The following is a 72,089-nucleotide window of genomic DNA, read 5'->3' on the forward strand; positions in this document are numbered from 1 at the left end:
TGTAGATCAACTGGTACCCTGCTGCCCTTTGTGTTGGAATGAGAGGCCAAATGGAAACAGTCATCGAAATAAGATTTTCCGCGGCGCAGCTTCTCTGTGAGGGGAGACAGAGCGCTGCGTTTATTGAGCGTTGAGGCCGACAGGTCTTGATACAGAGCAATTTTAGCGTCCTCTAACATGATCTCACCTCTTTCTCTTGCTGCTCGTAATATCGCGGCGGTGTAGAGTAGGCCGATCCCGGGGTGGATCATCTTGTTTCGGCAGAAGTCTGAGGGCTCTGTGTATTCACTCTTTGTGGATGCCTTCTGCTCTTTCAGCCCCTAGGAGGTCTGTAAAGATGGTCGCTGCTGTGGCGGGAAGGGCGTCAGGTATGCCCTTAAAGCGTACATTTTTTCAGCAACTTCTATTTTCATGGTCCTCTATCATTGTGAATGCCCCATTTAGGGCTCTGAGTTGTGCCTTATAGCCTTGTTTAAGTGCCCCATTGAAATCAATTAGCGCATCTTGGGCTTCCTCTAGGGCCTCCACTCTCTGCCCAATATGTCCTACCTCCATCTTGATGTCTGCCAGTTCTTTAAAAGACTGGGGACATTGCTTGCACTAGAGCCTTTTTCAGAAATGATCTGGATAGTTGCCTTTCGGCTGCTCCTATGGATCCTGCTGCGCTCTGTAAGCTCTCTGCATCAGACTCGTCTAGCGTCTTGTCATCCTGTGGCAGGGCCGCCGCCATCTTGTGTGGTGTGGAGAGCTTCTTGCAGAGAAACTTGTCCATTTCCCCCTGGTTTTTCCCGTGTCTCGGGGTGCCGGAGTGTTCCCTGAACTTGTCTCTTTTGGGATTCCCCATTTGGAGCGAGGATAGATACTAAATAGGCATCTCGGGAGACCGCGGGAGCTCCCTCGTGTGCATCCGCCTCGCTTTCCGGTCAGGCTCTGCCCCTGAGCCCCAAGGTTACTTTAAGCATTGGGGGTCTGATCACTACCATATACTGCAAAAGTCAGTTTTGCTAGTGCAGGTTTGCTAAGCATCATAGTTTGCTTTCTCGTGATAGGGGTATATTTTAGCCTTGGTCACTTTATACCCACTTAAAGCAAGTGGATAAAGAGTAATAATATGTATAAATTGAGGGATCGTCTGTCTTCTCTATAACACATGACATTGGCCTAAATTTCATACAAATATCTGCTTTTTTCCTGTCTAGCACAGGTTTTACCCCTCACAAGGCCTAAGATACCAGAACATTCTTTATTTCATCATAACTTGTTTTCCATAATGGGAATCCTTACAGATTTTCTCTCAGATGATTAATTAGACCTTATTTCTATCTGTACGTGGGGGAGACTGTCGGAGCCTCTCTGGGATCCCCAGATATAGTTGACTACACACATGAAGATATAAAATGGTTGCATTCTGGAGCTTCATTCATCCTCTGACTATTCTCCTGGCTGCTCATCACTGGACGTTTCATCACTTTTATCCTGAAGCATCAAGTCCTACATACTGGACATCATCCATATAACACAGTAACTGAGGTGAGGAAATAAGATGTTATGAGTACAATTTAATTGTAACATGATCCTGTCCTTTACCCAGTTGTGGATTAGAGAAGGGGAGAAAAAACAGAAACACGGTACGGGCGCCACAAGTGTGAATCCGAATAGGCAAGACAATATATTCTCTTTGCTTTAAATGAAATATTGCTCACCTATTTGGGTTGTACTACCGGTACAACATGAGGAGAAAGCTTTAAGCGGTGTCTCGAGTGGTATTAGGCGGCTTTCCTGGACTTCATGTCAGCGGGATTGTTCATGAAGAAGATGCAATATCCAAAATATAAGGTTCCAGGATGATATTAGCGCCAATGAATCGGACGTGAGGAGCAAGTTCTTAAGTACACGCATACTTAAGAACACGCTCCTCACGTCCGAGTCATTGGCGCTAATATCATCCTGGAACCTTATATTTTGGACAGTTGTGGATTAGTGCAGATAGGTCATTTGAGCTGTAGCCTGGGGCTCAAGCCTTCAAGGGTGCCCATGGCCATCCAAAAGCACCCACCAAATTTTATACTGAGAAAAACCTTCAGCCATGAAAACATTGTAGATCTGTTCCTGCTTTCAATACACATGTACACAGGACTGATTTTTGGACCTTTGAAATCCCTACAAAGGTTCTGAAACTGCAGATTGAAAGCAGCAGAAGGGACACTTCCTCCATTGCCCAAGAAGCTGATTCTAGTACCAAATGTCCAAAATCCTTTTCCATCCTGAATACAAGGGGTTTGTTTGTTGTATTTTGACCCCAATGTTATTTTGTTTTTAATGCCTCCTCATAAAACTCTTCCCAAAGCTGAAATATGCTGTATCTGCATATGTATTGAAAATAAGTGTGTTTTAACCATTTCCAGGCAGTTTTTTTCTTCTTTTTTTAATGATATTTTATTTCAGTACAACAGAAAAATAAAACCAAAACAAGTTCAATAAACAGAAGCTGATCAAATGCCAGACGGGTTCAGAAGAACAGAAGACCCTGACCATGAGAGCCTCCAATCCACCAATAATATCACCTCCATTTTCCTTCTGGGATTTCCTAATCTTCAAAATTACAAATTTCTCTTCTTCTCCCTCCTGGTTCTTATATACTGTGGGACAATATCAGGAAACCTTCTTATCATGGTCTTGTATCTAGTGAATAAAACCCTTCAGTCCCCCATGTACTTCTTCATTACACAGCTGTCATTGTGTGACCTCCTGCTGACCACAGACATTGTCCCCGTCCTTCTTCACACCATACTGCATGGAGGAAGTACTATCACTCTCATCGAATGTATCACCCAGTTTTTCTTTTTCTCAAACTCTGAATTCTCGGAATGTATTTTGCTGTCGGTGATGTCCTATGACCGGTATGTGGCCATCTGTAACCCCCTCAGATACAACTCTATCATGAGTCATACATCTTGTGTGATATCGGCCGGGGTCATTTGGGCGATGAGTTTTCTGGGAACATTGAGCTACGTAATTTCTATATGTAATCTGTATTTCTGTGGACCAAATGTTATTGACCATTTCTACTGTGACTTTGAACCTCTAGTTCAGCTTTCCTGCTCCGACACTTCCATGATTCATAGATGGATTCTCATAATGGGATTCTTTACAGTTTTGGTGCCTTTTATAGTAATAGTGACGTCCTATGTGTACATTGTCATCGCCATCCTGAAGATCCCATCCAATACCGGAAGACATAAAGCCTTCTCCACCTGTAGCTCCCACCTCATTGTCGTCTCCATATTTTATGGGACTTTAATGATTGTCTATATTTTTCCAACCAAAGGTGACACAGTGACCATAAGTAAGGTCTTATCTCTGATTTATACTGTGCTGACCCCACTGCTTAACCCCATCATATACACCCTGAGGAACAGAGACTTCAAAGAGGCTTTTCTTAAGATTAACCTTGTCTTCTGCTCTGAGCATGTAGTCATCTAAATGCAAGGCCTGATCTTAAAGTCTACGACATCATACATGACATGGATGAGTCACATTTTGGGAATCTTTAACATCCTGAATTCAAGAAGATGAAATGATAATCAGTTAATAACCCTCTTTCAACCTAGAATTGATAATTAATCTTACAAATGTTTCCACTGCTATTTTGTTATTTCACCCTTATTGTAATGTGGCGAAAGTCTTAAATTTCTCATGAATCAACAGCAATAAAATATTGTTCAAATATAAGGTCATTTTCTTGATTGTGAATGAAATTCTGAAAAAAATTTAAAACAAATCTCAAAAACCTGCTGGCATTTTCCCCATGGTTGTTGATGTCATTAGCAACGATCATTGGTGCCAAAGTGGACCATGAGAACTGGGTCCTCAGCAGCCCCTCTCACTAAATGGGCAACCTGATTGGCAACATGATGAACCTGACCACACGGCAAACAAAACAGTGTTGGGTATGCACAGTCTTTGTGACTGCGTCTCCCACTACCAGTATCTGTCTGACCTTACCTGCAATCCCATTTCCCATTTTACAGGAGCAGACAGTCCCTTGATTGGTGGAGGCCATGATTTGCTTCAACATCGCTTCCCCTGAGCTGATATCTCCCTCATCCACCAGCTTCACAAACTAATTGATGTGCACCAGGTCAGGACTAAACTCCCTGCATCTCTTCCCCCTAACCTGCCTTCTAGCTGCCCCCCCTCACTATGAACCTCCATACTACCTTCCCCTCACCACATTTATGCTCGAAAAGCAGCAAACTCTGTACAATCGTGAAACTTGCTCATTTGGATCAAGAATCTGGGGTTCCTGAAGAGAAATTTTCACACATCACACGCAGCAGTATTCCCCCTCTAACGTTTACTCATGTAAAGCATATATGGCACAAGATTTACACTGAACAGCACTGACACTTATGAAGTCCATTGTACTACTTTGATGTCACCCCTTCATCCTCATAGACTGTAAGATCTTGTGATCTGAGCCCTCAATCCTATTGTTTTATAAGATCATATTAATACTGTGTAATGTCTTGATACCTTTTCATCTGTACAGACACAACCCAAAGTGCTCATAAAGGGTAACCATGCTTTGGCGGGAGCACACAGGGTCTTGGTGCAATTGGGGAAAGATCAGTTGGAATCTCAAACAGTAACTTGAAACATATTGCGGGAGCAGCACAAACTCTGGTAGAAGCAGGTGGGTCTATTACACCACAGGAATCAGACAGCATAGTACAAGAATGGGGCAAAGTGAGAGCCACTGGCACTAGACCCAAATATGTACCATTTACTCCACCACAAATAGATTATTGCTAGGCCACCAGGGCCAGACAGGTACTGATGACGTTTTTAAGAAATATTCAACAGATTAGAAAAACACATCATAAGCATTAAAGCCGGGATGACTTTTGGCCTATACTGCCCTACAGAATGACCCCCTTGATGCAGAAAGACATACGAATCAGGAATAGACTGAATAGACTGGAATCAACCCTGCTACTTTACTGCCTATGTCAAGAGGGGATGATTGGGGAACAGAAACAATCTGAACCCAATGAAGAATTCGAAGAACATGAAGAACAAGCCATGCAACAGGAACTTTCGCACCTGCAAACAGCGTCAATATAACCTCTTGAATACCTGGAATATACCTGGTATACAGACGGCTCAAGATTTTTGGATTAAGGGTTTAGGTTTCACACTGGATACTCTGTAATCTCTAATATAGGGATTATAGAGGCATGTGCATTGCCAGCCCACCAGTCTGGCCAAGAAGCTAGCCAAAGGGAAAAGAGTGAATATCTATACGGATAAGGCCAATGCCCATGGAGTAACCCATGATTTTGGACTTCTATGGGCTTAAAGAGTTTACAAAACCTCCACAGGATCCTTCATCAAGAAGGCAAACTTTGTCCACCTCCTTATGCTCTCTCTCCAAAGAATTTACCACCCTGAAAGTAGAAGCCCATAAAGGGATCGACACTCCAGAGGGAAAAGGAAATGATATAGCATATTGGGCAGCTAAATAAGCTACATAACAACAGATTCCCGTGATTAAGGATGAAGAGAGATCCTTAAGACATTCTGCTGGAACAGAGCAAAACAATAAATAGAAGAAGCAGAGATGGAAGACGCCATGGCTCCAGAAGTTCTGAAGACCCTGTAGATAAAGTCCCCGGATCTCAAAAAGGGAGACCTTGTGGATTCTTATGTATCATCCTGCCAGATTTGTTCCACCTGTAGCCCCTCAAAGACATATCCCACCCCGGAAAAACCCCTAGCAAGGCTTTTCTACTCCTTCCAGAAGATCCAAATAGATCATATCTAGTTACCCAAAGTGGGTAAATACGGGCATGTCCTAGTGGAGATTGACATGGTCTCCGGATTGCCAGTAGCGCATCCGTAGAAAATCCAAAACTATAGCCAAAAAGTTGATCACAGATTTAGTTTGTAGATCAGGATTCTTGAAATCATAGGAAGTGATCAGGGCACAGTATTTACAGTGGATATTACAAAAGACCTCTGGAGGACGATTGGCACAGATCTGGGGTTCCACGCTTCCTACCATCCCCAAATTAGTGGCAAAATGAAGAGACTAAATGGTACCATCAAGAACAAACTTTTGAAGGCAGGACAGACTCACTGCTCTACCTGGCCAGACCTGCTGCTCATTGTACTTTACCAGAAATACCCCTAGATCACCACATAACCTCACTCTCTATGAGGTCATATTTGGCAATGTTCCCTGGTTAGGATGTTTATTTCCTCAACAACTTGAGTTAGGAAATGATCAGTTGATAAATTATGTTGTGGCTTAAACCCATTCTGCAATATACTCTTCTGTTACAGATCCTGACAGAGACCACACTACCCATAAGATTCAGCCTGGTGATTATGTGTGGATAAAGAAACACATCCGACCCACACTCAAACCCCGGTTCCAGGTTCTACTGACCAGCCCCGCTACAGTGAAGCTTGGAGGAAAATCGATTTGGATCTGCGCTAGCCATTGCAAAAGAGACAGTTTGGATACACAGTAACAAAATATAGAATGAGTGGGTTCTATTGGGAATATTAACTGCCCTGTTATGCCCCGAGGCGGGACCACAACACTAGACCAACACCACCAAATCCTCCAGCAAAGCATGAAAGCTGACCTTGCCTTTAATGGGCTCTAGTGATGTTAACACAATAAAGATAATTTTAACCCCTTACTTTACAATGTTAATGTTATTGTTGTTTTAGCTCCTATCACTCTCTATGCTGCTTAGTGCAAAATTCCCGGGTTTGGGCGGGGACTCTCTGAGCAGACACATTATGACTAGAGATGAGCGAACATGCTCGTCCGAGCTTGATGCTCGGTCGAGCATTAGGGTACTCGAAACTGCTCGTTACTCGGACGAATACTTCGCCCGCTCGAGAAAATGGCAGCTCCCGCCGTTTTGCTTTTTGGCGGCCAGAAACAGAGCCAATCACAAGCCAGGAGACTCTGCACTCCACCCAGCATGACGTGGTACCCTTACACGTCGATAGCAGTGGTTGGCTGGCCAGATCAGGTGACCCTGGGATAGACTAGCCGCTGGCCGCGCTGCTCGGATCATTCTGTCTCTGGATGCCGCTAGGGAGAGAGCTGCTGCTGGTCAGGGAAAGCGTTAGGGTGTTCTATTAGCTTATTGTTAGGCAGGAGTGATTCTCAAAGAACCCAACAGCCCTTCTTAGGGCTACAATAACGTTCTACTTTTTTTATTTTAATTTGCATCTATTACCATTTTGTGAGGAATTAGCAGGGGGACTTGCTACCGTTGTGTTCTGCGCTTAGTGGCGCACATATCCATAGCAAAGACCGAAGTGGGAAAATTCAGTAGGGGTTGGATTTCTATTAGGCACTAACTCAGTGTCATCTCATCTGGCATAGTAGTGTGCTTCCTTTGATACTTGGCTAGAAAATAGCCATAGGAGAATACAAACAGCTTCTTGAAGCCTACAGTAGCGTTCTATATATTTGATTTCTGGTTGATCTGCTGGTGGCTGTAGTTTCTGCAGTGCATGTACTTGCCAATTCTGAGCAATTTGTAGTGAGACTTGCGACCGCTGTGTTCTGCGCTTAGTGGCGCACATATCCATAGCAAAGGCCGAAGTGGGAAAATTCAGTAGGGGTTGGATTTCTATTAGGCAATAACTCAGTGTCATCTCATCTGGCATAGTAGTGTGCTTCCTTTGATACTTGGCTAGAAAATAGCCATAGGAGAATACAAACAGCTTCTTGAAGCCTACAGTAGCGTTCTATATATTTGATTTCTGGTTGATCTGCTGGTGGCTGTAGTTTCTGCAGTGCATGTACTTGCCAATTCTGAGCAATTTGTAGTGAGACTTGCGACCGCTGTGTTCTACGCTTAGTGGCGCACATATCCATAGCAAAGGCCGAAGTGGCAAAATTCAGTAGGGGTTGGATTTCTATTAGGCAATAACTCAGTGTCATCTCATCTGGCATAGTAGTGTGCTTCCTTTGATACTTGGCTAGAAAATAGCCATAGGAGAATACAAACAGCTTCTTGAAGCCTACAGTAGCGTTCTATATATTTGATTTCTGGTTGATCTGCTGGTGGCTGTAGTTTCTGCAGTGCATGTACTTGCCAATTCTGAGCAATTTGTAGTGAGACTTGCGACCGCTGTGTTCTACGCTTAGTGGCGCACATATCCATAGCAAAGGCCGAAGTGGCAAAATTCAGTAGGGGTTGGATTTCTATTAGGCAATAACTCAGTGTCATCTCATCTGGCATAGTAGTGTGCTTCCTTTGATACTTGGCTAGAAAATAGCCATAGGAGAATACAAACAGCTTCTTGAAGCCTACAGTAGCGTTCTATATATTTGATTTCTGGTTGATCTGCTGGTGGCTGTAGTTTCTGCAGTGCATGTACTTGCCAATTCTGAGCAATTTGTAGTGAGACTTGCGACCGCTGTGTTCTGCGCTTAGTGGCGCACATATCCATAGCAAAGGCCGAAGTGGCAAAATTCAGTAGGGGTTGGATTTCTATTAGGCACTAACTCAGTGTCATCTCATCTGGCATAGTAGTGTGCTTCCTTTGATACTTGGCTAGAAAATAGCCATAGCAATAGGATAGGATTGTTTGGTTTTAAAAACTCAAAAAAAAACAAAAAACACAAAAAAAAAAAAAAACACAAAAAAACACAAAAAAAAACAAAAAGAAGTAAAAAAAAAAAAAAAGTTATAACTCTCATTTTAAAAATGTTTAACCCGAGGGCTAGGGGTAGAGGACGAGGGCGGGGACGTGGGCGTCCAACTACTGCAGGGGTCAGAGGCCGTGGTCCTGGGCGGGGTGAGACACCACCTGCTGATGAGGGAGCAGGGGAACGCCGCAGAGCTACACTCCCTAGGTTCATGTCTGAAGTTACTGGGACTCGTGGTAGAGCACTGTTGAGGCCAGAACAGTGCGAACAGGTGATGTCGTGGATTGCTGACAATGCTTCGAGCAATTTGTCCACCAGTCAGTCTTCCACGCAGTCCACCCATGTCACCGAAATCCCCACTCCTCCAGCTCCTGCACCTCAGCCTCCTCCTCCCCAGTCTGCCCCCTCCCAGGAAAATTTGCCATTTGAACCGGCATACTCTGAGGAACTGTTTTCTGGACCCTTCCCACAGTCACAAACCACTTGTCCGGTTGCTGCTGAGCAATTTTCCGATGCCCAGGTTTTCCACCAGTCACAGTCTGTGGGTGATGATGACCTTCTTGACGTAGTGGAAGTGTGTAAAGAGGTGTCCGACGATGAGGAGACACGGTTGTCAGACAGTGGGGAAGTTGTTGTCAGGGCAGGAAGTCCGAGGGGGGAGCAGACTGAGGGATCGGAGGATGATGAGGTGACAGACCGAAGCTGGGTTGAGAGGCCGGGTGAACACAGTGCTTCTGAGACGGAGGAGAGTCCTCGACCTGAACAGGTTGGAAGAGGCAGTGGTGGGGCCAGACGGAGAGGCAGGGCCAGAGCTGGTGCATCAGCGCCACTGTCAACTAGTGAAGCTCCCGTGGTGAGGGCTCTTGCGGCGAGGGCTAGATCTTCAGAAGTGTGGAGGTTCTTTAAGGAAACACCGGATGACCGACGGACTGTGGTGTGCAACATTTGCCAAACCAGGCTCAGCAGGGGTTCCACCACTACTAGCTTAACTACCACCAGTATGCGCAGGCATATGAATGCTAAGCACCCCACTCAGTGGCAACAAGCCCGTTCACCTCCGGCCGTGCACACCACTGCTCCTTCCCCTGTGTCAGCTGCTAGTCAGCCCCCTGCCCAGGACCCTGGCACAAAAACCCCATCGTCGCCTCCACGATCCTCCACAGCATCCACCAGCGTTCAGCTCTCCATACCCCAGACGCTGGAGCGGAAACGCAAATATAGTGCAACCCACCCGCACGCCCAAGCCCTTAATGTGCACATCTCCAGATTGCTTAGCCTGGAGATGCTGCCCTATAGGCTAGTAGAGACCGAGGCCTTTCGCAACCTCATGGCGGCGGCCGCCCCTCGGTATTCGGTCCCCAGCCGCCACTACTTTTCCCGATGTGCCGTCCCAGCCCTGCACCAGCACGTGTCAGACAAAATCATCCGTGCCCTGACCAACGCCGTTTCTGACAAGGTCCACCTGACCACGGACACGTGGACGAGTGCTGCCGGGCAGGGCCACTATATATCGCTGACGGCACATTGGGTTAACTTGGTGGAGGCTGGGACCGAGTCTGACCCTGGGGCTGCTCATATACTGCCGACGCCGAGGATTGCGGGGCCTACCTCGGTCCAGGTGTTTCAGGCCTACTATGCCTCCTCCTCCTCCCACCCATCCTCCACCTCCTCCTCCGAACTACCATCCGTGGGCACGGCGCCATCAGTCGGTAGCTCTAGGCACAGCAGCAGTGCCGTCGCTAAGCGACAGCAGGCGGTGCTCAAACTGCTGAGCCTAGGCGACAAAAGGCACACCGCCCAAGAGCTATTACAGGGCATCACGGCGCAGACTGATCTGTGGCTGGCACCGCTGAACCTCAAGCCGGGAATGGTTGTGTGTGACAACGGCCGTAACCTGGTGGCGGCTCTGCAACTCGGCAGACTGACACATGTGCCATGCCTGGCCCATGTGTTAAATCTGATAGTGCAGCGTTTCCTCAAGACATACCCCAATCTGTCTGATTTGCTCACGAAGGTGCGCCGCATCTGTGCGCATTTCAGGAAGTCCAGCCCAGATGCTGCCACTCTCAGGGCAGCGCAGCGCCGCCTCCAACTGCCCGCTCACCGACTGTTGTGCGACGTGCCCACGAGGTGGAATTCAACACTGACCATGTTATCCAGAGTTTACCAGCAGCGCAGAGCGATTGTAGACTGCCAGATGTCAACTTCCACCAGAACTGGTAGTCAGGTCAGTCAGCTTCCTCAAGTCTACAATGAGGAGTGGACGTGGATGTCTGATATCTGTCAGGTGCTGAGTAACTTTGAGGAGTCAACACAGATGGTCAGTGGCGATGCCGCCATCATCAGCCTCACCATCCCGCTGCTTGGCCTGTTGAAAAACTCTCTGGTCAGCATGAAGTCGGAAGCTTTGCGCTCGTCACAAGAGACGGGGGAAGAATATTCCCTTGTTGATAGCCAAAGCACCCTGAGGTCTGTTTCTCAGCGCATATCGGAGGAGGTGGAGGTGGAGGAGGATGAGGAGGAAGAGGAGGAGAATGTTGGCGAGACACAAGAGGGGACCATTGTTGAGTCCTTCACTGTTCAGCGTGTATGGGCAGAAGAAGAGGAGTTGGAGGAGTTGGAGGAGGAGGAAATGGACAGTCAGGCCAGTGAGGGGAGTGAATTCTTACGCGTTGGTACTCTGGCGCATATGGCAGATTTCATGCTAGGCTGCCTATCCCGTGACCCTCGCGTTCAAAGAATTTATTCCAGCACCGATTACTGGGTGTTCACTCTCCTGGACCCACGGTACAAGCAAAATCTTTCCACTCTCATCCCTGAAGAGGAAAGGAGTGTGAGAATGCATGAATACCAGCAGGCCCTGGTGCACAAGCTGAAACAGTATTTCCCTTCTGACAGCGCTAGCGGCAGAGTGCGTAGTTCTGCGGGACAAGTAGCGAGGGAGAGTAGGCGAGCAGGCAGCTTGTCCAGCACTGGCAAGGGTACGCTTTACAAGGCTTTTGCCAGCTTTATGTCACCCCAGCAAGACACTGTCACCTGTCCCCAGTCTCGGCAGAGTAGGGCTGATCTTTACAGAAAGATGGTGAGGGAGTACGTAGCTGACCATACCATCGTCCTAAATGATCACACAGCTCCCTACAACTACTGGGTTTCAAAGCTGGACATGTGGCACGAACTGGCGCTGTACGCCTTGGAGGTTCTTGCCTGCCCTGCCGCTAGCGTCTTGTCCGAGCGGGTTTTCAGTGCAGCTGGTGGCATCATCACCGATAAGCGTACACGCCTGTCGACTGACAGCGCTGACAGGCTGACGCTTATTAAAATGAATAAAGGCTGGATTTCTCAGAATTTCCAATCTCCACCAGGTGAAGGAAGCTCAACCTGAATAATTGATCCACTCCTCCTCCTCCTCCTCATTTTCCTCCTTCTCCTCCTCTTTGTACAGTAAAGCAGAGGAAAATGGCTATTTTTTGACAGGGCCCACTGGCTCTTGCTATAGTACTTCATGCATTTAATTTTTCTGGTGGGCCACCTACCCGGTCCTCTGTTTGAAACAATTTTTGTGAGTGCCACATACAGGCACTCAATCTATTCCATTTTTCTGGAGGGCCACCTACCCGGTCCTCTGTTTTAAAAAATTTTTGGGACTGCCACATACAGGCACTCAATCTATTCCATTTTACTGGAGGGCCACCTACCTGCTCCTCTGGTTTGAAACATTTTTGGGACTGCCACATACAGGCACTCAATCTATTCCATTTTACTGCAGGGCCACCTACCTGCTCCTCTGGTTTGAACAATTTTTGGGACTGCCACATACAGGCACTCAATCTATTCCATTTTACTGGAGGGCCACCTACCTGCTCCTCTGGTTTGAAACATTTTTGGGACTGCCACATACAGGCACTCAATCTATTCCATTTTACTGGAGGGCCACCTACCTGCTCCTCTGGTTTGAAACATTTTTGGGACTGCCACATACAGGCACTCAATCTATTCCATTTTACTGGAGGGCCACCTACCTGCTCCTCTGGTTTGAAGAATTTTTGGGACTGCCACATACAGGCACTCAATCTATTCCATTTTACTGGAGGGCCACCTACCTGCTCCTCTGGTTTGAAACATTTTTGGGACTGCCACATACAGGCACTCAATCTATTCCATTTTACTGGAGGGCCACCTACCTGCTCCTCTGGTTTGAAGAATTTTTGGGACTGCCACATACAGGCACTCAATCTATTCCATTTTACTGGAGGGCCACCTACCTGCTCCTCTGGTTTGAAACATTTTTGGGACTGCCACATACAGGCACTCAATCTATTCCATTTTACTGGAGGGCCACCTACCTGCTCCTCTGGTTTGAAGAATTTTTGGGACTGCCACATACAGGCACTCAATCTATTCCATTTTACTGGAGGGCCACCTACCTGCTCCTCTGGTTTGAAACATTTTTGGGACTGCCACATACAGGCACTCAATCTATTCCATTTTACTGGAGGGCCACCTACCTGCTCCTCTGGTTTGAAAAATGTTTGGGACTGCCACATACAGGCACTATCCAAATTAAATTGTCTCCATAGCAGCCTCCACACGTTGTCTCCATTGCTACCTCCAAAAGTCGTCCATATAGCTGCCTCCATACATCGTCCCTTTATCAAACGAGGTGTGTCAGGCAGAAATTTGGGTTGTTTTCATGGATTCCACATCAAAGTTGTTAACTTTGTCGCCACCCTGCTGTGTTATCCACAAAATATACTGGCAAACTTTTACCATTTAGGGATATTATTTCAGCGCTTCTTGCGCATCTGTTTACATTCCCCTCACCCGGCATATCCTAAACTTATAAGAACGCTACTACACTTGATCTTATACAAAAGGTTCTTAGAAGTGCTGTTTGGGGAGTAGCCTAGAGACAGGGGCTTGGATTGGCGAAAGCTCGCCTGGCAGCGGAGCGCCAGCTCCATGCGCATCATGCGCTTCTTGCGCATCTGTTTACATTCCCCTCACCCGCCATATCCCAAACTTATAAGAACGCTACTACACTTAACTTGGTGCAGGCTGGGACCGAGTCTGACCCTGGGGCTGCTCATATACTGGCGACGCAGAGAATTGCGGGGCCTACCTCGGTCCAGGTCTCAAAGGCCTACTATACCTCCTCCCACCCCACCTCCTCCTCCTCCGAATTACCATCCGTGGGCATGGCGCCATCAGTCGGTAGCTCTAGGCACAGCAGCAGTGCCGTCGCTAAGCGACAGCAGGCGGTGCTGAAACTGCTGAGCCTAGGCGATAAAAGGCACACCGCCCAAGAGCTATTACAGGGCATTCCACATCAAAGTTGTTAACTTTGTCACCACCCTGCTGTGTAATCCACAAAATATACTGGCAAACTTTTACCATTTAGGGATATTATTTCAGCGCTTCTTGCGCATCTGTTTACATTCCCCTCACCCGGCATATCCTAAACTTATAAGAACGCTACTACACTTGATCTTATACAAAAGGTTCTTAGAAGTGCTGTTTGGGGAGTAGCCTAGAAACAGGGGCTTGGATTGGCGAAAGCTCGCCTGGCTGCAGAGCGCCAGCTCCATCACAAGATCCAACTAACATAGTTGCAGCACCTTTAATCTACTACTAGTTCACTGCCTCCATAATAATAATAATCTTTATTTATATAGCGTCATCATATTCTGCAGCGCTTTACAAATCATAGGAAACAAATACAAATGTAATGTAACAGAGCACAACATTTGTATGGAACAACAGGAGTGAGGTCCCTGCTCGCCAGAGCTTACGGTTTATGAAGATGATGGGGTAACACGAGGTAAAAGAATATTTAATGGTCAAGCCATTCTTCTTAGGGAATAGAAAAAAATATAATAAATGGAATTGCTGTCGCTTGAAACACTCAGCCGTCATCTTATATACCAGGTCCAGGGTGAATGGGACTGCAGAGAAGTCTGGTGCCTGTTGGTTGCTGGATAACAGATGGGAGGACGACACAGGACGGGTTAGTAGAAGAGTTAAAACTTCATGCAGTTAATGAGTGTTATAGGCTTGCCTAAAGAAATGGGTTTTAAGAGCACGTTTGAAACTTTGGAGGTTAGGTATTAGTCTGATAGTCCGGGGCAGAGCATTCCATAGAATTGGTGCAGCTCTAGAGAAGTCTTGGAGACGCGAGTGGGAGGTCCGCACTAGGGTAGAGGTTAATCTAAGATCACTGGCGGATCTAAGAGCACGGGTTGGGCGATAGACTGAGATAAGAGAGGAGAGGTAGGGGGGTGCAGCATTATACAGAGCTTTATGGATGAGGGTTATTATTATTTTAAACTATTCGAAAGGAGACTGGCAGCCAGTGCAGCGACTGGCATGAACTGTAAGCATACATGGTCCCCTTATCAAACGAGCTGTGTCAGGCAGAATTTGGGGTTGTTTTCATGGCTTCCATGTTAACTTTGTCGCCACCCTGCTGTGTAATCCACAAAATATACTGGCAAACTTTTATCATGTAGCGATATTATTTGAGCACTTCTTGCTCACCTCCTTTGGTTCCTCTCTGCCACCCATTGGTTTGAAGCCTGAGTCCATTTAGGGTATGTCGCCATGCCACTCTCTAGCCTGCCGCTGCTGCCGCTGCCTCTGCATGCCGTCCCCTATAGTGTCAGGGTCAATTATTGGATGTTTTAGATGCTATCTAGCTTCATTCTGTCACTCTGGCCATGCTGTTGCCCATAATTTTGGCATAATGGTGCGATTAGGCAGCCTCAGAGGCATCCATGCATGCTGCCCCTGCTGTTTCCTGTCCATTTCCGTGGTGTTTCCATCCTTTTCTGAGGTTCCCAGGTGTTTGGCCAAGCTTCCCTGTGCAGAGCCTTGGTCCCCTTGAAAAATGCTCGAGTCTCCCATTGACTTCAATCGGGTTCGTTATTCGAGACGAGCACTCGAGCATCGGGAAAAGTTCGTCTCGAATAACGAGTACCCGAGCATTTTAGTGTTCGCTCATCTCTAATTATGACCCATCTTGTTCTGTGGGGTCACAATGTGGTTACATTATCATGGTACAGGTGTATATACACTTTCATCTGGCTTCTGACATTGCACTAACACACTGACACATAGGGGCAGATTTACTTACCCGGTCCATTCGTGATCCAGCGGCGCTTTCTCTGTGGTGGATTTGGGTCCGGCCGGGATTCACTAAGGCAGTTCCTTCTACGTCCACCAGGTGTCGCTGCTGTGCTGAAGACCATCGGATTGCATCGGAGTTCACCGTCCTACCCTGGGTAAAGGTAAGCGCGTGTCGAGCGACACTTTTTTTTAAACGCGGCGGTTTTTCTGAATCAGTCTGTTTTTTTTTACGGCCAAGCCCCCCGATTTCCGTTGCGTGCATGCCGGTGCCGATGCGCCACAATCCGTTCGCATGCGCCAAAATCCTGGGGCAATTCAGGAAAAATCGGCGCTAAACGGAAATATTCGGGTAACACGTTGGGAAAACGCGAATCGGGCCCTTAGTAAATGACCCCCATAGAGAGAGAGATGAGACAGATGAGAGATGCATGAGATGTCAGATTCCTATTACACATAGGCTGACAGACTTTTACACTGTTACACTTTTAGCTCTGCTACATCTCACAGATATGTGCCTGCCTCCCCCTACCCCCGGATCACTTATCTCCTTGTAGTTTGTATTTTCTCTCTGCTGATGCTCTCCTGGCAGGATGTGATCAGTGAGTGTCTGTGAGCTCCGTGCAAGGGGCGTGGCTACAGGCTCAGAGCAGAGACAGACATAAATCTCATCTGCATGATCTCACACAGAAATCCAAGGTGGCGGCAACCCGACCCTAAGTCAGAAGTTACAGCATCATGTCTAGGGACAACTGTAATTGTGTACCAGGACTGATAGAGACAGGTTGGAATTATACCTGTGAAATGCTGGATTTTTGAGAATAACAGTGAATTAGAGAATGTGTTTTTTTTTTTATCCTGAGTACATATAAGAAACTTGCCTTCGCGGTAGAATACCCCTTTAAGGGATTGTTGGATATGCACCCACAGTCCCACCAGTTCCAAAAGTATTCCCTACTTAGCAACTCTGAAGTGAGGTATTATGCCACCACACACTCAATGGGGGTTATTTATCATACGCCCGCACTCGTTCTCCAGCATATGATAGCCCCGTCTCTGCTCTGGCACAGCCCGATACATCTTGATAAATCAGGTGGGGTCCTGCGTAGCGTTTATCTCTACGCCAGCCGGCAGCAGTGAGTGCGCAGGTAATGAGGTGGGGGCCCCTTGGCGTAAAATATGGTGGAGGCCCCCATTGAATGTAGTCCAGACAGGGAACAGCAATCGCTATATACCATTCCCCAGCAATAACCATATACAGCCTACCCAACAATCAGTGTATACAGCTCCCCCAGCAACGACTATATACAGCTCCCCCAGAAACCACTATATACAGCTCCCCCAGCAATCACTATATACAGCTCCCCCAGCAATCACTATATACAGCTCCTAGTAATCACTATATACAGCTCCCCCAGCAATCACTATATACAGCTCCCCCAGCAATCACTATATACAGCTCCCCCAGCAATCACTGTATACAGCTCCCCCAGCAATCACTATATACAGCTCCCCCAGCAATCACTATATACAGCTCTCCCAGCAATCACTATATACAGCTCCTCCAGCAACCAATATATACAGCTCCACCAGCAATCACTGTATACAGCTCCCCCAGCAATCACTATATACAGCTCCCCCAGCAACCAATATATACAGCTCCACCAGCAATCACTGTATACAGCTCCCCCAGCAATCACTATATACAGCTCCCCCAGCAATCACTATATACAGCTCCCCCAGTAATCACTATATACAGCTCCCCCAGCAATCACTATATGCAGCCCCCCCAGCAATCACTGTATACAGCTCCCCCAGCAATCACTATATACAGCTCCCCCAGCAATCACTATATACAGCTCCCCCAGCAATCACTATATACAGCTCCCCCAGTAATCACTATATACAGCTCCCCCAGCAATCACTATATGCAGCCCCCCCAGCAATCACTGTATACAGCTCCCCCAGCAATCACTATAGACAGCTCCCCCAGCAATCACTATATACAGCCCCCAGTAATCACTATATACAGCCCCCAGCAATCACTATATACAGCTCCCCCTGCAATCACTGTATACAGCTCCCCCAGCAATCACTATATACAGCTCCCCCAGCAATCACTGTATACATCTCCCCCAGCAATCACTGTATACATCTCCCCCAGCAATCACTAAATACAGCTCCCCCAGCAATCACTATATACAGCTCCCCCAGCAATAACTATATACAGCTCCCCCAGCAATCACTATATACAGCTCCTCCAGCAATCACTATATACAGCTCCCCCAGCAATCACTATATACAGCTCCTCCAGCAATCACTATATACAGCTCCCCCAGCAATCACTATATACAGCTCCCCCAGCAATCACTATATACAGCTCCTCCAGCAATCACTATATACAGCTCCCCCAGCAATCACTATATACAGCTCCCCCAGCAATCATTATATACAGCTCTCCCAGTAATCACTATATACAGCTCTTCCAGTAATCACTATATACAGCTCCCCCAGCAATCACTGTATACATCCCCCCCAGCAATCACTGTATACATCTCCAGCAATCACTATATACAGCTCCCCCAGCAATCACTATATACATCTCCCAGCAATCACTATATACATCTCCCCCAGCAATCACTATATACAGCTCCCCCAGCAATCACTATATACAGCTCCCCCAGCAATCACTGTATACAGCTCCCCCAGCAATCACTATATACAGCTCCCCCAGCAACCACTGTATACAACCCCCAACAATCACTTTATTCAGCCCCCCAGCAATCTCTATATACAGCTCCCCAAACAGCCACCATATACTGCTCCCCCCCAGCAACCACTGTATACAACCCCCAACAATCACTGTATAGAGCTCCCAGTAATCACTATATACAGCTAACCCAGGAATTACTGTATACAGTTCCCCTAGCAATCACTGTATACAGCTCCCCCAGCAATCACTGTATACAGCTCCCCCAGCAATCACTGTATACAGCCCCCCAGCAATCACTGTATACAGCTCCCCCAGCAATCACTTTACACAGCTCCACCAGCAATCACTTTACACAGCTCCCCAGCAATCACTATATACAGCTCCCCCTGTAATCACTGTATACAGCTCCCACAACAATCACTGTATACAGCTCCCCCTATAATAACTATATACAGTCCCCTATAATAACTATATACACCCCCCTATTGTAACTTTATACAGTCCCCCTATAATAACTATATACAGCCCCTATATAACTATATGCCGATTCCTATTATTGCTATAGACACCCCCCATAATAAATATATACAATCCCCCAATATTAACTATATACAGTCCTAGATAAAATACTAAAATTGTACTCACCCTCCATCGTACCCCCAATGCGCGCCATCCTCATCCTCCCTTGTGGTGTCAGGGTGGATGTAAACAAAGATGGCGGCGCCCTGCTACACACTCTGTGACGTCACCCAGTGGCACATTCGATCATCTATGGCAGAGGAGGGAACATATATATATATACCCCAATATATACCCCAATTGCTCTATGAGGTGGTTTTTCTGAATCCTGTATTAATTACATCAGATTTAGGCTTGGATTGCACATGCCAGTATCTTGCCGAGAAAATGTGGCTTCTGCCTTTTCTCATCCATCCACATTATTTATATCCAAAATGCAGCATTAACTAACTATATATATATATATATATATATATATATATATATATATACATATGTGTGTGTGTGTCTGTTCTATTCGTTAATCTTTTTGACCTATAAGGTTCATCCAGTTCATATATTGCTGCCAGTTGCATTCTGTCTGGGTCCTCCCTCTTGGGTCCTCCATCACATGACATGGGTCATGAGACCACAGAATGTGGTCGGAGGGTCTGCATACGATTTTGCTCTAATGTGGGTGTGTATTTCTGACTAAGGAAATTATGTCACTAAATTGGATTGGTTCGGGTGTGCCATTTGTGTGTTTCATTTAAATATCACTTCCACTTTGCAGAAGTACATGCACCCTCTGCATCTGTAGCTGATCCTGGAGAAGGGGGATGGAATAAAGCTGGACATATCTCAAACATAATTTATTAAAAGTTATTACTTAATTTAAAAAAAAAAAAAAACTTTAATTGGAAATATTACATAAAAGCTTATTTTTTCACATTTCTAGTCAATTATTGGCAAAGAAAAGCATATGTAATTAATAAAACCATCCTATCAAGATAAAGTCTTACATGTCATTAAAAAAAATGTCTCCCCCGTGCTGCCCGATGTCTCCCCCGTGCTGCCCGATGTCTCCCCGTGCTGCCCGAAGTCTCCCCCGTGCTGCCCGAAGTCTCCCCCGTGCTGCCCGATGTCTCCCCGCGCTGCCCGATGTCTCCCCGCGCTGCCCGATGTCTCCCCCGTGCTGCCCGATGTCTCCCCGTGCTGCCCGATGTCTCCCCCGTGCTGCCCGATGTCTCCCCCGTGCTGCCCGATGTCTCCCCCGTGCTGCCCGATGTCTCCCCCGTGCTGCCCGATGTCTCCCCCGTGCTGCCCGATGTCTCCCCGCTGCCCGATGTCTCCCCCGTGCTGCCTGATGTCTCCCCCGTGCTGCCCGATGTCTCCCCCGTGCTGCCCGATGTCTCCCTGTGCTGCCCGATGTCTCCCCCGTGCTGCCCGATGTCTCCCCCGTGCTGCCCGATGTCTCCCCCGTGCTGCCCGATGTCTCCCCGTGCTGCCCGATGTCTCCCCGTGCTGCTTGATGTCTCCCTGCTGCTTGATGTCTCCCTGCTGCCGTTCCGCGTGTATCTTCCGACAAGTAAGCAGATGTGCCGAACATCTGTAATCTATTCTTCACTGTGTTCTTCACTGTCTTTTTCACTTAAATGATCCTGTGTTCACTGTTTTTATTCTATTCTTCATTGTTCTTCACTGTGTTTTTTTAATTAAATGCTCGATCTCGGGGAGGGGAAATACTCGTCCGAGCAACGAGCCGTTTCGAGTACCTTAATACTCGAACGAACATCAAGCTCGGACGAGTATACTCGCTCATCTCTAGTTCCCCAACATCATGGTACAGCAATGAGTGTAAGACGGCTCGTGGGCTAAACCCAACTCATACACATTAGGTATTTGCTGCATAATGCAGCAAACACCCACCACTTACACTTGCAACCAAATAAGAAACCCACTGGGAGCATTTAAAATGCCATCGGCGTGTGGGCACCGCCATCTTGAGCCGGATCGCAGTGCCAGTAGTATTGCGGCATATGTTGGGAACAGTTACACCATGCAGAGTTTATGTAGACCGGGGGCAGGAGGGGGGATAGGGAACATACAGTAGAAACATTTTTAAAAAAGTAAAGTAAAAAATGTTTTAAAAAAAACCTAAAAGTACAAATCACCTTCCTTTCCTTAGAACTTATTTAAAAATAAAGAAAACAATTTATGAAAACAGTTATTCCCGGCAGGGAACCCCATAAAATGTTTTAAATTTACTAAAACATAATAAATTTGGTAACTCAATGATCAAACAGACACAAAGAATTAAGGGGAGGGGTCATTTGGAGTGAACAGTGAGAGCTGTAAAAACAGGACCCAGAAGAATATGGTCCAAATGTGTTTTTTTGTCAATTTCACCACATTTGGAATTTTTTTCCATTTTTTCCAGTACACGGCATGGAATATAAATTACCATCACTAATAATTATAATTTATTATGCAGAAAACAATCCCTTATGAAGCTCTGTACACAGAGATGTTCAAAGGTCATCTACCACCAGGATGAAGCATTGTACACCAAGCACACTGACATACCGGTGTGTGCCCCCTCTGGCAGGACCTGCTCTTCTTTAAGCTTCCTATGTCGTGGGTTTTTTTAACAATTGAGACTTTAAAATTATGCAAATGAAGCTAAGGGGCTCCATTAATACCTATTGAGCCCGGAGCCCCTCAGACCAATTTACATAATTTTAAAAGACTTTTTTTTTAACAACCAGGACATAAGAGGCTAAAAGAAGAGCAGATCCCGCCAAGGGGAGCGCACACTAGCATGTCAGTGTGCTGGGTTTTGAAACCCCAATCCTGGTGGTAGATTTCCTTTATGGATTTTTGAAGTTGGGCAGCGAAGAAAGGGAACCCAAAAACTGCAATTAAACAGTAATTAAAGCTGTATCACTGTTAGAAACAAAAAAAAAAAATTTGGTTCATGAAATAAATGGATTTTGTGTTGCTGTTTTGTCTATGTATATTATTCATATTTTGTGGCACTAGATGAATTTTTTAAATAATGTTTTAGGCACATTTTTTTTTTTTTTTTTTTTTAATTTTAACTTTTTATTGAGTAAAATTACAGTAACAAGTTATGCAGTAAGTAGAGCCCGATGCACGCAGGCATCTGCTCTGTTGAGTCTGTAAATACAATATAAACTTAACATCTTTAAACATAGTCATATATCAGGACAATTGGGAAAGCTTGAAGGAGGGGTAGGGGAAGGTATAAACCGTTGAACAGAAACCGGCTTGACTTTCATTCTAAAAACAAAGCTGTTATAGCTTATACTCTACTAAATTGTTAGTGACTGGCATATATAGTATCATTGTCAGGATTGACACTTACAATTTAATTGTGCTTATCTCTTAACACTGGAGCTGCTACCGCTGGACTAATCTATAACCTTATGTTCTAATGGTTTTTTATGAAATGGTCTGCAAAAGCTTGCCTCTGAATGCGAACCAAGGAGTCCACATTTTAATAAATGTATCATGTTTCCTGTCTGACCAGCTGGTGAGTTCCTCTAGCCTGCACATTTGATCCACTTTGTTGATCCACTCAGGAATTGTAGGGATTGTCTTGCTCAACCAGTATATGGGGATAAGCAATTTTGCTGCTTGTATTAACGCTGTGGTTAGGCACTTTCTTGAAGGGGTCCATGTTTTACTGGGCAACCATAGTAGAATACTGGCCGGGGAGAGAAGCAAAGCCTGCGAAGTAATCTGATTTGTCATTTTAGCTATGTCCTTCCAAAATTTCTGAATTTCTGGACAGGACCAGAATATATGCAAATGCGATCCATTAGGTGCATCACACCTCCAACATTTATCATGCTGAATTAGACCCATTTGCTTGAGTACCTTAGGTGTTCTGTACCATCTGGTCATTAGTTTATACGAATTTTCCTGGACTTTCACACACCTAGAAAAGCCGTGTGAATTTTTATGTATTCTAGATATCTCAACCTCATTGAAATTCAGCCCCAAGTCTTTTTCCCACTTGCCTATGTAATCCGGTTTGCTTCTTCCCAGCGAGTCTCCCACTAGTTTGTTGTATATGGTAGATATAAGGCCTTTAGGCCTATTCACTCTGGTCATTATTTCCTCAAACCAGGTGGGAGTACCTGAACTTGGTATTGTAGCTACTAATTGCTTTGTGAGAGTGTGGATCTCTAGTTTATGTAGAAAATGAATATTAGGGAACAGGTTATCTAAGTACCTGGATAGCACTTCTTGTTGATCTAACCTATTGATTATTTCTGACAGTGGAATAGATTCTAGTCTGTTCCAAATTCCAGGGAGATGTTTACCTGATGGTTTTATGTAATAAGGAAGGAGCCTTGCCGGCATCCCAGGAGACGGGGATGAAAATAGAGATTTATGTTGTCTTACTACCTCTAAAGTTCCTCTGGTAATTGAGTTTTCAGGGAGGGTCTTATGGGATTGTGTCAAACCCCAAGCCCAGGCTAGTTATTCATCTGTTACGTTTGCAAGTTCCAGATCAAAACTCAATTGTCTACCTGTGGGGGAGTTCATAAATATCCACCTCTTTAAGTGAGTTGCCTTATAATATAGCAACGGGCCTCCTTTCTTTTTGTGTTGGGTAAGTCGCGCATAATTTAACCTTGCTCTCTTTCCCTGCCACAAGAACCTACGAAAAGAGGTCTGTACTTGCTGGAAAAAACTTTTAGGGATGTGCAATGGGAGCATCTGTAGTAAGTAAAGGAGCTTAGGCATTATATATGCTTTTAATATATTTTTCCTGCCCATCCATGACACAAAGGGTATTTTAAGGGAGTTCAGAAAATGATCTATTGACTTCAGTAATGTTTTATAGTTTACGTTGTATAATTTCGACGGATCGCTAGTTATCTGTATCCCTAAATATCTTATCTGGTGGGGTTGCCAGGTGAACGGATATTTGCTTTGGAGTTCCCTGACTAAAGAGCTACTTGCAGTGATGTTCAGTGCCTCTGATTTGGCGAAGTTTATCTTAAAGTTTGACAGAGAGCCAAATTCCTCTATCAGTGACATTATGTGCGGAAAGGCCACTTTTGGGTTTGTTATAAATAGTAGTAGGTCATCTGCAAATGCTGCATTCAGATGTACTGCACCATTAACTTCCAGCCCTTTTATTACTTTATTTTCTCTTAAAGCTTGCAAAAACGTCTCCATTATTAGCACAAATAAGGATGGAGAGAGGGGGCAACCTTGCCTCGTGCCATTTTTGATTAAAAAGGGCTTGGAGAAATGGTTATTCACCCTCACTCTTGCACTCGGGCGGGAGTACAGGGTCATAATTGACTCTATAAGTGTGTGGGGAAAACCAAACCTCTCTAGAGTGCAGGTCATAAAATCCCAATTAATTCTGTCAAAAGCCTTCTCGGCATCCGTGCCGAGAAGGACTAATGGGATACGGTGTTTCTTGGCATGCATGATGGCATGTATTATTCTTGTTGAGTTCTGGTTACCCTCTCTCCCTGGAACAAATCCAGTCTGTTCATGGTTCAACAGAAGGGGTAGGACCTTATTAAGACGTTTTGCTAAAATTTTTGCCCAGATTTTTGCATCAACATTTATTAGGGATATTGGGCGGTAACTGCTACATAATTCTAGGTTTTTCCCTTCTTTAGGTATCACCGTAATGGTAGCTTCAAGTGACTGTGCTGGGAGAGGGTTCCCGTTACGTAATGTTTCACACCATGTTGTTAGGTGTGGCAAAAGTATAGGGGCTAGTTTACGGTAATAACCAACCGGCAACCCATCTGGACCTGGAGCTTTATGTAGAGGGAAAGATTTAAGGGTTTCCTCAACTTCTTTTTGTGTAACTGGTTTGGTTAACTCTTCTATGTCCGAGTGCCTCAAGAAGGGTAGATTGGGTTTATCTAGAAAGGCTTTTATAGCTTTAATGGTTTGTGGGTCCCCTGTTGGGTAGTGTGGTGCTAAATTATATAGTTGTTCATAATACTTTCTGAACTCCTCTGCTATCTCGTGTGTTTTTTCCGTTTTTCGAGATGCTGACTGTGCGATGCTCTGAATGACTGAAGAGTCCTTGTGTTTTTTTATTAATAGGGTCATTAATTTGCTTCCTTTATCCCCATGTGAATAGTGTTGAAATTTGGCATAAAGGTAGTTTTTAGCTGCTTTTGCATTTAGAAGATCTTTTAATTTTTCCCTCTCTTTGTTCAGCTCTTGCTGAGTGGCAGAAAGCTTAGACCTTTTAAAAACAGATTCTAGCTTATATATTTTCCCTAGTATCTCATCTAAGTCTTTCATTTGTTTCTTTTTAAGGTAAGCCCCTAATGCCATGAACTCTCCACTAATAAATATTTTGTGTGCTTGCCAAATCAATGGGATTGAGGTGTCGGTTGGGAGATTTCTGGCAAAGTATGAGGACAATTTGTTGCTTATTATTTTAATTTTTTCCTCTGAGTCTAAAAGGGCCTCATTTATGTTTTAGGCACATTTAAGCAATATTATCATTTGTTAATTTTTTTTGTTGGGGTAGATGGTGGAAATAGTATATATATATATTTGGGTCTGAATCTATTAGGTAAAAACCAATGAAGCTTTCATTGTCCAAGAAATAGGTGTACAACCCCCTCTGGTCCGATAAAACACTGCTTGTTTTATTAAAAAAAGTCTTACCTTATTTAATTAATTTTTTTAAATTTTCATGGCACTTTAAAAATTAGTTCCTACCAAAATGATAATAATAGAAGTCTATGGACGTAGTGAAAACAGACAATAATGGAAACCATCAGAAGTCCTTGGACAACTGTTAGACTTGTGTTATTATCGTGCAGTATAGATTCATCCTAAGTGAATCAGAAAATATTCAGATTTGATTTGGTGCCTGAAAATCACTGGATTTGTACTGAATCTACGAGTCAATGAATAGGTTTGCTTATCTTTAGTGCTGGGAAAAGCTTCTTAGCCGACATCATCCCCTGGACATTTTTTCATGACTTGGACACATCTAGAGATGAGCGAGCACTAAAATGCTCGGGTGCTCGTTATTCGAGACAAACTTTTCCCGATGCTCGAGTGCTCGTCTCGAATAACGAGCCCCATTGAAGTCAATGGGAGACCCGAGCATTTTTTTGCTAAAACAGAACAGTAAAAGAACACAGTGCTTAATTACATATTCCAGATGTTTCCTGATGTTTTACTTGTAAGAACACACTGAAATATCACTATTCTTCACTTTGCAGGTGTGCGCACGTGTCTCCCGCTAGGTTCGGAGATGTTCGGAACATCTGGAATGTGAAGAACATTGTTCTTTCAATGTGTTCTGCACTTAAATGCTCCTGTATTCACTGTTTTTAATGTTTTAATTCTATTCTTCACTTTGCAGATGTGCGCGCGTATCTCCGAACCTATCAGAAGACACACACGAACACCTGCAATGTGATGAATAGAATTAAAACATTAATAACAGTGAATACAGGAGCATTTAAGTGCAGAACACATTGAAAGAACAATATTCTTCACATTCCAGATGTTCCGAACATCTCCGAACCTAGCGGGAGACACGCGCGCACACCTGCAAAGTGAAGTGTAGTGTTATTTCAATGTGTTCTTACAAGCAAAACATCAGGAAACATCTGGAATATTTTATTATGCAATAAAAACACTGTTCTTCACTTAATTTAATGCTCGATCGCGAGCAGGGGAAATACTCGTCCGAGTAACGAGCTGGTCCGAGTATGCTAATACTCCACCCAGCAGTATACTCACTCATCTCTAGACACATCCATTTGCAAACAGGGGTTGATAATTTTGTCCATCAATGTTTATGAAAGGCCTCCTGTACGGCTTTCTTAATGTCTTTGTTCCTGAGACTGTAGATGATGGGGTTTATCAGAGGAGTGAAGACGGTGTACAGAAGGGAGAGGACTTTACTCATGGTGGGTGTTTGTCCTTTGGTTGGGAGGACATAAACACTGAATATTGTCCATTAGAATATGGAGACCACAATGAGGTGGGAGCTACAGGTGGAGAAGGCTTTCTGTCTCCCGGTACTGGATGGGATTCTTAATACTGTCATAACGATGTAAGTATAAGACACTACAATGATTGTGGTTGGAATGATTATAGCTGGGGAACCGATAATATATGTTTCTAAGTAAACAATCAAGGTGTCTGAGCAGGAAAGTTCTAACAAAGGGACAAGATCACAATAAAAATGGTCAATAATATTTGGTCCACAATAATTTAACTGTGATGGTGTTATGGTCAGAATGAGAGAATAGCTTAGGCCCCATAACCAGCACATGGAGACTAACTTCACACACAATTCTTTGGTCACGATAGAAGTGTAGCGGAGGGGGTTACAGATGGCCACATACCTGTCATAGGACATCACTGCGAGAAGGAGACATTCAAATCCTTCTGAGGCGCAAAAATAATAAAACTGAGTGAAACAATCAGCAAACTTAATGGTCCCCCCATTATTCAGTAAGAGGTGGAGCATGTTAGGGACAATATCGGAGGTTAGTAAGATGTCACTGATGGACAGCTGTGAGATGAAGAAGTACATGGGAGTGTGGAGGATCTTGCTGGTGGACACCAGGGAGATGATCAGGAGGTTCCCACATATTGTTGCATCAAAAACTATAAGAAAAAGAAGGAACAGAACATTTCTGAGAACTTGACTTCCTTGAAATCCCAAGAGGAAAAACTCTGTGATGACGGTCAGATTTGTCTAAAAAAAGAATAAGAAAGTAAAAGAGGCTTAAGTGGATGTAGAATTTATTGAAACAATTTGGACCTAAATATTTCATTCATTACATCAACAACCTTCTATTATATCTATCTGTGTAATATGTGATCCCAAAACACGCCCTCAAATACGCACTGGGGGCGTCCATCATCTGCTCTAAGATTCATTTTAACAAGATGCTTAGAGTCAAAAAAGATGATCTACCAGGATATCTGAGATTCCAAAGATGGGAAATATGTGGAAAAATAGAACACAATGGGGCAAATTTACTTAACCGGCCCTGTCGGGATCCCCGATTCGGACGGTCCGACGAAGATGAAGTCCGGCACGATTCCCGTAGCTCGTGCATCCGAGTTCCTGCATGTGTCGCTTCCCCGCTGAGGTCCGCTGGAGTTCACCTTCTTCTTCCCGGTGCTTGTAAGTGCATGTCTTGCGACACAATTCGAAATGTTCGTCGGGATCTGCAATGTGTTGCAATGTGGAAACATCTGCAATGTGTTCTTCCCTGTGTTCTTTCAATCTGTTCTTTCAGTGAAAAATGCTCGAGTCTCCCATTGACTTCAATGGGGCTCGTTATTCGAGACGAGCACTCAAGCATCGGGAAAAGTTTGTCTCGAATAACGAGCACTCGAGCATTTTAGTGCTCGCTCATCTCTACTCAGAATCTATTTTGATACATTTTAATTTGAAAACTGCCGTTACTGTAAGGATACACCCCACCCGTCCTAGGGAGATGAGAAATAAAAAGGTCTGGGTTTTGGAATCGGACTGTGAAAAAATGAGAAAAATTGTCCTGTAGGCAAGAAGTGGATAAATACCCAAGATGCACCTGCTCAGCCAGACATCATCCACAAGCCTTATATACTGCTGCTGCTCCATGGAGTTAATCATTATTCTAAATCTCAATCCTGCTGAATACGATGGCGTCATCTACACATAATACTAAATACCCAGAAAGACCATAAACATAGAAATAATAATGATAATTGTAATGCTCTACCATGAGGAGGACACAATCACTTACATCAGATGTTTCCATGTCTTATCCAGAATATTCTTCTTCTGACTCAGTGGATAATCTTTTCCCTTCAGCTACACATTGATAAAGAAAAACCTAATAAAACTAATCCTATGCAGCAGCAGTGTAATGTAATAGTCCTGTGCGAGGCGGCCGGGAGAGGAGTAGAATATAAGGACACAGCAGAGTCAGGGGATTGTGGGAGATGAGGTTCAGCCATTGCATCATGAGTCTCCTGTGTTCTGGCCTACAGAGGAGGAAACTTCTAACAATCAGCATCAGGAGATCACAGGATTTGTCTCAGCTAAAAAGTAAAACTTTATTTATTACAAATAACAGAAAGTCTGTAGAAAACTCCACGTGTCTCCTACAACAATTATTGGCAGAGGATTAGAGAGAATAAGAAAAATGTTATTTATCGCATCAAACCAAAGTAAATACTTCTAATTTATGGCCATAAGTTTTGAGAATGAGACAATTTTAATTTTTACAAAGTCTCCGGCATCAGGTTTTATAAAGGTAATTTGCACATACTCCAGAATGTTATAAAGAGCGATCAGCTTAACAGCAATTAATTGCAAAGTCAATATTTGCCTAGAAAAGGAACTTTTTTTTTCCCAAAAACACATTTCAACTTCATTGCAGGTGTCTTAAAAGGAGCAGTTAACATGGTGTCAGTGATGTCTCCAGTAGCACAGGTGCGGGTGCTGATGACAGGGCTGGAGATCAATCTGTCATGATGAAGTAAGAATCACACCCCTGGACACTTTACAAGGAGGCTGGTGCTTGGCATCATTGTTTCTCTTCTGTTAACCATGGTTATCTCTAAAGAAACACGTGCAGTCATCATTGCACTGCACAAAACTGGCCTAACAGGGAAGAGTATCGCAGCTAGAAAGATTGCACCTCAGTCACCAATCTATCGCATCATCAAGGAATTCAAGGAGAGAGGTTCCATTGTTGCCAAAAAGGCTCCAGGGCGCCCAAGAAGGACCAACAAGTGCCAGGACAGTCTCTTAAAAGTGTTTCAGCTTGCGGATGGGGCTCCCAGCAGTGCAGAGCTTGCTCAGGAAAGGCAGCAGGCAGGTGTGAGGCATCTGCTCGCACTGTGACACTGCAGAGACTCTTGGAGCAAGGCCTGGTGTCAAGGAGAGCAGCAAAGAAGCCACTTCTCTCCAGAAAAAAAATCAGGGACAGACTGATATTCTGCAAAAGGTACAGGGAGTGGACTGCTGAGGACTGGGGGAAAGGCATTTTCTCTGATGAATCCCCTTTCCGATTGTTGGGAAAAGACAATGTGAGCGATGCCACCAGTCTTGTCTCCTGCACCTGTAACACCTCCTGCAGCCATTCATGTGTGGGGCGGCTTCTCAGCCAAGGGAATCGGGTCTCTCACAGTGTCGCCTAAAAACACCTCCATGAATAAAGAATGGGACCAGAATGTCCTCCAGGAGCCACTTCTCCCAACCCTCCAAGAGCAGTTTGGTGATGAACAATGCCTTCTCCAGCATGATGGAGCACCTGCCATAAAGCAAAGGGGAGAACTAAATGGTTCAGGGAACAAAACATAGAGATTTTGGGTCCATGGCCTGGAAACTCCCCAGATCTTAAGCCCCCTGAGAACTTGTGGTCAATCATCAAGAGACGGGTGGATAAACAAAAACCAACAAATTGTGACACAATGCAGCAGTGATTGTGCAGGAATGGACGGCTATCAGTCAGGATTTGGTGCAGAAGGTGAGTGAGAGCTGCCAGGGAGAATTGCAGAGGTCCTGAAGAAGAAGGGTCAACACTGCAAATACTGACTCGCTGCAGTAACTCCTCCTCACTGACAATAAAAGCTTCTGTTCCCCATAATATGATTGCACTTGTATCTCTGTATGTGATAAAAACATCTAACAAACCAGAGGGACACATCATGTGACAATATAATATTTGTGTCATTCTCAAAACTTTTGGCCATGACTGTACAAGAGCTACAGAAAGTTCCTGCACGACATCACGTGTCTCCTGCGTTTCGGTTACTGAGTAGGAAGATGCCTAGATGTAGTTATGTACAACTACAGAACACAAAAAAAGAACAACAGAGGACGGCGCCTCTGGTAATATAGCCAGGTATCGGGTGTCCGTTTGAGTATAATGGAGTCGCTCACCTGGTGGATACTTGAGCTTTGTGCATCTACCCCCACTCCTGAAGGGACGTGGATGTTTGGTTCAGATGGTCTGGAAATGACTTGGGGTGGTATGATAGCAGCTCCCACAACTCAAAATACCGGTACCTCCAAGGTTCCGGTTACATTAGTGAATGAAGAAGGTCACAAAAAAGAGAGTTGACGTGGGGCGCTCGAACCACAAACACACAAAGCTTCCCAGAATCCAAGAAACATTCAATCCAAGCCAATGATAAACTATTCTGTGGATTTAATCAATACAACAGCAATCGATAAATAAAAAATATATAATATAAATAATAAAATATGCTGTAAAAAGTCCTTCTGATGCGTTTCGGGTTAATCCCTTTATCAAAGAACGGACAAAATCTAAATACATGATTCAACTAACTTACATATATATACACACATCATATTTAGGGGACATGGTACTTACTCAGCTTGTCGGTTGATTGCCGGCGCTTCCATATTGCTGTGCACTGTAACCAGCAGCATGCCGAGCAGACCTGCGAACTCACGCGCATGCGCAGTTCACGGTCCCAGATCAAATGCACCGGAAGTGTAACTACATTGACATGATAACGCATGTCTACTGCCTGCGTGATGGTGTATGTACACCGCCCTCATGATAACGTTAGTTTAGCAAATACAGGTTATGTATAAAAATTGTATTATAAAAGAGTGGAAGTGAAAATATATATCTAAAAAACAATATATGTGAGCAGAATTACATACAGAAATTAAGCCATGCAATACTGAGATAACAGATGTATATAAATTAAATACAACAAACACAAGAAGCAGAACGTAAGTTCTATGAAAATATATAAAAATATATATTGCAAATAAAATATTAATATCATATTAATATCATATTCATTAAGCCCGACCGGGTCTTTGTTCCTCTGCCGGGTGTGCCGTCTGCACCATGTCCTGCCAGCCAGTTCTTCCATCACATCTTCAGGCTCAATGGACTCCCCAGAGACATCGTCTCTGACTGGGGTTCAGTTCGTCTCTAAATTCTGGCGATCCCTCTGCAGCCGACTTCAGGTGAAATTGAATTTTTCTTCCACCTATCATCTCCAGTCTAATGGGCAGGTGGAAAGAGTTAATCAAACCCTGAGCTGCTATCTCCGCCATGTTGTTTCTGCCTGTCAGGACCATTGGTCCACTCTGTTGTCATGGGCAGAGTTTTCTTACAACTCCTTGGACTCGGCATCCGAAGTCCATAATCAATTATGGACTGCATCCACGCCTTCCTCTTCCTCTGTCTATGTTTTCGGATGTTCCCACTGTTGAGCAATTGGTCCGGGATCTGAAGACCAACTGGGAGCAGACTCGCCTTTCCTTGTTACAGGCTTCTGCCTGAACCAAGCTCAAGGCTGATAAAAAACTAAGGCTTCCTCATGTCTTCTTTCCTAATGACAAAGTCTGGTTGTCCTCCAGGTATGTCCGGCTGAAGATCCCTGGCTACAAGCTTGGTCCTCGTTTCCTGGGTTCCTTCGAGGTGCTGAGTCGCATCAACCCGGTGTCCTACAAGCTGTTCCTTCCTCCTGCCATGCCCACCCCCAACTCCTTTCATGTCTTCCTGCTCAAGCCTGTCATTCTGAACTGCTTCTCCCAGCAAGTACCTCCTCGTGCACCTGAGGCTGACTTCACTGACATCTGTGAGGTAAAGGAAATACTTGACATGAAGACAGTGAGAGGTAAGTGGAGGGGGTTCGGGCCAGAGGAGAGATCTTCAGAGCCCGAGGACAATATCCTGAACCATGATCTCCTGTAGAGATTCCTCCAGCCCAAAAAGAGGGGGATGCCGAAGGGTGGCATACTGTCAAGGGTGGCTTACCCGTGCCCCCCCTGTGTGCCCCTGCTCCGCGGCACTATGACCCGGGTTCTCAAATGTGCGCACGCATCCCTGTGTCCTAGGGAAGGTGCGCAGCAGCTTCACAAGATTTGAAGGGCCAGCAAGCCATTAATTGGCCTTACCCAGAATTCTATTTAACCCAGCCTCTCCCCACACACCCTGCTGAATATTTGTGCTTTATGCCTTTGAGAAAGCTATGACCGGTGTATTGACCTCCCGCTGTGACCCAGGACGTGTTTCTGACTTCGCTCCTCCACTGCCAGCCCTGACCACCTGCTCCATCTCTTACCCCGAACCTTTGCCACCTGTCTTGACCTCCAGCCTGTCCCGACCACGAGATTGCCTGCCGACTCTGTACCTCGACCTTGGCTGCCACCATTGGCAAGTTTTACCTGTGGAACGTCCTTGTGGCATCATGCAGCAGCAAGTCCAACCAGTCCGGCTCTGGTGAAAACCAGGTGCCACTTAGATTCCAGTCCCAGATGTTGGCTTGTGTTATCATCTGTGGTGGTTCAGGGAGTTCACTAACCCTGAGCCCTGACAATTTGAAACATCATTAAAAACATGTAAAACATAATTTTTCCCTAAATAATCAAACATAACACAGCTGTGTACACAGATCACATGGAAGATTAGGGTTTTCCATATCGATTCAAGATGTCAGCTGAACATAGTGCATGGATACCACAACCTATGAGAATTTGGTTGGCTCTTAATTTTAAGAATCTTTATAGAAACATGCACAACACTCCGGGCTCATAGTGAATTATTTCTTATTTATATTTTCAGTATCAATATCTGTACAATCATCGGCATATTTCCCACACATTGTAAATGCCTTTCGTGGTTAAAGACCAATATAAAAGGCATTTCACTTACCCCCACAAGTGAGGGCATTTATATGAAGGGAGCACAGAGCTGCTAGATTTCCCTACCCCTACCAAGACTAGGGGCTGGCAGGATAGTCAAATGATACAAATACTAGATATATCAGTGGCTCTATAATCCTTAAATGGAAGAAGTCTGGGATGAGCTTAACACTTCCTCTATCTGGCCATTTAGCCAAACTAAGCAATTGTGGGAGAAGAGCCTTGTGAGAAAGGTAAGGAAGAACCATAAGATCTCTGTGGTTAAGACCCAAGGATGCAGTAGGTAGATGGGAGAATGTTCCACTATGTCAACTAGCACTGCAGCCCTCCACCAGTTGGGGCTTTATGGCAGAATCTGCTAATGGAAGCCTCTCCTAGTGAGAGAACACATGGAGGACACCCAGACTATGAGAAATAAGATTCTCTGGTCCGATGAGACAAACATTGATAGCATTTGCTTGTTCATACTGTAAAATGCTGATTGTAGTGCAGGGAGGAGTTAAGTTTATTTCTACCACTTTACTGAGGGTTAGTGAGTTTAATGCCCAGAAAAAAAGACATTGGTCCATTGGACAAAGACATTGGAAAAAGTGTTTGCCCCAGTTTTCTGTCTGACTTTGCACTTAAAAGAAGGTGCAAACTGGTGGGCATGCCCTAGTTACTGGTCTACACGGACGTGTGAGCAGCTAGCTCCTGCGCAGACTTTGTCTCAAAGTGATTTACACCGCATACTACCCATTCAAACCAACCACGGAGGTACTACATCAAAGCGGGAACATGACAAAGAGGAGAAAAAACATCTCTAAACCCCGTAATCTTACGGAAGCAGACAGACAAGGAGAGAGAGAGGGAGCGCTGCTTCACAACAGAAGATCCAGCTCTGCTCCGGTCTCCCCGGTTTCTGAAGAAGAGGAGCCCTCCTCAGAGGAACGAGCGATCCGAGGTCGAGACACACTGAGGCGCAGTATCTCTGCAGTATGGCTGCCGCTACCCTCTTCTTCTATGCAAGCCTCTACTAAACGGCTCACTAATTCAGTACTGGCACAGGATGGTCTAACAATGGAGGCGGACGCCTCCGCAAGCACCTCGTCAACATCCTGAAAAAGCCTTTGACCTCCTACCGACATCGGAAAAGGTACTGACTGAATCCAAAGGTGCAGACAAGGCGTAATTGAAACAGAGTTAAAAGTCACAAAAATGGTGCAAAAATGGCAAAAGTCGCTAAAATTTCACAATTTGCCTAGCTGAAACTATGATACATGTGCCCCAAAGTCTCCAATTTCTAGGGATACAGGTGTCATACCCATCATCGAAACTTTACGCAACGAACTATGAAACCCTCTCAGATGTTGTACATAAGGAAGCAAAATCTATGCTTAATATGGAAGTGTCATGGTTGGGCAGAGTGGTGGTGTATAAAATGCTGTTACTCCCAAAATTATTATTAGAGATGGGAGAATTTGTTAAAATTCGGTTCGACCCGATTCGCCAAATTTTTTGAAAAAAATTTATTTGCACCACGACCCTGCGTCAACACATGCAGCGTCACCATCCAATGGCCTGGGAGAAACATGGAACAGATGTGGAGGTCCATCCTGCCGCCGCAGCAACAGCAGCAGCAGAACCTAGTGGCACACATGCCATTTCAGCCAGTCAAGGCTCCAGCAACTCTGCCGAATGGAGCTGTTTGTCTTTGACATCATCTCCCGGTCCAGATGCTCCTGCTCCTCACTATGCATGGCGCCAGCAGTCATGGGAAGAAGTGATTACAAAGAGACAACTCTATGCGTCCAGCCATCCTAAGGTGCAGAAGCTGACCATGTTCTTGTCCAAGTTGCTGGTACTGCAGTCCCTACCTTTCCAGGTCGTGGACTCTGCACCCTTCAGAGAACTAATGGCTTGTGCCGAACCGAGGTGGAGAGTTCCAAAACACAATTTTTTTTCCAAAAAGGCTGTGCCAGCCCTTCACCAATATGTAAAACAGAAGGTGGGCCAGTCCTTGAACTTATCAGTTTCTGCCAAGGTGCACGGCAGCGCGAACGTATGGATCTGTAACTATGGTTAGGGCCAGTACATGTCCTTTACGGCCCACTGGGTGAATGTGCTTCCTGCCCAGCCACACCAACAACTTCCACAAGAGACGCCGATTTCTCTTCCATGTTGTCAAACTGCTGCTACTGCGCCAGTGTCCGCCTCCTCCTCCTTCTCCACCACTGCCTCAGCCTCCACAAGTGCTGCTCCATCATGTGCAGGGCACAGCGGTGTCACACAGTTCTACTCCTGGTTTGCCTGAGCGAACAAAGTCACACAGGGAAGGAATTGCTCTGTGTCATGAAAGAAGAAATCAATGTGTGGCTTTCTCCGTGACAACTAAAAATCTGAAGTAGGGTGACAGACAATGGGAGAAACATGGTGTCCGCACTGCACCGAGGAGGGATGGTCCATGTGCCCTGCATGGCGCACTTGTTCAATCTGATGGTCATCAGATTCCTCAAGTCTTCCACCCATCTGCAAGACATTCTAAAAATGGCCTGGACACTGTGCACGCACTTCAGCCATTCTTACAAAGCCAAGGACAACCTCCTTGAGTTGCAGCGTCAGAACGGCCTACCCCAACATAGTCTGATATGCGATGTTTCCACCCGTTGGAATTCCAGCCTCCATATGTTAGACCGCCTGTATGAATAGAGAAAAGCCATTAATGAATTTTTGATGATGCAAGCAGACCGGAGTACTCCCCAGTGTAACTTTGATCTCAGCCACTGGCAGCTCATGCGTGACACCTGCCGTTTGCTCAGGCCTTTTGAAGAGGTCACGTTATTTGTCAGTCGCCAGGACTTCGGGATGAATAACGTCATTCCACTGGTTCATGTCCTGGAACTCATGCTGCTAAATCTGTCTTGTCAGAGCACTGGAGAAGTGAAGACTACATCTCGTGGCCACATGAGTCTGGTGGGGGCTGACCTGGAGGAGGAGGAGGACATTGGAGCACAAGCAGAGTCTTGTGAAATCAGTGGTTTTTCCACTCAGGTGACAAGAGAGTAGGAGCAGGAGCAGCCGGAGGACGAGGTAGAAGACGAGGCAGATGACCCATAAGCACTGTGGCAGTATACAGTGGAGATGGAGGCCAGTAGTCCCTCAGAGTCTCTTGCGTAGATGGCCCGCAGCATGATGCTTTGCCTAACTAGTGACAGCCGAATAGTCAACATCCTCCATAGGGATGACTTTTGGCTCACCACCCTCTTTTGCCCTCGCTACCGGACAAAAATGGGTGACTTTTTTCCAGCTGCTGATAGGGAGGAACAAATGGCATTCTATTGAGAAATACTGTGCACACAGTTGGCCACTGCCTATGTGCACCATTGTCCATCCTCTGTCAGGTCTGACCGGGGGATTCCTGGCAGTCATCGCTCACATACTACTGCCACGGTTGCTTTTGGGAGCTGGGAGGGTAGGAGCAGTAGCAGCTCCATCAGCAGCAGCTTAAGTCTGGATTACTTATTGAGCAATTTTTTTCACCCACCTAGTGAGGAGGGAAGCCGCCATCAGCAGCAGCAGAACATGTGGCAGACCCTGCACCAGCAGGTGGTGGCCTACTTAGACAGCACTTTAGCACCTAAGGTAGAGGATCCCATGGACAACTGGGCAGCCAAACTTGATGCATGGCCACAACTTGCGGAGTTTGCAGTAGACAAGCAGTCCTGCCCGGCCAGTAGTGTGGCATCAGAGCGGGTGTGCAGTGCGGCAGGGGCCATCGTTACCCCCAGGAGAACCCGCTTGTCCACCCGTAATGTGGAGAGACTGACCTTTATCAAGATGAATAAGGCTTGGATTGGACAGAATTTCAACTCACCAATGCCTAATGCATCAGAATAGATCAGCCATGAAGCCTCCTCCAAACGTTGAGAAATGAGTCTGGGTTCTGACTACCTGCCTCAGCCACTATTCTGATGCTGCCACCTGCCTGATGCCACACATCTGCTGCCAGTTGCTCCATCTGCCTCCTACCATCTTTACCAGGGACTGGAATTGTCTGCCACCTCCACACTATATCATTGTGCTACTCTGTGGACTCCTGCTGCTGCTGATGCCACCTCCACACGACATCATTGTGCCATTCTGTTGGCTCGTGCTGCTGCTGACACCACCTCCACGCTGTATCATTGTGCCACTCTGTGACCTACCATGTTGCCGCCACTTCCACACCTCAGTAATGTATTATGGATGTGGAGTCTCTAATCTTCAAATTTAAATGGAAATTTCAACTTCGAATTCATTTCAAACTTCGTCATTGTACCACAATGTGGCCTCCTCTGCTGTGGGCTGCTGCTGCTGCTGTCACCACTTCCACACTATATCATTGTGCCACTCTGTGTCCTATCATGTTGTCGCCACCTCCACATGACCTCATGCTGCTGCTGACACCTTTGCAGTTCTTTTTTTGGCAAAGATCTGATATTTTCAGGAAAACTGTAATGTATTATGGATGTGGCCTCTCTAATCTTCAAAGTTAAATGGAAAATTTCAACTTCAAATCCATTTCAAACTTGTGCCACAATGTGGCCTCCTCTGCTGTTGGCTATGTGGGCATCTGCTGCTGCTGCCACCTCCACACCCTATCATTGTGCCACTCTGTGGCTTTCCCTGTTGCTGCCACCATGTTGCTGCCACCTGTGGGCTCCTGCTGCTGCTGCCACCTTCACATTCTATCATTGGGCCATTCTGTGGCTTTCCATGTTGTTGCTAAGAATAACAAGATCTTTCCCAGGATAAAGAGAGAATAAAATCCCTGACGGCTGCTATCAGGGACAAGGAATAAATAGTCTGCTCTGGTCTGTTAGTCTTGCCCCCACAGTCCAGGATCTGCATATTACACTGCATCTCACATCATCTATATGTGTTACCCAGGTGGCGCTGCGCTGCCCTGAGAGTGGCAGCATCTGTGCTGGGCTTCCTGAAATGCGCACATATGCGACGCACCTTCGTGAGCAAATCAGACAGATTGGGGTATGTCTTGAGGAACCGCTGAACTATGAGATTTAACACATGGGCCAGGCATGGCACATGTGTCAGTCTGCCGAGTTGCAGAGCCGCCACCAGGTTACGGCCGTTGTCACACACAACCATGCCTGGCTTCAGGTTCAGCGGTGCCAGCCACAGATCAGTCTGCGCCGTGATGCCCTGTAATAGCTCTTGGGCGGTGTGCCTTTTATCGCCTAGGCTCAGCAGTTTGAGTGCCGCCTGCTGTCGCATAGCGATGGCACGGCTGCTGTTCCTAGAGCTACCGACTGATGGCGACATGCCCACGGATGGTAATATGGAGGAGGAGGAGGTGGAGGAGGGGTGGGAGGAGAAGGAGGCATAGTAGGCCTGAGAGACCTGGACCGAGGAAGGCCCCGCAATCCTCGGTGTCGGAAGTATATGAGCAGCCCCAAGGTCAGACTCGGTCCCAGCCAACACCAAGTTAACCCAATGTGCCGTCAGCGATATATAGTGGCCCTGCCCGGCAGCACTCGTCCACGTGTCCGTGGTCAGGTGGACCTTGTCAGAAACGGCGTTGGTCAGGGCACGGATGATGTTGTCTGACACGTGCTGGTGCAGGGCTGGGACGGCACATCGGGAAAAGAAGTGGCGGCTGGGGTTCGAATACCAAGGGGCGGCCGCCGCCATGAGGTTGTGAAAGGCCTCGGTCTCTACCAGCCTATAGGGCAGCATCTCCAGGCTGAGTAATTTGGAGATGTGGACGTTGAGGGATTGGAAGTGTGGGTGGTTGGAACTGTATTTCCTCTTGCGCTCCAGCGTCTGGGGTATAGACAGCTGAACGCTGCGCATGGAGACATTGGTGGATGCTGTGGAGGATCGTGGAGGCAAAGGTGCGGTTTTCGCACGGGAGGTGTTTTGGCTGTGGTCTCGGGCAGGGGGCTGACTAGCAGAGGCAGCAGATGACACAGGGGAAGGAGCAGTGGTGTGCCCGGCCGGAGGTGAACGGCCTTGGTGCCATTGAGTGGGGTGTTTAGCAGTCATATGCCTGCGCATACTGGTGGTGGTTAAGCTAGTAGTGGTGGAACCCCTGCTGATCCTGGTGTGGCACAGGTTGCACACCACAGTCCGTCGGTTATCCGGTGTTTCTTTAAAGAACCTCCAGACTTCCGAAAATCTAGCCCTCGCCGCGGGAGCTTCACTACGTGAAACATTTGGCGCTGAAGCACCAGCTCTGGCCCTGCCTCTCCGTCTGGCCCCACCACTGCCTCTTCCAACCTGTTCTTTTATAGTACTCGCCTCCATCTCACAAGCACTGTCTTCACCCGGCATATCAACCCAGCTTGGGTCTGTCACCTCATCATCCTTCGATCCCTCAGTCTGCTCCCACCTCGGACTTCCTGCCCTGACAACAACTTCACCACTGTCTGACAACCGTGTCTCCTCATCGTCCGACACCTCTTTACACACTTCTTCCACTACGTCAACAGTGTCATCATCACCCACAGACTGCGACCGGTGGAAAACCTGGGCATTGGAAAAGAGCTCAGCAGCAACCGGACAAGTGGTTTGTGACTCTGGGAAGGGTCCATAAAACAGTTCCTCAGAGCATGCCGGTTCAAATGCCAAATTTTCCTGGGAGGGGGCAGACTGGGGGGAAGGAGGCTGAGGTGGAGGTGCTGGAGGAGTGCTGATTTCGTTGACATGGGTGGACTGCATGGAAGACTGACTGGTGGACAAATGGCTAGAAGCATTATCCGCAATCCACGACATCAGCTGTTCGCATTGTTCTGGCCTCAACAGTGCTCTACCACGAGTCCCAGTAACTTGAGACATGAACCTAGGGAGTGTAGCTCTGCAGCGTTACCCTGCTCCCTCATCAGCAGGTGGTGTCTCACCCCGCCCAGGACCACGGCCTCTGACCCCTGCAGTAGTTGGACGCCCACGCCCTCATCCTCTACCCCTAGCCCTCAGGTTCAACATTTTCAAAATTAAAGTCTATTATATAGACAAAACAGAAATCTAAACTGTACATTTTTTTTGTGTTTTTTTGTTTTTTTTGTGTTTTTATTGTGTTTTTTTATTTTTTTATTTTTTTTATTTTATTTTTTTTATTTTTTTTATAGAACAAAATGTGCAGAAGAAATCAAACAGCAACCACAGAAGATTATGATTGCTATGGCTAGTTTCTAACTTACACTGACAGCACACAACAGGATTTTGTGCTGTGTCTGTGACTTTGAGTTTAGAAAAAAGATTTAAAAAATTAAAAAATCGTCAGACTCTGCCTAATTCAATCAAACCCCTAATAAATTGTCCCACTTCAGTGTTTGAGATGGATATGTGTGTCACTAAGAGCTAAGTCTCCCTGCAAATTACTCACAATATGGTACTAGCTGCACTACTAGTGCCAGCAAGCCCAGCCACAAGCAAATAAAAAAAAATAAAATATAGCACTATTGTAGCCCTAAGAAGGGCTGTTGGGTTCTTGTTGAATCACTCCTGCCTAACAGTAAGCTAATAGAACACCCTAACGCTGTCCCTGACCAGCAGCAGCTCTCTCCCTAGCGGCATCCAGACACAGAATGATCCGAGCAGCGCGGGCAGCGGCTAGTCTATCCCAGGGTCACCTGATCTGGCCAGCCAACCACTGCTATCGACGTGTAATTGTACCACGTGATGCTGGGTGTAGTGCAGAGTCTCCTGGCTTGTGATTGGCTCTGTTTCTGGCCGCTAAAAATCAAAATGGCGGGAGATGCAATGAGCAGTTTCGAGTACGCTAATGCTTGAATGAGCATCAAGCTCGGTTGAGTATGTTCGCTCATCTCTAATGGGGAGCGATAAACAGAAAGTAAAATGGAAAAAACCCATCAGTGACAAAGGGTTAATATGCCCCCGAAACCACATGATAAAAAGTTTACAAATTATCTGGGCCTCAGGGGCCCTACAAACACGTCAATGAACCTAAAAACTATTCTGCCTTACAAAAGCTCAATGGCTCCTTCTCTTCCGTGCTTTGCCATGTCCCCTCCATGGGTTGCATCCACATGGGGGAGGGGGGGGGGTCCTCTTAGTAGGAATAAACTGCCCAATATATTACTAAAATCATTTTCTACTTTTATTCAGTTATCGTGGGTAAATTTTGCAGCTAAATGAATGTATTATTGATAAATATTAGTGAATTCCAAATCAAACCTTCATTCTGTTTGAATTTCTGTATAATACGTAAAGGGTTAACAAGCTTCCTGCTGTTTTGAATAGTTTGAGGGGTGAAGTTAATAGAATCCAAATTCCAAAACCCCAATAGAAATGAAATGATCCCTAAAATAATTTATTCTAAAATTTTCTTGACAATGTGAGAGAGGATGCGTACGATTTGCAATCTTTTCAACGTCGTAATATAAAAAAAGGACAATTATAACATTTCTCCAACACAAAGCTGAGGCATGGGAAATGTTAGTTAGTCTTACTACCCAAATTAGTTACTATCAGTTTGAAAAGCAGAACATTTTGAAGTTTGAAAATAGCTAATTTTTTCTAAATGTTTACCAAATTCACCTTTTTTTCATGAATAATTTCAAAATATATCAACCAATATTTCCCACTAACTTGAAGTACAAAATGTAACAGAAAAACAAACTCAAAAACACTTGGGTAAGTTAAAGCTTCTAAAGTTATAACCGGATACATGCTGGTATTGAAAAAAACCCCTTGGTAATCAAGGCGCAAATGAGCTTGGTCACTAAGGGGTAAATAACACCCGACCTACAGACAAGTAATTTTTGGTTTTGTCTCTACGCTTAAAAATAGCTGATGCTGTTTAAGTTGTTTATGGTGTGTATATATTTTAAAGTAGATGATTTTTTTTTTGTAATTTAAGAACTGAGGTGTTTTGTTTTGTGTACTTTTTAGCTTTTGAAAAACAGCTTCTTATTATTAAAAAAAAGTACTGTATATACTCAAATATAAGCCGACCCGAGTATAAGCTGAGACCCCTAATTTTGACACAAAAAACTGGAAAAACTTTTTGACTCAAGTATAAGCCAAGGGTGGGAAATGCATTGGTCACAGCCTCTCCCCAGTGTGTAGCCTGCCAGCCCCCTCAAGTATATAGCCAGCCAGCCCCTGGAGTATATAGCCAGCCAGCCCCTCGAGTATATAGCCTGCCAGCCCCATGGAGTATATAGCCTGCCTGCCCCCTCAAGTATATAGCCTGTCTGCCCCTCAAGTATATAGCCTGCCAGCCCCTCCCGGTCCGTCGCAGGCACCATGACGTCAGCCGCAAGCTGACATCATAGTGTGTGCCGATGCGGCTGACGTCACGAAGACTGTGACGGACCAGGACCCGATGACGGAGCCGCGATGGATGCCGGGGAGCGTTAGAAGGTGAGTTCACTTTTAGTTTTTTCCTCGACTCGAGTATAAGCCGAGTTAGGGTTTTTCAGCACATTTTTTGTGCTGAAAAACTAGGCTTATACTCGAGTATTTATATACCGTAACCGTACATAAAAAAATAAAAAATGGTTATAGACTGTAGGAGCGTTTACCCCTTATTGTACTGTAGTTGCGAGAGAATTCAAATATTCTATGGTTCCTTATCCAACTATTTAAAGCAAAAGAGTAAAGAGTAAGAAAAAAAGTATAAACTTCCGCATCACGAAGCGTTAAAGGCATAATTGCTGTGGGGAACAGAGAGTAAAATCCCAGAAGGAGACCTGGGGGACTAGTCAAGGCATAAATAGTCATCTCAGACCTCTGTGCTGAGCCTCATCCTGACAATACACGACCTCCGGATTACGCTCCATTTCACCTGATCTCTATGCGTCTCCCTATTTCTAAGAATCTCCTGTGACTCAGGACAAGAATTAGTTTAGTAGCGACAATACATCTCAGCCGGCTCTCTGTGAGATCCTGAATCTTATTTCCATTATTTGTCCTGAATTACTTCAGTACTCGGCTTTTAGCTAGCAGAGTGTCTCTAGAATTACAGAGTGTCTCTAGATCATTCCTCAACATTGCATTTTATAATGTTTCTTATTTCCCTTTCCTTTAATTAAATATTTTTTTTTTAATAATATTATTTTTTGGACTCATGACAAAGGCTTTTCATGTAGCTGTGGGTTTAGTCAATGAAACTTTTCCAATGAATGTGTCACTTCTACATGAATGTCTTCCTTGATCCGTGCTAGTAGGTTGAGGAGACGCTGATTATTTTCTGCTCTTCACTTCTCCATCAGCCTGAACTGGACTCTAGTGGCTGCTTATATGATTTCTGCCACGTCCTCTCTCTCAGCATTTTGCCCTTCTCTAGCAAAGATTAACCCTGTGAGCTGTCATTGCCTTTTTTTGGTCACCTGGGGCAGGACCTATCCTCTCTATAAGTACTCACCACTCACGGGGGGCTGCTGGTCCAATTTCTGTCTGGCTTTATTCTCTCTGTCTGTTTATTCTGATGCTCTTCTGGCTTCATTCTTGAGCCTTTTACTAACCTTTGGATCTAGATTTTGTCATTGTTTGCTCCCACAGTTGATGACTCAGATTTTTAAGTCCTTTTTGTTTTATTTGTCCATTTCCGTGTGAACAGAGACCTAAGGAGAGAGTCTTCCAGTGGTTCAGGTCATTAGGACTCACTGAGGCATTAGGCAGGTGACAGCATTGAAGGGCTTAGCTTAGGGCTCACTGTGGCAGATTTACTTACCCGGTCCATTCGCGATCCAGCGGCGCGTTCTGTGCGGTGGATTCGGGTCCGGCCGGCAATCACTAAGGGAGTTCCTCCGATGTCCACCAGGTGGCGCTGCTGCGCTGAAGTTCCCCGGAATGCACAGATCTTCACCAAGTGAAGGTAAGCTTTTTTTAAAAAAATGTGGCGGTTTTTCCGAATCTGTCGGGTTTTCCTCCGGCCATGTCCCCCGATTTCCGTTGCATGCATGCCAGCGCCGATGCGCCACAATCCGATCGCATGCACCAAAAAACCGGGGCAATACAGGGAAAATGGCGCAAATCGGAAATATTCGGGTAACACGTCGGGAAAACGTGAATCGGGCCCTTAATAAATGACCCCCACTGTCTTGTTTGTTTTCCTGATTTTGAGCCCTCCTTACAGAAATTATGATTAAGTTACGCAGAACATTGATTTCAGTGAGAACCTTAACAAAGTAAAATAAACTGCTGAAAACTTAGTCGAAGAATTATTGATTTTTTTTTTTCAATTTCTTGTATACATTGACTTCATAAAATATTTTTTTTTTTTTAGTATAAAGCATGCTCAACATCTCCAACATCCATCTTACAGGATTCCCTGGTCTTCAGGACCTCAAGTATCTGCTCTTCGTCTTTCTGCTCCTCATGTTCTGCCTGATCATGGTGGGAAACACTTTGATTATTGTTCTGATCTATCTGAGCAGAAACCTCCATTCTCCCATGTACTTCTTCCTCACACAGTTGTCCCTCTCTGACATCTTACTGGCCACGGACATCATTCCCAACACACTTGGTGTGGTTCTTCATGAAGGGGCCACCATGTCCTTCACCGGCTGCCTGGTGCAGTTCTATTTTTTTGCAATTACAGAATGTGCTGAGTGTTTTTTCCTGACTGTGATGTCCTATGACCGCTATATGGCCATCTGCCACCCTCTCCACTATAATATTACCATCAATGAGTCATTTTGCCTGAAATCAGTTGTTTTAATCTGGATTTTCAGCTTCTTTATGAGTCTGATGGATGAAGTCGGTATCTGTGGGCTGCAGTTCTGTGAAGCCAATGTCATTGACCACTTCTTCTGTGATTATATGCCTATTGTGGAGCTTTCCTGCTCAGATACATTCAGATTACAGCTACAGACCTTCATATTAAGTTCTTTCATGACTGCAGGTCCATTAATCCTCATAGTGGCATCTTATGTGTGTATCATATTCACCATCATGAACATGCCATCCGTGAGTAGAAGACAGAAAGCCTTCCTCACCTGCAGCTCACACTTGACTGTGGTCTCCATATTTTATGGAACTTTGATTTCTGCTTATGTTCTTCCAACAATTGGGAAGATGATAAGTTTAGGTAAAATCAATTCCCTCCTCTACACGGTGCTGACTCCATTACTGAACCCGGTGATTTATAGTCTGAGGAACAGAGACTTCATGGAGGCCTTCACCAATCTGAAAACCCTATAAGGATGACCTGACCTATTCAAGGCACCAATAGCAGGTGTTATCCTATAAATGGTGATAGAAGCATTTAAAGAGATGACACCCACAACTTTTGCTGCTCCAATATTGGGTGTTACTTCCCGCGGGTGAGCATGACCAGAAACCCAAGCTTCAGTCTAAAGTCTGCATTGGGGGAACCAAACCCACAATTTTTATCACAGTCACTAATACAGGCAGTCCCCGGTTTACCTACAATATATGTTCTGTACGTTTGTTCTTAAAGGGAACCTACCACCACGGATCTACCTATGAAGGTAGATCGGGGGGTAAGTGCATCTATAGGACGTGAGGATAGCCCTCGGGCTAATGCTCACATCCCCGATATATATATATATATATAGCATAGCATTCACTTTATGAGTAAATAACCTGTGTCTATGAATATTTAAGATGCAACAGCTATATAAAAGGTACATTTTAGCAGGTGACATCATGACAATTTCTTCAATCATATAACAAAAAAAATTATGAATGAAACAATATCAAACTCAAACTTGGGTACGGGGAGGACAAGAGGGGTAGGAAAGAAGGGGAGGGAGAGGTTGGGCATGGGGGTCTTAGTCTGCAAGTGTGGTATAAGTTGGAGATCGCATAAAGTCCATCCAGGGCCCCCATGTCTGATTATGACTTTCTCCCGATCGGTGCAGTTCCGCAGATAGTTCCTCCATTCTCTGCAAGTAGAGGATTTCTGCAAACCATTCAGACATGGACGGTACCCGAGTGGACTTCCACAGCCTCGGGATTAGTGACCACGCTGCGATCAATAGGAAACTTGTCAGAGATCTTTTATTCTTGGGGAGGGACAGTAAGAGATGAGCTGGGTTATTGTTACCAATGGTCTGTCGGCATCTCCAGCATTCAGCAGGACATGAGGGGTATATTGAGTATAGCTTGGTGGGGGTCCAGTACCACCTACATAGAATTTTAAAATTTGTTTCCTAAGCCTTGCCGGAAATGGACAACTTATGACATAGTTCATAGGCCTTGGACCAATCGTCTGGGGTGTATGTCTGCCCTAGTTCCTCTTCCCAGGCCCTTACATAGGGGGGGATAGTTTTGGCCCACTCGTCCGGGAAGAGTCCGTATAGCACTGAGATTGGCTGAGGGATGGCAGTGGAGGAGAGGCATAAGCGCTCAAAGGAGCGGAGTTCTCTGTGTAGGTTGAGGTGTACCTTATGCCTATTATAAAAGTGCTGCAACTGAGTATATTCCCAGGATGTACAAGGGGTGTCAGCGTTAGAGGTAAGGAGGAGTCTTCTAGGAGATCTTTAAATATAAGAGGGGATGTAGTTCTGAGGGGGGGCTAAGAATTCCGCATGAGTGCCTAGGGGGAAGTCTGGGTTGTTTGTGAAATGGGACCATTGGTCCATCTGAGTCGAACAGGCGTGTAGGGGCGTCTAGTGTTTTTAAGACTTGGTGAGCCACATAGGGAAGAGAGGCTTGGCAATGATCGAGTGAGGCATATGAGTGGGACCAGGGCATTGTGGTGACAGGGGAGGGTGAGAGACTTTCTTCTAGTTGTACCCACAATTTGTTCTTCCTACCATGGTACCAGTTGATTTTATGCTTGCTGAAGTGGCCAAATGTTTCAAGGACTTCCATAAGTGGGGGCAAAGCAGAGACTTGGTTTGAAAGGTAGAGGAGGACATCATCCGCAAAAGCTGAGCATTTATACTCATGGTCTTTGATCTTGATACCTGTGATCTCCGGATGTGTCCGTATGGCAAAGAGAAGGGGGGTCATTTACTAACGGCCCGATTCGCGTTTTCCCGACGTGTTACCCGAATATTTCCGATTTGCGCCGATTGTACCTGAATTGCCCCGGGATTGTGGCGCACACGATTGGATTGTGGCGCAACCGCCGCATTTATAAACCGAAAAAGTGTCGCTTGCGAAGCGCTTACCTTCACCTGGTCCAGCTCGGTGCATTCCGGCGTGTTGAGATGATTTTCAGCGCAGCAGCGCCACCTGGTGGACGGCGGAGGAACTACCTTCATAAATCCCGGCCGGACCCCAATCCAGAGCAGAGAACGCGCCGCTGGATCGCGAATGGGCTGGGTAAGTAAATCTGCCCCAAGGTGTTCTACTACTAAGGCGTACAAAAGAAGGGATAGTGGGCATCCCTGTCTAGTGCCGTTCTAGATGGCAAAGAGGGGTGACAGTGAGCCATTGATTTTGATTTGCGCTCTCGGGGCGCTATATAGAGTTTTAATCTTTGCTCTTATTACCGGGCCTAGTCCAATTTGGGAAAGGGTTCCCTCAAGGAAGTCCCAGTCCACCGATCAAACGCCTTTTCGGCGTCGAGCGAGAGAATGAGAGTTGGATCTCTCGTTTGCGTTGTTTGATGTATCAGAGAGAAGGACTTTAGAGTATTGTCCCGGGCTTCTCTTGTTGGTATGAATCCCACCTGATCGGGATGGACCAGGCCTCCCATGAGGCGGGCAAGTTGGCAGGCGATTATTTTAGCATATATTTAAGTGTCTGTATTAATGAACGAAATAGGCCAGTAGCTAGGGCAGAGCTGGGGATCCTTTCCTTCTTTAGGAATAACTATGATATGTGCATGGAGGAATGTGGGCGGGAGAGGATTAGAGGGAGAGACTGCATTAAAAGTGGCCAATAGACTCGGGGAGATTTCTTGGAGCATGGCTTTATAGAAGGCAGCACATCCCCGCAATCTTTTACTAAATTTTAATTCCCTAATATGTAAATTTTCTAAAGAGGCTACTGGGGCATGGAGTAGCCACTTCTGAGGCTACACAGCGCGGCTACTCCACGCCCCAGTAGCTTCTTTGATCCTCCTACCAGAAATCTTTGGCGTGCAGCTCCCTGCTTCACTTCTTCTGGCTTCGGAGCAGTGACCGCTCAGCCGCAGGCCTGCTGTTTTGTGCTTGTGCTAACGGCAAGCTTCGAGGATGAGGGCGAGCAGCTATGGGATGCCGAAGATTTCTGGTAAGAGAAAAAGGCTACGGGGGTGCTGTGTAGCTTTAGCTGCAGCTACTCCACGCCCCAGTAGCATCTTTAGAAAATTTACATATTAGGGAATTAAAAGTTAGTAAAAGATTGCGGGAACGTGAGGATTAGCCCTTAAAAGGGCTATTCTCTCGTCCTATAGATGCACCTACCACCCGATCTACCTTTATAGGTAGATCCGTGGTGGTAGGTTCCCTTCAAGTTGAATTTGTATGTAAGTCATAACTGTAGATTTTATAATTGTAACTCCAGACAAATTTTTTTGGTCACTGTGACAATTGGATTTTAGAAATGTTGGATTGTCATAAGAACCAGGAATAACAATAAAACTTAATTGCAGACACCTGTTATATCTGTTATAGATGTTTATTGTAGCCTAGGGCTAAAGTATGGTAAATTACCAATTACCAGAGGCCCGCTTGTAACTAGGGGTCATCTGTAAGTCGGGTGTTCTTAAGTAGGGGACCGACCGCTTGTATTTTGGTTCGGGTCCACTCATCATAATATGAGGGTTCTAGGTCTGATATCACATGTCAATAACATTTAACCTTCTGTATGTTGTGGTAACGTGTGTGTTCTATCATCGATGACATCCTTCCTTTAGATGTGTCCCAACAATTACCATGGTTTTTTGTAGCATACAGGCTAAGGCCTCATTCACATGGCCGTCTGGGGGGATGTATGTGCGGCTGCAAATTTGCGGCCCCATATACGTCCCCATTGATGGCAATAGCCGCACGGCAGCAGTACAGTGCCAAACATGTGTGGCACCGATCCGCACAGTACATGGGAAAAGATGGAGCATGTTCTATCTTTACCCAATTCTGTGGTCGTGCTATGTTTTTTCTATGGATGGATATACCGCCGTGTGCTGGAGAGGAGGAGGAGGTGACCCCTCCTCCCTCCATAGAGAATAGCGGAGCACGGCCGCACACACGCCAAAAGATAGAGCATGCTCTATCTTTTTGCGGTGTGCGGCCCTGATCGGTGCCACTCATGTGTGGCACCAGATCCCAGCCGTGCCGCTATTGCCGTCTATGGGGACGTACATGCGGCCGTAAATTTGCGGCCGCATGTACGTCCCCGCAGACGGCCGTGTGAATAAGCCCTAATGAAGAATTGTACACGTATTTTGGGAGCGTGGGATAATATAGGGGTTTTATTCGTTTTTTGTGTTTTTTTTTATGTTTTTCTTCTTCTTCTTTACGGACAGGGTCTGTGAAGTAGGAGATAGGAGTGAGGAGAAAATCTTGGCTTACTATTAGAGTATCAATCTGAGGAATTCAATACCAGATATATTTAAAAATATTTATTTTGTAAGTAGAAATTTTACTTTCTTTGTTATTTAGTGAAAACTTATTTTTCAATATTTGTTGCTACAACATTAATATAACTGGATGTACATTTATAATAAATAAACATAATCTTATTTTTATAAAAATTTTATTTAAAAGCGAATTATGATACAAACAAGATTTATACCGGCAGAGGTCATGAAATGGTTAACAGAGGACACCAACGGTTCATGAAATTGTACTTAGGAGTCATATCTTATACCTTTCTAGGTTTGGATTTTGTGTGAATTGTAGATTTTGATGGGTTTTGTTGCGATGTCTTAATAACTGTGGTGCGTTGGTCCCCACATTTCTGCTAAGTTAGTTGCTAAGTTGCTTTTTTCGCTCATATCTTGCTCTCCACCTTCAAAAATCCATAACTTTTTCATTGTTCTGTGTGCAGAGCTGCGTGAGGGCTTATTTTGTGAATAACACATTTTATTTCTCCATCACATTATTTATTTTTCCATGCCGCGTATTGGAAAGCTGGAAAAAAAATTTTTATATGGAAAAAATTGAAAAAAAAAACATGTTCGCGTCACGTTCTTGCGGGCTCAGTTTTTACAACTTTCCCCATGCGCTCCAATTAACATATCTACTTTATATTGTGGTTTAGTACAATCGTTGTGACACCAAATCTATACAGGTTTTATTGTGTTTTAATGCATTTTCAAAATTTAAACGAACGTGTACGAAAATACGGTGTAAAGGAGAGGTGAGAGTCCAGCACAACCCCAAGACAGCGGCCTGCTACCCTGCTGCTATAGTGATCCCGTAGATGGAGAGGTCAGGGTTGGGTCGGTAAGTAGATGTGTATATAGTTGAGGCCATCCAGCCAACCTCATCCCATTGTAATGTGAAGCATGTTGTGGCATAGGCAAATCAATTCAAACACTGATGGGGTTTGCACCATATCAGTTCCCAAAAGGTGTAAACAAGACACATCAGCTTATCTGCTTCTCTCTTAGGCCATCAATATACCAGTGACTAGGAAAGCAAAGAAGTTGCCATCAGGAAGGACACAGAAGGGAGGCCGAGTGCCAACTGCTCTACTATTTCCTGAATTTTTTTAACCACCACATTTCAATTATTTTTGGTGCTGAGGAACCAGTTGAGCTTCTTAACTGGTTCCTCAGACTCCAACTGAATAATTATCCCAAATAGTATCCTAGAAGTATCTAACTCTAAAGACAATTGAGACTGTTCAGTTGGTCGACTCAGAACTGTACATATTTATAAAAGCAAGTAACAGTCAGGCCAAATCTTAAAGACTTAAAGTTGCTGCTTTATACATTGATCCTCTTCTGTACCGTCAGCTCAAAGTTCTCTGTAATTGACGCAGTTCCCAAGGAATTAGATGCTGCCATAAAGACATAATTTGTAACATCCACAATGTGAAGAAGTGTCCTACATTACCACCAAACTTCATGAATACAAAGCAGCATTGGCATGGAGGATGAATGTAGTGTTAGGGAAAGCAGTTTGCCTCATAGCAGTGGTCCAACCCCAAAGATGTATAACAAAAGGCAGCCACTGGGCTCCCTCGCTGGTAGTGCAACCCATCACTCAAGGTGTTGTAATTATGATGCATAAACTAGGCTCATAAGTTTGGCACTTCTAAGATGTCCTCTTCGTAAGAAACCAAGCAGCGCGAGGATCATCTCAACTTACGTAATTAACCAAAAATAAAAATATAGATACCAAGCGAGGTTGTCATACACAGTTTTGGGTGACTGTATAGCTTGCCCCTTTATCGACGTCTCTAAGAACTTCCATGGAAACGTAGTGAACTAGACCTTTTCCATCAGGGACTTCATAAATTGCCTTTCCATGGGGGTGATCTATTAGGCCACATGTGAATGTGGCTTAGAATACATAGGCAAGACTTTTTGAGAGCTCCGGACCACCTGGGGGATATAACACATGTACGTGACACCCCCCTGGCAAGACATGTGCATCTGATGCATAGAGGGGACCCAAGGAGTGTAACGATTTATGGGGATTGTCACAGTGCCATTTCCGGAGAGAGGTGGTGACTGGAACAGAAAAATCCTGAAGGTTGAGACCAGGTGGATCCACAAATTAAGTGGACAGTGGCACCAAACGGTCTCAATGAGCAATTACTGTTTACCTGTTTTCTTTGACATCATACACTACACATGAGCATTAGTTTGTTATTAATTATGTAACTTTGAAGGATAAGTCTGTCACGAATTATGTACTTCTGAAGTATCAGTAGACTTTGCTGATACACACCTTGAGCTGTACACTGACAAGCAAAGTCTTAAATAAATTTGCTGCACACGACATTTACCTCAATTTTATTATCCTTATGACTAGCCTTGGAGTGGGGCATATATAGGGTTAACACGCATTGTTGGTGGCCACTGCCACAACTTTCACATCCCTAATGTGCGTGGCAATATTTGCGTGTTAGCCTGTTTTTACCTGCTGTCTTACTAGCCAGTACATAGCATGCTGATCGCTACAATGCCGGAGCAAGCAGTGCTAGCGGTATATGGTCGCTATAGTGAGCAGTAAACTATTCACCCCTCCTTGAATAACAAACACTCAGCTGACAGCACATCAGTGGGTGGAGCTTACTGGTACTTCTGGTGACACGTGTCAGTGGGCAGAGCCTACCACCACTTTCGGTGATTCGTGTCAGTTGGTGGGGCCTCCCGCCACTTCCGGTGATGCGTGTAAGGTGTGATGGCGGCAATCCCTGCATGTGATTGGTGTGTGAGTATGAGGAGCTGGGGGAGCAAGGGTATTTTGATATCCCTTAGTAACCCCATACCAGGGGCCACTGTATCTAACTGTTAATGTCCGCATTTCACCAATGTAGACCCTTTGATGAATCCCATGTGTGAAGAAACGTGTCAGGGTGGGGGGATGCTGGGGGTATTTTTGATTTTACATAGGGCAAGTCTAAATGGTCCTGCCCTTGTAAGGGCGGGAGACAACTTCAGGATGATAGGGAGAGTGTAGGGGCACCATTGATTTCTCCTCACATCCATTCCTCCCCAGGAGAGGACTTATACTCCCGGCCCCAGGAACCCATCAGGTTCCTCTGTACAGACACCAGCATGTATGGTAAGATGCAAATATTTTCTACTACATCTATGTGTCTGTAAGAGATCAAAACACTTTCTATCTGAGGATTTGGTGTGCACATTGTTTCATCCCAGTGATACTGGGACCATCCGGGCTTGGTGCGCTGGAGGATATTACTGTTATTTGATATTATTTAGATGTTGGTTTTTAATGCATATCCAATAAAAAGTTATGAATTTTATTTATCTCACTTGACTGGCTGGTATAAGATCATCTCAACTTAATTTACTCTAGCTGCCAGCTACAAAAGACTGGCTGTACACCCGTCCCACAACCACAAAAAAGGAAACACAAGACACCGTTTTGGGAGAAAAAAGGTAGGGGTCGGCCACAGCTTTATTGCTAACACAAATAAAATCACAGACCTGTGATGAAACCCAGACCCTTAGCCCAAATTTCACCTTGCATGCCGGGCCCCGCCTCCGCGGGGTCATGTCCTAGTTGGTCTGTCAGGTGATTTGGGCTAAAACCGAGAGGGTCAAAATTCCACCACAGGCCAACAATCACAAAAAATTAAAATAACAATAACCAAATAAACATCAACTTGCAATACAAAATACAAATATACAAAAAACTAGGGAGGGCGGGCGGTTGTCTCTTGAGCGCGGAGCAGTCCAAAGAGGAAGGGCTAGCTCCGCGCTCAAGCTTTAATATCCAGCGGGCCACTGCCACCCAGTGGCCAAATGGGCAACCAATCGGTGGCTCGGGTTAAAGGGCAGCAGGAGGGGCTGTACTATAATGTATGGAGCACAGCCAGTCCTGCAGCCCCCCGACTTAGACAGCCTGCGGGCTGAGCAGGAGTCCCTTCAAGGTCCCACTCAGAATTTGGAATGTCTGCACATAGGGGCTATTTATCACACGCTGCACTGGATGTACCTGCTGGAGGCCTACGCAGCATTTATTTCCATGCTGGGTCCTACCTGGCGTAAATATTCCTAAGCATGTGACATTTCACTATTGAAAGTTGCCTGCTGTAGCTTGTGCGCCGGTATGGGGTGGGAAAGTCCGAAGCCAACCCACTCTGCCACAGGCCCCACCCCCTTTCACTTCCCTCCATGTCCCCCTTGGCATGGAGCTGTTGTGAAGGGGGAAATTATTGCAAGTGCTAGCATTTGCAATTATTTTTAGGGCCTCTATACCAGTATTCTTTGCCCTGAATGGAAGAAAATGGATAATATCAGCAACCCTCAACTATTACAATTGCTCAGCTGATGGCGAGGGCCCATACAAAGGGTTAACAGCCTTAGAGTTCAGTCTTTGGCTCATCCCCGGCATATAAAGAGTTTACACAATGAGCGACTATCTCTGGGAAAAAAAAAAATGGAAAAAACTGTTCCAAGTCAAACCTGAGTATTGCTCAAACACATCTATAACCAACATCACACTGCACAAAACAAAAGGGGTCACAATAAAACCGTGAACCAAAAAAAAATGTTTCTGGAAGCACAAAGGGGGCACAATTAAAGACAATTAAATCAGCAAAGCACAATGAGGGGTGGCACATGTAAAGGGGGGGGTGGTGGTAAGATTTGGTAATATTGAGTGCACCAGTAAGGGGGTCACATATAGAAAAGGGGACTAGTCATATAGTTTCCTCTGTGCGGCTCCATGGCCGTGATAGGTGATAAATATCGAGCAAACTATAAATGTAGTGAAAAGCTACAAAGTGCAGAATGAGAAAAACTTTTATTGTCTGGAGTCTTAGAACTTTATAAAGAAAAGTTTTCAAACTGAAACTTTTTGCCCTCGGGACTAGTGTGATCTCCCTGGACGTGCTACTTTCATCTATAAAGGTGACTCTGGGTAATAACGTAACGTCTGCTACACGTACAGACCAGAAGATCAGACGCTGAGGCCCCTGCAGGCGACTCCATCTCCTCCTCCGGTGAGTCCCACAATGCAACGTGCTGCGTCTATCAGGATTGTGCTGACCCCAGAGCAGGTTTTTCTCGTTTCTTACTGTTTTTATATATTGTATTTTGTAGATCATTGTCCTCAGTGTAATATTGTACAGTAACATTGTCCTGGAGCTCGGACTGTTCCCTATAAACTGCTCTGGGTGTTTGTTCAGAAAGATGTCGATAAACTAAAATGCATAAAAATACAAAATTAGAAAAATATAAACACAATATAAAATATGTATCTGTACAATGTTATACTGATATTTCTCTATATCGTATTGTTCTAATCTTCTCATCTTGTATTTGGATACATTTTAGTAAATAACATTCTGTGGATAAACATTATATACCGGATGGATCCGCGGATCAGTTTCTCATTGTCTGTTTTTGCTCTTTTTGCCTCTTTTGCTTCTATTGATTTATTTTCCTCGTTATTAATAGTGAGTAATATCCAATGTTATATTTCCCTTCTTTAGTTCAGATGCATAAAAAGGTAAGTACATGTAAGTATAATCTGTTGTCAGGCAGTTACTGTATATACTGTATATACCGCTGTGCCGGACTGGGATGCCTAGGACCCAGCAGTGAAAGATATTCTGGGGTCCCATCTACTGATATTTAATGTATATTTTTAGACAACGATGGAAACATTTATTTACATTGGGTTTAAAATGCTTTGCGAATGAAATGGGCATAAAGTCATTATTTGTTATATTAAAAATGCAAATATGTTTTGAGAAGCAATATTTCTCCTTGTGTTTGCAATGTGTGTTTCCCCTCATATTGTAGCCCCTCTCATCTCTCCCTAATATTCTATCCCCTCTCATCTCCCCCTCATACTGTATCCCCTCTCATCTCCTCCCTCATATTATATCCCCTCTCATCTCCCCCTCATATTGTGTCCCCTCTCATCTCCCCCTCATATTGTATCCCCTCTCATCTCCCCCTCATATTCTATCCCCTCTCATCTCCTCATATTGTATCCCCTCTCATCTCCCCCTCATACTGTATCCCCTCTCATCTCCCCCTCATATTGTATCCCCTCTCATCTCCTCCCTCATATTATATCCCCTCTCATCTCCCCCTTATATTGTGTCCCCTCTCATCTCCCCCTCATATTGTATCCCCTCTCATCTCCTCCTCATATTGTATCCCCTCTCATCTCCCCCTCATATTGTATCCCCTCTCATCTCCCGCTCATATTGTATCCACTCTCATCTCCCCCTCATATTGTATCCCCTCTCATCTCCCCCTCATATTGTATCCCCTCTCATCTCCTCCTTATAACGTATCCCATCTCATCTCCCCCTCATATTGTATCCCCTCTCATCTCCTCCTCATATTGTGTCCCTTCATCTCCCCCTCATATTGTGGCCTCTCATCTCCCCCTCATATTGTATCTCCTCTCATCTCCCCCTCATATTGTATCCCTTCTCATCTCCTCCTCATATTGTATCCCCTCTCATCTCCCCCTCATATTGTATCCACTCTCATCTCCCCCTCATATTGTATCCCCTCTCATCTCCCCCTCATATTGTATCCCCTCTCATCTCCTCCTCATATTGTATCCCCTCTCATCTCCTCCTCATATTGTATCCCATCTCATCTTCCCCTCATATGGTATCCCCTCTCATCTCCCCCTCATATTGTATCCACTCTCATCTCCCCCTCATATTGTATCCACTCTCATCTCCCCCTCATATTGTATCCCCTCTCATCTCCCCCTCATATTGTATCCCCTCTCATCTCCTCCTCATATTGTATCCCATCTCATCTCCCCCTCATATTGTATCCCCTCTCATCTCCTCCTCATATTGTGTCCCTTCATCTCCCCCTCATATTGTGGCCTCTCATCTCCTCCTCATATTGTGGCCTCTCATCTCCCCCTCATATTGCATCTCCTCTCATCTCCCCCTCATATTGTATCCCCTCTCATCTCCTCCTCATATTGTATCCCCTCTCATCTCCCCCTCATATTGTATCCACTCTCATCTCCCCCTCATATTGTATCCACTCTCATCTCCCCCTCATATTGTATCCCATCTCATCTCCTCCTCATATTGTATCCCATCTCATCTTCCCCTCATATGGTATCCCCTCTCATCTCCCCCTCATATTGTATCCCATCTCATCTTCCCCTCATATGGTAGCCTCTCATCTCCCTCATGTTGTGACCACTCACTTTCCTTCATATTTTGACCCCCATCTCATCTCCCCCTCATATTGTGACCCCTCATCTCCCCCTCATGTTGTGACCCCTCATCTCCCCCTCATGTTGTGATCCCTCTCATCTCCCCCTCATATTGTGTCTCCTCTCATCTCCCCCTCATATTGTGATCCCTCTCACCTCGTCCTCAAATGGTGGCCCCTATCAACTACCCCTCATATTATGGTAACTCATACATGGTGAAACAAACCACAGGTCCCAAATATCCCTTTTTATGGATTCTGTCTTGTTCTATAAATTCTCTGTCCTCTAGTAACTTAGATTTTTTATTTTACACAGACGGTCATAAGAGACATTTTGGAGATTATTTATTTCTTTTACAGATGTGTCCTCTTTTACCTTTGCTTTAGGCAGGACATTTTTTTGAGTAAGTTTTTTTATGTAAGCATCCCCTTCCCTCCTGATAGTTTTTGCAATTTATTTATGTGACTGCAAACAACCCAAATAGCAGAAAACTCTGATTTATCAAGGGTCAAAAGCCACTAATAGATCTGATCGGCAGCAAAGCTCAAAAGACAGACATGAAACAGTCTTAAGGAGCCACTTAATGATAAACAACCCCCCATGAAATCTAATGAAGAAGGTAATTTACCACAAAGTGTGAAAGATTGAGGTTAGTCCACTCGGTCTAACCCTACAAATTACTTAATATAAAACAGGAAATATAATCATATGAATCTTAATATATTTGTAGTGATAAACATTGAATATTTCTTAAAAAACAGTCTCCTATTTTTGTGTCAAAAACTTAGAATAAATGGTGTTTTTGTGAATAAACACCAAATTGTAATGATAAAAAAAATTGTAGGATTTATTATTTATAATTATTAATATTAACGTATGGAATACAATACAATATTCATTTCATACACCAATCAAAAACTTTAGAGAAAAATTTCATTTTTAAAGTAAAATAATATGCTGCTACCTGCTACCGACTTACCGTACATACAAATTAAACTTAAGAACAAACCTACAGAATGTATCTTGTACGTAACCTGGGGACTGTCTGTATACTAAAAAGAGGATGGAAAATAAAGATCACCTGATACATCACTTTCATTTGTTACAGACATTGACCATTGTAGAGGTCCTGGCAGTAGAAGCTTTCGAAGCTCCTGATGATAAGTCACATACTGAACTGAACTGAGGCGAAAGGATAAAATTATTCCAGTGGTCCCAGTTAAAAATTCAATGAAATAATCTTGCTCAGGAAAAAAGAAATCTACGACGTCTGAATCTAGGTCATACGCCAGGACTATGAATGTGCACTCAAAAAATATTAGTCTGGTGACAGAAATATTTCTCTTGGGATTTCAAAACCTACAGAATTTAAGAACTTTCTTTTTTCTGTTGCTTCTGCTCATCTACTGTGCGACCATATGTGGGAACCTCCTGATCATTGTGGTGGTGTCCTCCAGCAGATCCCTCCACTCTCCCATGTACTTCTTCCTGACCCAACTCTCGTTCTCCGATATCCTCCTCACCACCACCATCGTACCCAACATGCTCCACGTAATGCTGCATGAAGGAAGTTCCATGTCTTTCGTAGGATGTTTGATACAATTTTACTTGTTTATTGCCACAGAGGCCTTGGAATGTCTTCTCCTGACTGTGATGTCCTACGACCGGTATCAGGCCATCTGTAACCCTCTACACTACACCTCAATTATTGACATTCCATTCTGTGTAAAATTCATTTTCTTGATATGGTTGATAATTTTTTTCATGATTTTGATGTTTTCCATTACAATGAGTCAATATCAGTTCTGTGGACCCAACACCATTGACCATTTCTTCTGCGATTTAGATCCGACATTACAACTTTCCTGCTCAGACACTTCATTAGTCAAGATTGAAAGCATGATACAGGTTATACCTATAGTGCTCTGCCCATTTACTGTAATTATTGTCTCTTATGTGTATATTATCTTCACTATCCTAAAGATTCCATCTGTGACCGGGAGGCAAAAGACCTTCTCCACCTGCAGCTCTCACCTGGCTGTGGTCTGTATATATTATGGGACAATTATTTGTATCTACTTATTTCCGAATACAGAAGGTATAAAAAAAATCCTCTCCCTGTTCTATACAGTTGTCACTCCCATTTTGAACCCCATAATATACAGTCTGAGTAACAGGGACATTAAGCAAGCGTTCAGAAAGCTGATGAATAAAGCGCATTCGACCTTTCAAATCAATTTGCTAAAGGGTCTATCACCGTTAGCGATCAAATATAGATAATTATATAATAATATAAAATTGTAACGAAAACATCCACATGGAAGACAAGGTAACTGGCCCGGTGCCTCGTCCTGTCAACAAGTTGTCTTCCTTCCGGAGCCCTTGGCCTAGAAGTCTTCCTTCCGGAGCCCTTGGCCTAGAAGTCTTCCTTCCGGAGCCCTTGGCCTAGAAGTCTTCCTTCCGGAGCCCTTGGCCTAGAAGTCTTCCTTCCGGAGCCCTTGGCCTAGAAGTCTTCCTTCCGGAGCCCTTGGCCTAGAAGCTATTAGATAAAGCTCCTCCTCATGGAAACTTTGAATTGCAGGTTCAGTTCCCCACCGTGAGTACCTACTACCCCAGACCTGTCAGAACCTGCCAATGCCGGCAGAATTTCTTCTGCCACCCCCCGTTCTCCGATCTTTGGTACCATGAATTGACCATGAATTTTTTTTTGTAAAAGTTTGGATTAATTTAAAATTCAGATTCAATCATCTCTAAAGCCATAAGAGATCAATGTAGAATGTTTCATATCAAAACTGTAATGGTTTTTGCCCTGGGCCACATCATGACTACAATGGGAATGGAATGGGAGCACAGCAGCATCGTTTCCAGTGAGCCCCTATTCACATTACATTGGTGCTCATTTACTAAAGGTCCGAAGGCCGCACTTTCGTTGGATTTCCCAAACATTTCCCTTTTGCACCGAATTGCCCCGGGATTTTGGCGCACGTCATCAGATTGTGGTGCTTTCACGCGACAGAAATCGGGGGGCGTGGCGTTTGGACAACCCGACGGATTCAAAAACACTGCAGAATTTGAGAAATGAAATTGTGTCGCGAGATCAGCACTTACATGCACCAGGAAGAAGAAGGTGAACTCCGGCGGACCTCGGCGCAGCAGCGACACCTGCTGGATATCGGGCGCACAACCTTAATGAATCCCTGCATACCCGACTCGGACAACGCACCGCGGGAGCGCGACTGGACTGGGTAAGTAAATGTGCCCCATTGTGTCAGTGAAACATATACTGTAGCATGCTTGTCCGTATCCCCTTCTGGAGACCCTTCTGGGAAATACATTTCTAATCTAAAGTTATTTAATGTACAGCTGTAAGAAAACATAGGAACTAGAGATGGGCAAATTTGTTGAAATTCAGTTCGACCCGATACGCCAAATTTTTCGAAAAAATTAGATACGACCTGCACCGAATCACGACGAATTACGTTAAAAAACAGGTATTTCCTTGCTGCAGAGATCCTGTAGGGGGGAGACAGCAGGTGGAACACACAGTCCATTATCTTGTATGGGAAATACATCTCTAATCTAAAGGTATTTAATGTACAGCTGTAAGGAAACATAGGAACTAGTGATGAGCGAGTATACTCGTCCGAGCTTGATGCTCGGTCGAGTATTAGCATACTCGGACCGGCTCGTTGCTCGGACGAGTATTTGCCCTGCTCGATAACGAGCATTTAATTTAAAAAAAAAAAAAGTGAAGAACAGTAAAAAGATACAATTAAAACATTTAATTTAATTGTTTAATTGAAGAAAACAGTGAAAGAACACAGTGCAGAACAGATTGCAGATGTTCGGGAACATCTGCAATCTGTTCCGGAGACACGCGTGCAGAATGGTGTTCTCCGCAATAGTATTTGAAGAACAATATGTGTGAAGAACAACTTGCAGATGTTTCCAAACGGGCAGCAATCTGTAAAAACGGGCAGCAAGTTATTTAGCTGCTACCTCGGAGGGCACTAGCTCACCCGTGCTAATTGCAGTAACAAAGAATAACCCCTCGCATGGCGGTAATGTGAGGAGTCGCTGCTCACAGGAGTCTTGGGGGCTCTGTACAGGAACAACCATAGGCCAATGATCTCTGGGGAAAGGCGACGTGGAATAAAAACTCATTGGCTGGTTGACTGCTGGAGCCAAAGAGATTATTATAACAGTTGTTTTATTTATTAGTATTACTAGTTTGTTTTCCTTGAGGGTTCATATACAGACGGTCCCCTACACCCGACTTAAAGACGACCCCTAGTTACAGACAGACCCCACTGTGACCTCTGGTGAAGTCTCTGGATGTTACTATATTCCCAGACTGCCCGATCAGCTGTAAGGTGTCTGTAATTAAGTTTTATTGATAATCTTTGGTCCCATTACGGCAAAAAAATGTTAAACTCCGTCACTGGGGCAAAAAAAATATTTTGTCTGAATCTACACTTATAAAATATACAGTTTTGACTTTCAACAAATTCAACTTAAGAACAAACCTATGGATCCTATCTTGTATGTAACTCGGGGACTGCCTGTAATAGAAATGTAATAGAATAATTTTTTTCTTGTGGTTGTACTTTTATTCCTGTTATTACTTCAGTTTTGGTCATTTCCATCTGACTGACAACAGCGATGACTGAGCTTGGTGCTGACTGCTAAAACGGTTCATACTAATGACCCCCATCCCGGGAAAGCTGAGTACATTCCATCTCATCTTATGATGATTATGTACCGGGTAGACTGCCAAATGTTATCAGCCTAAGAAAACCCAAAACCTGTAGCTTTTCCCTCCCTGGTGATTCTAGGCGGCTGCTTCCTTACATTCAGTAAAAAAAAATGAAACTCAATGGGGAAGATTTACTTACCCGTTCCATTCGCGATCCAGCGGTGCGTTCTCTGACGCTGATTCGGGTCTGCCGGGATTCACTAAGGTCATGCGCCCGATGTCCACTAGGTGCTGCTGCTGCACTGAAGTCCGCCAGAGTTCACCTCCCCCGTCTCGGTATATGTGAGTGCTTGATCTAGCGACACAATTTTTAAAAAAAATTCCATGTTTTTTTCGAATCCGTCGGATTTTCCGTCATCCACGGCCCCCAATTTCTGTTGCGTGAAAGCCGGCGCCGTTGCGACACAATCCGATCGCGTGCACCAAAATCCAGTGGCAATTCGGGAAACCCGATGAAAATGCGCGATTCTGACCCTTAGTAAATTTTCCCCAATGTTACTAAAAAGAAAAAAACCTACATAAAGAAACAAAAATGATGCGAAAAATAAGCAGCACTCCGAGACATCAGGTGTCAAAGGTGAAGTTGGTGAAGTTTATTCCATGTTTAGAAGTACAGCATGGTACAGCAGCGACGTTTCACTAACTTCACCTTTGACACCTGATGTCTCGGAGTGCTGCTTATTTTTCGCATCATTTTTATCTGGAAGATCCGTAGCCCGATCTCAGTGAGTGTGCACCCACCTTTTCTTTTTCTTCTATTGTGTGCTGCTTGAAATTTCTACAACTACATAAAGAAACATATGAAAATAATAAACATGGTGGAGAGTTGGATTCTGTTCCTGGTAATTTTGAGGTGGGTAACATGGTAATGCATTGAGGGGGGAGGGGGGGATTGTCTGAGACTTTTTAATGCTCAACCACCTGCCATAGACATGGACCCTGGCGGCCATTACTAAAGCATGAAATTAGGATTCATTTTTGGCCACTAAATCTAAGTTAGACCAAATATGAAATATTTTTACACTTATTCCTCCAGGATCTCAGACAAAATCTCCCAGGGAATATTTTATTATTCAGATCGCACATTACGAACAACCCCCCGGAGTTAGTCTGCGGGGTGACCCTGAACATTGGACCCATGTGATTTTTAGCATTTTTACATAAAGCTTTTATTAGACTTTTAATTTACTTTGATCTCCTATACATAGAATACATCATTGATATCAAAATGTTTGGGGGGTTCAATCAGCAGTCGAAGCACTTCTAGAGCACTTCCTCCACTTCACAGCCCTATTATATCATGTCATTTAGTCACATGACCTGGTGACCTGGTTGTAGTTCATACTTGTTCTCTCGAAGTCTGAAAACAACGTTTACTCTACGAGACAAGACCTGATTGGGTTCAATTACTTCATAGAAACATTTTACACAGTGAACAGGAACCCGTGTAACTGATCCCATTACCAGGAAAAGTCACCAAATTTGTAGGAAAAAAGCATCAACAAAAACCATTGGAGCAGATAAGTCACATACAGACACATCGAGGCACATTTACTTACCCGGTTCCTGCACGAGGTGCATTGTCCGACGAGTATGAAGTCTGCCGTGATTCATGAAGATCCTGCGCCCGATATCCTGCATGTGTGGCTTCCCCGCTCCAGTCCCGGGAGTTCACCTTCTTCTTCCCGGTGCATGTAAGTGCATTGTCTTGCAACATAATTTGAAATGTTAAATCCTGCGCATTGTCCAAATCCATCGGATCGTCCGACAGCCACCCCCCATTTGTGTCACGTGAGCGACATAATCCGATCGCGTGCGGCGCAATCCCTGGTGCGATCCCCGAAAATATAGGAAAACCCGACGGAAATGCCCTAAACTAGAGCAGGTAGGTCAAGAAGGTCTGGATTTCATCTCTAATAGATAGTAACTGAATGGGATCTAAGTAAAACTCCAGTCTGCACTGGGGCCAAGAGATAAAGAGGTAAGTAACTGGAATTTTTAAAATAATTCACTTTGGCAGAATGAGCTCTGGCGGTGTGGAGAGTATTGGGATTGTGCCTGATACTCACATTGTGTGATTATAAAGATGGTTGGCCAGGATGAGGAGGTTGTGAATTAGGTGCTAATATTAAGGTGATGCCCTCATAGTGCTACTGGGGTCTCCAGGCAGCAGTGCAGCCCAGCACTTAAGGTGTGTAATCGTCCTGCATTATAAAAGGCCTATGGATTAGAGACCCACAAATTTTTATCAAACAGATTGAGGATCATCTCAAATAAATTCCCTCTACCTGTCAGTTACAAATTAAGACCCTACAAGGTCACAATCTTCATTTGAAATGTAGCCAGGAACGCCTGCACATAGGGGGGGCACTTACCATACACCGGCGCTGGAGCTCCTGATGCAGCTGCTGGGGGCTCCGCAGTGTTTATTTCTATGCTCGGTCCAACCTGGCGAAGAAATATTCCACAGCAGCAAACTTTTATTATTGAAGTTTTATCTGCTGTAGGCTCTGCACGGGACAGGAGCGCCCCATGATGCATTAGTGATTATTTCCAGGGCTTCTATGCAAATTATTCTATGCTCTGATAAATAACCCCCATAGAGTGTAAGAAAATCAGTGACACGCCGAGTGATCAGTAACCCCAAGTATTTAGATTGCGCAACTAGTTCAAGCCCGGCTGATGGCGAGGGGCCATGTAAAGGGTTAACATGTAGAAGAGACTGGTGGTGACTGGACATCACAGGTTACTTCCCTCCAAACCTGAACTTCAGTGAGCAGTTTGGGTTTGTGTTTGACACTTCCCCCCGAATATAGTGCTCATCACTAGAAAAGAATATTTGTTCTAGTTGATGGTCAAACCTGAGACACGTCTATAACCCACATTGTACTGCACAAAACAAAAGGGGTCACAAAAAAAAATATTGAAACAAAATATCTTTTAGACGAGGAAAGGAAAAGGTTGGCACTCACCACTTTTCTTTAAAATCTTCTATTTTTTACATCTTTAAAATGACATGCGTTACAGGGAGAGAAGAATCTTGTGCATGAGGCTCGTTCTGGGACGAGTTGTTTCGCGCTTATCCTAGCGCTTCATCTTGCCAAAAAATTGTTTCTGGAAACACAAAGGACGACAATTAGATCAGCAAAGCACAATGGTAATATTGGTAATATTTGGTAATATTGAGAGCACCATTAAGGGGGTCACATATGGAAAAGGGGACTAGTCATATGTGCGGGGCTCTAATCAGGAAGTGTATTGGCTTCGAATTGAACAACAACTAATATCAAAGTTTTCCTTGGTGCAGCTCAATGGCCGCAATAGGTGATAAATATTGGGCAAACTGCAAATGTACAGTTATGGCCAAAAGTTTTGAGAATGATACAAATGTTACATTTTTACAAAGTCTCCTGCATCAGGTTTTATAATGGCAATTTGCATCTACTCCAGAATGTTATAAAGAGTGATCAGTGTCACGGTTACACCCGCGATCCTTGGTACGGATCACGGGTGCACCCGTGCCTGCTGCCACTGTCCCTGCTCCCCCAGGTAAGTACTTATCTCTCACGGGTCCTGATGGTTCCGGCGCGGTCCTGCCCAGTCCGGGCGCTCTCGCTGCTAGGGCTCGCGCGCACAGACTCTCCAAGGATTCAAAGGGCCAGCATCCTCCTAATTGGCGCTGGCATTCCCGGCTCTGCTATATAATCCCAGCATCCCCTGCCGGATCTTCAAGTCATTCTGCTAAAGAGAAAGCACTCCAGACACCTCCGTGTTTCCAGTGTTCCTGTGGCATTCCTGTGGCCTTACTTTGTTCCTGTGGTATTCCTGTGTTCCTGTCGTGGTCCTGTACTCCTGTGGAGGTCCTGTGTCCCAGTGACCATCCCGAGGTCCTGCTTTCCCATGGTCCTGCCTTCCCGTGGTCCTGCCTTCCTGTGATCCTGCCTACCTTGGCTGCCACAGTGGGCCTAGTCATCATTGCACTGCAATGTATCACAGCTAGAAAGATTGCACCTCAGTCACCAATCTATCACATCATCAAGGAATTCAAGGAGAGAGGTTCCATTGTCGCCAAAAGGCTCCAGGGCGCCCAAGAAGGACCAGCAAGTGCCAGGAGCGTCTCTTACAAGTGTCTCAGCTTGGGGATGGGGCTCCCAGCAGTGCAGAGCTTTCTCAGGAATGGCAGCAGGCAGGTGTGAGGCATCTGCACACACTGTGACACTGCGGAGACTCCTGGGGCAAGGCCTGGTGTCAAGGAGGGCAGCAAAGAAGCCACTTCTCTCCAGAAACCATCATGGACAGGTTGATATTCTGCAGAAGGTGCAGGGAGTGGACAGCTGAGGACTGGGGGACAGACGGATATTCTGCAGGAGGTGCAGGGAGTGGACGCTGAGGACTGGGGGAAAGGCATTGTCTCTGATTAATCCCCTTTCCGATTGTTTGGAACATCTAGAAAACAGCTTGTTGGGAGAAGACAAGGTGAGCGATGCCACCAGTCTTGTCTCATGCCACCTGTAACGCTCCTGCAGCCATTCATGTGTGGGGCAGCTTCTCAGCCAAGGGAATCGGCCTAAAAACACCTCCATGAATAAAGAATGGGACCAGAATGTCCTCCAAGAGCCACTTTTCCCGACCCTCCAGGAGCAGATGGTGATGAGCAATGCCTTCTCCAGCATGATGGAGCTCCTGCCATAAAGCAAAGGGGAGAACTAAATGGCTCAGGGAACAGAACACAGAGATTCTGGGTCCATGGCCCGGAGACTCCCCAGATCTTGTCCCATTGAGAACTTGTGGTCAATCATCAAGAGACGGGGGACAAACAGAAACCAACACATTGGGGGTCGTTTACTAAGGGCCCGATTCGCGTTTTCCCGACGTGTTACCTGAATATTTCCGATTTGCGCCGATTGTACCTGAATTGCCCCGGGATTTTGGCACACGCGATCGGATTGTGGCGCATCGGCGCCGGCATGCGCGCGACGGAAATCGGGGGGCGTGGCCGAACGAAAACCCGACGTATTCGGAAAAAACGCCGCATTTAACAACCGAAAAAGTGTCGCTTGGGGAGCGCTTACCTTCACCTCGTCCAGCTCGGTGCATTCCGGCACGATGAGATGATTTTCAGCGCAGCAGCGCCACCTGGTGGACGGCGGAGGAACTACCTTCATAAATCCCGGCCGGACCCGAATCCTGTGCAGAGAACGCGCCGCTGGATCGCGAATGGGCTGGGTAAGTAAATCTGCCCCATTGTGACAAAATGCAGCAGGGATTGTGCAGAAATGGACGGCTATCAGTCAGGATTTGGTGCAGGAGGTGAGTGAGAGCTGCCAGGGAGAATTGCAGAGGTCCTGAAGAAGAAGGAGAGGTCCTGCAGATACTGACTTGCTGCAGTAACTCCTCCTCCCTGACAATAAAAGCTTCTGTTCCTCATAATATGATTGCACTTGTATCTCTGTATGTGATAAAACATCTGACAAACCAGAGGGCAACAGATCATGTGACAATAGAAGATTTGTATCATTCTCAAAACTTATGGCCATGACTGTAGTGAAAAGCTACAAAGTGCAGAATGAGAAAACTTTTATTGTCTGGAGTCTGAGACTTTATAAAGAAAAGTTTTCAAACTAAAACTTTTTGCACTGGGGACTAGTGTGATCTCCCTGGACGTGTTACTTTCATCTATAAAGGTGACTCTGGGTAATAACGTAACGTCTGCTACACGTACAGAGCAGAAGATCAGACGCTGAGGCCCCTGCAGGCGGCTCCATCTCCTCCTCCGGTGAGTCCCACAATGCAACGTGCTGCGTCTATCAGGATTGTGCTGACCCCAGAGCAGGTTTTTCTCGTTTCTTACTGTTTTTATATATTGTATTTTGTAGATCATTGTCCTCAGTGTAATATTGTACAGTAACATTGTCCTGGAGCTCGGACTGTTCCCTATAAACTGCTCTGGGTGTTTGTTCAGAAAGATGTCGATAAACTATAATGCATAAAAATACAAAATGAGAATAATATAAAGACAATATAAAATATGTATCTGTACAATGTTATACTAATATTTCTCTATATCGTATTGTTCTAATCTTCTCATCTCTTATTTGGATACAATTTAGTAAATAATTGTTATATACCGGATGGATCCGCGGATCAGTTTCTCATTGTCTGTCTTTGCTCTTTTTGCCTCTTTTGCTTCTATTGATCTATTTTTCTCTTTATTATCCATATTGTGACCTCTCACCCCCCTCCATATTGTGACCTCTAATTTCCCTCTCATATTGTAGCCTTTCATCTCCCCCTCTTCAAACATGTTAAAAAAACATCCCCCATTCCCCTGGCGAGCACCGAGTTCAGTTCCAGTATCAAAAAGCTCCAAAAACTGGGAGGTGATCACTTCGGAAAGTCCTCATTCTGCAGGAAGACATAAGCAACACACAAAGTTTCATTTGGAAACAAGACAATAATGTGAACATATATAACAAATTATTAGCAAATAATAACAGCAGAGCCAGAAGTTCGTGTGGCAGACGTGTCTTCAGCCAGTAGATGCTTAGAAAATTCTATTCCCTACGAACATTTATGGATCTAATGCTACTCACTCAAGCCTCGAGCCCCGAATATCCACAAATCTATTTAGTAAATGTCCTCATATTCAAATCTATATATGTACAGTAAGTACAGAGCCTAAGTTTGGACACGCCTTCTTTCTTTTCATAACTATAAAAATTGTAGATTCACACTGAAGGCAACAAAACTATAAATTATAAACAACTGAAAATGTGTCTTATAATATCGGTTCTTTGTGCTGTGATCACTGCTTTGCACACTCTTGGCTTCTCCTGATGAGAAACAAGAGGTAGTAACCTGAAGAGGTTTTCACATCACAGGTGCCCTGTCAGGGGTAATGTCAGCACATCCCCAGCAACTGCGCAACCACCACCACTAAATAAACGGTAAAGACTGAACTACATATCACAGGAGACCGAAAAAATTCTCCAGCAAGGAGTCCAGGCTAAACTGGGCACTTATAGGAACTAGGCATTGCCTCAGGTGGAAGGAGCAAGCAATTACAGGTCCAGAGTATTAACTCTATGCAAGACAGAATTTGAGGGTTGTGGCAGACATAAACAAACATTAAGGCACAGTTCACACACATATTACCGCCACCTACTGATGCTGTGGGTAGCTCTGCTGGAGACACCGTTGGGTGTGATGGTGTGGGGGGGGGGGCTGTGCTGGTGACACTGTTGGGTGTGATGGTGTGGGGGGCTGTGCTGGAGACACCGTTGGGTGTGATGGTGTGTGGGGGGGGCTGTGCTGGTGACACTGTTGGGTGTGATGGTGTGGGGGGGGCTCTGCTGGAGACACCGTTGGGTGTGATGGTGTGGGGGGGGCTCTGCTGGAGACACTGTTGGGTGTGATGGTGTGATGGGTTCTGCTGGTGACACTGTTGGGTGCAATGGTGTGGGGGGGCTCTGCTGGAGACACTGTTGGGTGCGATGGTGTGGGGGATTGTGCTGGTGACACTGTTGGGTGTGATGGTGTGGGGGGGCTGTGCTGGTGACACTGTTGGGTGTGATGGTGTGATGGGTTCTGCTGGTGACACTGTTGGGTGTGATGGTGTGGGGGGGCTCTGCTGGAGACACCGTTGGGTGTGATGGTGTGGGGGGGGGCTGTGCTGGTGACACTGTTGGGTGTGATGGTGTGGGGAGCTGTGCTGGAGACACCGTTGGGTGTGATGTGTGTGTGTGGGGGGGCTGTGCTGGTGACACTGTTGGGTGTGATGGTGTGGGGGGGGCTCTGCTGGAGACACCGTTGGGTGTGATGGTGTGGGGGGGCTCTGCTGGAGACACTGTTGGGTGTGATGGTGTGATGGGTTCTGCTGGTGACACTGTTGGGTGCGATGGTGTGGGGGATTGTGCTGGTGACACTGTTGGGTGTGATGGTGTGGGGGGGCTGTGCTGGTGACACTGTTGGGTGTGATGGTGTGGGGGGGCTCTGCTGGAGACACTGTTGGGTGTGATGGTGTGGGGGGGCTCTGCTGGAGACACTGTTGGGTGCGATGGTGTGAGGGATTGTGCTGGTGACACTGTTGGGTGTGATGGTGTGGGGGGGCTGTGCTGGTGACACTGTTGGGTGTGATGGGTTCTGCTGGTGACACTGTTGGGTGCGATGGTGTGGGGGGGCTCTGCTGGAGACACTGTTGGGTGCGATGGTGTGGGGGATTGTGCTGGAGACACTGTTGGGTGTGATGGTGTGGGGGGGCTCTGCTGGAGACACTGTTGGGTGCGATGGTGTGGGGGATTGTGCTGGTGACACTGTTGGGTGTGATGGTGTGGGGGGGCTGTGCTGGTGACACTGTTGGGTGTGATGGGTTCTGCTGGTGACACTGTTGGGTGCGATGGTGTGGGGGGGCTCTGCTGGAGACACTGTTGGGTGCGATGGTGTGGGGGATTGTGCTGGTGACACTGTTGGGTGTGATGGTGTGGGGGGCTCTGCTGGAGACACTGTTTGGTGCGATGGTGTGGGGGATATTGCTGGTGACACTGTTGGGTGTGATGGTGTGGGGGGCTCTGCTGGAGACAATGTTGGGTGTGATGGTGTGCGGGGGGGCTTTGCTGGAGACAGTGTTGGGTGTGATGGTGTGGGGGGCTTTGCTGGAGACACTGTTGGGTGTGATGGTGTGGGGGGGCTGTGCTGGTGACACTGTTGGGTGTGATGGGTTCTGCTGGTGACACTGTTGGGTGTGATGGTGTGGGGGATTGTGCTGGTGACACTGTTGGGTGTGATGGTGTGGGGGGCTCTGCTGGAGACACTGTTGGGTGTGATGGTGTGGGGGGTTGGGCTTTGCTGGAGACAGTGTTGGGTGTGATGGTGTGGGGGGCTTTGCTGGTGACATTGTTGGGTGTGATGGTGTGGGGGATTGTGCTGGTGACACTGTTGGGTGTGATGCCGTTGGGGGGCTCTGCTGGAGACACTGTTGGGTGTGATGCTGTGGGGGGGCTCTGCTGGAGACACTGCTGGGGATTATACTGAACCAACATGGTTACCACAGCATCTTGCAGCAGGTGATATTTTATCTGGTGTGCTTTTATTTGGACCATCATTTATTTTTAAAATGATAATGACCCCAAAAGTGCCTCCAGACTGTGTAAGGGCTATTTGACCTAGAAGGAAAGTGATGAAGGGGGGGTACACCACATGACCTGGTCTCCATAGTCACCAGACCTGAACCCAATCCAGATGGTTTGGGGTGAGCTGGAAGTGCTGAGCATCTCTGGGAGCTCCTACAAGACTGTTGGAAGACCATTTCAGGTGACTACCTCTTGTATCTCATGAAGAGAAGCCAAGACTGTGCAGAGCAGTGATCACAGCAAAAAAAAAAAACCTAGAATATAAGACATATTTTAGTAGGTTCACACGTTTTTGGTAAGTATATAATTCCACATGTGTTGATACATAGTTTTGCTGCCTTCAGTGAGAATCTACAATTTTTAAAGTCATGAAAATACAGGGGGGAGGGGTGAGGGGGGATTAAGCTGTTTTTTGTTTTCTTTTCTTTTTTAAGAGAAAACCGGTTAGGTAGATTTGGGACTCAAAACTAAGTTAGGGTCCTTATGAAAGTCCAATGGGGCACATCAGAAGATACGGCATTGAAGCCACCTCTTGCGTTGCGATGAGTGAAGCCGGGATAATGCCCCACAGTGAAGCCACTAGTGATGATATTAATAATGTTTATTTATAGCATCAATTTCTGTAGCGCTTGAGATTAAGGGCAACATATACAAATAAGATAAGACATTATAGAACAATAACAGTCATATGGAACAATTGGAGTGAGGACCATGATAAAATAAGCTTACAGTCTATGAGGATGAGGGGGAGACACAAGAGCTTACAGTCTATGAGGATGAGGGGGTGACACAAGA

General features: G+C 45.3%; 3 protein-coding genes and 1 pseudogene across 3 annotated transcripts; 3 read left to right on the plus strand and 1 right to left on the minus strand.

Moving 5' to 3' along the window:
* Nucleotides 1-2,496: 2,496 nt before the first annotated feature.
* LOC140128759 (olfactory receptor 10C1-like) lies at nt 2,497-3,483 on the plus strand. Its single transcript, XM_072150460.1, has one exon. The coding sequence runs from the start codon at nt 2,497-2,499 to the stop codon at nt 3,481-3,483; it is 987 nt and encodes a 328-aa protein (XP_072006561.1).
* A 23,358-nt stretch (nt 3,484-26,841) lies between these two features.
* On the minus strand, nt 26,842-28,825 carry LOC140128760 (olfactory receptor 5I1-like; annotated as a pseudogene).
* A 16,124-nt stretch (nt 28,826-44,949) lies between these two features.
* On the plus strand, nt 44,950-45,858 carry LOC140128761 (olfactory receptor 11L1-like). The gene has a single exon (XM_072150461.1). It carries the CDS (start codon nt 44,950-44,952, stop codon nt 45,856-45,858), a length of 909 nt encoding a protein of 302 aa, XP_072006562.1.
* Nucleotides 45,859-58,706: 12,848 nt separating this feature from the next.
* LOC140128762 (olfactory receptor 11L1-like) lies at nt 58,707-59,690 on the plus strand. Its single transcript, XM_072150463.1, has one exon. It carries the CDS (start codon nt 58,707-58,709, stop codon nt 59,688-59,690), a length of 984 nt encoding a protein of 327 aa, XP_072006564.1.
* Nucleotides 59,691-72,089: the final 12,399 nt, after the last annotated feature.

This window comes from Engystomops pustulosus, chromosome 4 (genome assembly GCF_040894005.1).
Source record: "Engystomops pustulosus chromosome 4, aEngPut4.maternal, whole genome shotgun sequence".
Taxonomy (NCBI): domain Eukaryota; kingdom Metazoa; phylum Chordata; class Amphibia; order Anura; family Leptodactylidae; genus Engystomops; species Engystomops pustulosus.

Bases quoted from the DNA above. Each gene is read 5' to 3' on its own strand.
- LOC140128759 (XM_072150460.1), top strand. From the start codon at position 2,497: ATGCCAGACGGGTTCAGAAGAACAGAAGACCCTGACCATGAGAGCCTC.
- LOC140128761 (XM_072150461.1), top strand. From the start codon at position 44,950: ATGCTCAACATCTCCAACATCCATCTTACAGGATTCCCTGGTCTTCAG.
- LOC140128762 (XM_072150463.1), top strand. From the start codon at position 58,707: ATGAATGTGCACTCAAAAAATATTAGTCTGGTGACAGAAATATTTCTC.